Raw genomic sequence first — 72089 nt, forward strand, 5'->3', positions numbered from 1 at the left:
GACTGCATTACGCAATTTTCTTGGCCAACAGTCACTATTCAGTAGGATTGCACAAATCAAGCCTGGGGAATAGCTGCTGGGTAGAAATGTGCATTTCTGCAGAGGAAAGCAGAGCCTTCCCTCTCAGGATTGTATAATATTGTCTAGTGAGGTAGAGTCGGGGCCAAGTTTGGCTAGACTCGCCGATAGGAAACTGAACGCAAACGTGAATGTCAATTCATGCTGATATTGAGTGTAAGAATAAGTGAATGATCATGCATGCAAATGGTGAATGACAGATTCAGAAAATGGAACAACATGCATACGGGTGAGGCGAGTTGTCGAATCAAGGACCGTTCACGAAAAATAGTTTCATGCATGTGACAACAGTGAGATGTTGAAGAAAACTGAAACGAGGCTAGGACAAGTTGATATACATGTAAATGACAACAAGCATTCAAAGAAATCAAGCAAAAAATACTCATACAAGAGAAACACAAAAAGCGACAGAAATGCAACACAAGGCATGGGAAGCGGGCTTACCCCAAAACAGTTGAACCGAATGTGCCGAGTGCTCCTAGATGTGATGTGGGATGTTAGAGCTATAAGGTTGATGTGAGGAATGAGCTCTGCGGTGTCCAGTTGATGAGTTTCGATAACATCAAGGTTGTGATGCACATGCCGCAAATCTAGGGATAGCGACACTTGGTGGGAGGTTTGTGAAATGATCCTTGCATGTAACCTTCACTTGCTAAACATAGATCCCTGAAACAAGGGATGCCTTTGCATGTTACCTTGGGAGAAGCAACCCATGCATGCAAGTTTGTTTTGCTTGGTCCCGGAGGGAACCGGTCAACTTAGCTGCACATCCAAGAGGTTGTTCGATTACTTGAAGGAAATGCACATTTTTGGTTGGGAGCTGTGCTGACTGCCCAGGAGATTTGCACAATTTTAGTGCAGATAAGCTGACTGCTACCGAGATTTGCACAAATTCTAGGCTGAGCAGCCTTGTTGGGGAACTTTGAGCAATTCCTGTTGGGAGTGTTGAACGACAGAATTGCGCAATTTTGGAGCCCAGTAGGCTGCCAGTCAGGATTGCACAATTTCTGGAGGGAAGGTTGGTTGCCCTCCAGAAATGTGAAATTTTCTTGGGGAGGATGCTTAGCCTATAGTTGGACCAAGTCCAAGTGAGCAACCTGTGAGGGGAATGCATCAAGCTGTGGTCGACAGGCTACCTTTGTGCATGAAAAACACCAAAGCTTGTGTACTTGACGAAGCAAGACAAGGTACTATGAAAGGTTGGTAGAGAGGCTCCAAAATGAGGCTAAGGCAAAAGTTTGGAGGGTGGTTGTAGCCACTACAACACTTGGCGACACACTGATAGAACTCCAGCTCTCTAAATAGACATTGTTCATGAAAAGCAAATCTAACAACTTCGGAAGTATTGTCCAGTCCTCAGCTCATCTTGGTTTCACGCTAGCTTGATTCTAAGATGTAGCATATGCCAAACTCTTGGTAGATTGACACACATTCCAAATCAAGGCAACATAGTTGTTTTGATTAGGGTTGAGGGGTATATAGGTGCACAAGCAGTATAGTTGTCCAGGGAAAATTTTAAGAACCACCCTAAATTTATATGTATAATAAATGGGCAAATACCCATGATACATAGGAAAAATGGGAGTCGATTTTATCACTAATATAATATGTATGTATATATATATATATATATATATATATATATTATTTGGCGAATCTCTCACTAGATTATATTATCTTGTAAATTCGCGGTGAATCTTTCACTAAATTATAAAATCTTGTAAGCTCTTGGAAAATCTTTCACTGAATAATAAAACATTGTCAAGTCTTGGTGAATGTTTTGTTAAAATATGAAACCATATATGATAATAATAAAACATATTCATTAAACTGTAATATACTAACATACATGTTTGGAAAAAAGAAACATAATTTTCACTTCCTACAAACAATGTTGCAAGTTTTAGTGGCAATGTTTGTCATGGTAGGAGAGATTAATGTTTTCTCTACCACTTTTGTCAAGCTACCACTTTTGCCAAGCTATCAAATTTCTTTCTTATTCCATAAGACTCCAATTGCGAGATAAAAAAAAACACATCAAGTTTGTTTACTCCAACACGCCAACAAGTAGCAAGCCCTAACTATATAATATAATGAAGTAGTAGGTATCCCAAAGGCCTGAAGGGGATCTAATGGAAAGAAGTGACCATTGTCAGAAGCCTTCCAATCAATATATAAATATATACATGTAGATTTATTATTATTTTAATTGGAAATCTTCAATTAAATAATAAAATATAATTACGTCTCTCCCAATCTAAATTTTTTATTAGCATAATTCACTACCTTCATACCATTTTTAATAGCGTTGTAACATGTGGATTAATTTCCTTTTTGGTGCACAATTTCCATCTTTTAGGACAATATAGTGCAGTGACCCAAACCCTACAGATTATTACGACAAACTAAGAATAGCAGAGAAGATGAAAGGTTGTACAAACCAGCATATTTTTCAAACAACTAATCCAAGATCAGTGCCTTAACTTTTTCATGAAGATATCATATTGAGAATGTTTGAAAAATGGTGGGAAATCTGGGCAGTGACTATCTCTCTTCTGTGAGGGTGATGTGGAAAGAGTTAAGATTTTATTATTTTGAATTTTTTTTGTTAAATGAGAAAAACCAATATTAATGGAGATATCGATATTTTTTACTAAATTTTGTGAAGTGACTAAATGTAGCTTTAACCATTCACCTTAAGATTTTTTTTACAATATAATTTTCCAAGTCTATTTAATATCTTCATTATCATAAAAAACAACCTATATCCATCTTAACTCCACATCTACCACTCTTAGAGGGATGAAATCTATTTATCCCTTCCAGCACTTGGTAGACTCGGAATTAAGATGGATCTAACCTGATAGAATTTCCCCTTTAAATAGTCTATGCTCACATGAATACCATGGTATTACAATGGGTCAATACCAATGGTTATCATAAACCTTAAGCTTAAAAGCTACTATTAGTAATTTATAAAAATTAATAAAATTAACAATTGATTTTTATTTTATTTGTTTATTTTAACCAAGTTAAAATGTTAAGTGACATTAAATTACAAGATCCATTTTTACTATTCTATGTGAATACCATGGGTCAATACCATGTGCCATCTTTATTTTTATTAATACTAATATTAGGGTTAATAGTTTTTTTTGCATGATATTAATAATAATTTGGCCCATAGGCTTCACCTAAATATAACACGTTTTTTGAGTGTTCGTAAATATAGGGTGGCTTATGGAGTAAGTATAAAAAATGTTTTATTTATTTACCATGCCTCTCGCTTATTTATATTTTTATTAATTTACCATACCTTTTTTATAAATATGGTATTTGGCCCATAGGATTCAATTAAATGAAACCTTTTTTTTTAGCCTTCTTAAATAGAAAGAGGGTTATGGACTAAATATAGAAAGAGGTTTTATTTATTTACCATACCTTTGAAGTATAAAAGGAGCTTTTATTTATTTACCATACCTCCACTGTATTTATATTTTTATTTATAACTATCATAAATACATTTTATTGAAAATGAAGGCGAATGGAAGATTGTAACTCCTAATTTCAAGGGCTAAATTTACTTTTTTTACCCTCTCCCTTAAAATAAGGTAGGCTAACCTCCATACCTAATTTTTTTATAAAATAAATTTGAGGTGATTTGTAACAATGTACTATGATACAAAATATTTGCCCAATAAAAATATAAAATCCCTTAATTTAGCCCAAGGGCAAAAATTTTCCCCTAAACTTTTCCATGTAGTTGTCAGAGTCTTAGTTTCATCTCTGGTGTTGCTCCACTGCCAGCAGGCCTGGACAGTACCCCGATGGAGTCACATAGGAACACAAGCATGGCTCCGCTGCCAGCGAGCCTGGTCAGCACCTTGGTAGAGTTAATTGCATCACATCCCTGTACAGGAAGCCTTTCTCTTCTTTTACCTTATTCACTTTTCATTTTTCATTTTTTGACTTTTCATTTTCCATTTTTTGCAACTGTGCATAACACTTATTCATTTTAGAGGCAGAAGAGGGATCCTGACTTATTGAGAGCAGAAGAGGTTGTTCCAGTAGAGAAGTAGTTTATTGTATCTCTAACATGCCTATTAAGGTTCCCCCCCACCTTACTCTACTTCATTGAGCTGACAAGGGTTAACCCAAAAACAACCTACTAGAGAAGGTGACACTAGTTAATGCGTAAGCATTGTGTTTTCACCAAGGTTCACTTTGAATAGTACGTATTTTCCTTCAACATATCATGGACTAAAAGTAACAATCTCTTCATACATAGGCAAGATGACAAATAACCAAGTAGCGATAGATGTACAAGCCCTCTTTTATGTCACCCAGCTCGTTTCAAGAGTCATACATGGTTTCATGCAAAAATAACCTATGAACTAAACAAGCGAGCTATACGAAACAAGTGAACTAACAAACAACAAAGCAAAGAAAGAGCAGAAGAAAAAGTGAAAGCAAAGCAAGTAATAAAACAAGCAAGCAAACAAACAAGCAAAAAAAGTGAATAAGAAAACAAGAATGCAAGCAAACTGACTGAAAGCAAACATACTCCTACTCCTACACTAATAGTGCATGGGCTTGATCACGTGAAGTGATATTTCCAATGTAGCCACCGACGCATTGGTAGACCCATTTTGGTGAAGACTTGGTCCACGAGCAACCCAGTTGTGCCAACCAACAAGAAAGAAAGATATAACAATGAATACAACCACACTTCATGTTTGGCAGTGCCCACAGGACATAAATGAGTACAAGTGCATGACGAGCAGTCTTGGGCTTATCATGGTGTTGTTGTGTGACTGCATGCAAATTTGAAGCATAAGCACACTCTTAACTGAGACATGAAGGAAAATGAAAGAAACAAAGATAACTTGCATCGTACATGTGTGCTGCAATGTAAGATTCCTCCAATGCATGAGCGATGGGATCGTGCAGTTCGAGTGGAGATGTGATATGTGTGTGAGATGGATCTTCAATGCATACTGATGAGTGATGAGGAGACTTGGGTGATTGAACAATTTCATTATCGGAAGTGAGACTAACCCCAAGATAGCGAGGATTTGACATAACCATGATCTTGGGCTAAAGTGCCTCGACCGTCTTGGATGTTTCAACTTCATCATCAAGTAGATCATCATAAACTGGTGGCTTTGAAAGATCAACTGCGATAGAGCCATGATCATGATCAAATATGGAAAAAAATGGATCGCAACTACCATGATCAGAAAATCAATGAATTCATTGGCATCCTCATGATCAGATGTATCAAACAGAGGGGTAGATGAAAAGCGAACAAACTCATCCTCTGTGTTTCCAGAGAAGACAGATGAAAGATCAAGTAGATTTTCAATGAATACCTTATCCTCTCCATTGTCGAATGATGGACCAACATTCGGTGAGTCCTGCGAGCGATCAATAATGGGTGCATCCGTGGATGAAGACACACATGCGGAATCATGGATGGGAGGTTCACCAAAGATGTTATGAAATAATGGAGGGGGCTCGGACGGAAGGGAGTCATCCTCTGCCGAGTGTTAATTCTCAAGCTCCCACTCATACTATTCATGAATGACAGCGCATGTTGGTTGTACAACACCAACTCCATCAATGGATTTTTCCTCGTTCACAACAAGTAAAGAGTTCGGAATGGACAAACATAAGACAACATCATCTAGAGGAACACCCGAGTGTGAAGACAAAGGTCGTAGAAAAGAAAAGATATGAGAAATCGAAGGACTTACAACCAAATATACGTGAAAATTGAGTGAAGTGATGTTGGGAGAATGTTAAATATGAACAGGTGTCTGAGCATGATCCTTAACATCACTGGGCAGTGGTGGAGTTGTTGAATGAGAGGGAGGCGGATAGTCAGTGGAGATAGTGCCCGCATCCACATGAGATTGCGCAGCTCCATCAGTGAAGAATGTTGAGAAAGGCTTTATTTCAAACTTTCTCTTGGGACGGGCAGATTTCATAAGACAATACTTGAACTGGTCCAAAAGATAAGCAAATTTCATCTAGCTCCTCGGAGCTTGAAACTACAAGTCACAGAAGCACTGCCAAAAATCAATCACTGATTCATGCAGAGCCCTCCGTTGCTGTAACATTTTCTAGTCAAGATGGTCTGGATCAAAAGGATAGAACGTGTCTTTAATAATATCACAAAAGTGCTCAAATGAGTGCATGTTGTTAGCCAATAGGCTGAGAAGCCAACGAAATGGAGATTCGCGAAGTGTGTATGCAAGCAACAAGCTGGCCTATTCTTCAGAACACGCATCTTCCTCATGAAGCATGGAAATAAATCCATGTAAGTACTCAGGCCAGACCACTTCGCCGTCACCATCATACATGAAAGTGGACAAGAGATCGAAAAACTCCCCTGTGATGGAGACATCTTCACGATTCGAAAAACAACGCGGAGGGAGAAGAGTGCAAGAATCCATGAAAGGTATGCAGAGGTTCAAAAATGGATGAGAGGACACATCTTGTCATTTGGCCCTTCTTCTAGCACTAGTAATGTTGATGGTGCTGGACTTGCCAACATGTCAAGGGGATCTCCCTGGTAAGAAGTCCCAATTAGACCTAAGATCGTTTGGTGTAGGAGTCCCAATAGTGGGTTGTAAGGTAATTCCTTGACCGTGATGTCGCATAGAGGCAAGTAAGATAACTCTATCAATAGCAAGGGTGTGACTTCTGTAGTGAGTCAAGGACGGTGAATGAGAGGTTCTAACACAAGTGGGTTGGGATGAGTGCGCTCCTTGACAACTTATATCAGTACTCAGCTGGGAAGGGAACACATGAGCGAAGATTCATCACAAGTTGGAAAGCAGATCAGTCAATAATCCAAAGTGATGGTTAAACCAACAACACATCTGCAACAAGATTCATATAATTGCATACGAAGCAGTTCATACACAAATATGTAAGTTAAACAACATACATCATTAAAGCAATCGGAGCAGTCCAACTACAATAACAACATATGCATGAAAATGTGTTGGCTCTTATTATATAAAGAAGTGTAAGTTCCAATCATACAATACATCCATGTAAACCTACTAGCCCCAACAGTGAAGCGTTACAGCCAAGGCACATTACAATATTGTCGAAGCTTTCTCCAAGATAGTCTTATTGGAAGCTTGGCTGACCAAAGGCCTATACAATGAGTTATGAGGGACTATTTATAGCGAAGGGTAGGGTGACCCTTGACATTCCCCTTTGCGACAGTTCAACTACCCTCATGACTCTTCACCTACTCTATAACTGTTACATCCAACTATTGACACTTGAATTACAATTTACATGAGTCAACATTACAATCCACATGTACTCATGTGAGACAACATGGGTTGAGCAAGCCATGCAAGACATCACTGACACTTGGTCCACAGTGATGAGACCAACTCTTTGACATGCTTTTGATGGTGAAGGTGATGAGATGATGCCAAGCTTGGCTGTCCATGATGGTGTGCATGCACCTCATGGTGACATCTTGCTGAAGCGAAATCTTGCCTCCGTTGCAACCGGTGCATTGGTTCAGCTCCTTCATCCAACTCGTCTGCTAACATGTGCATGGTATTCTTGGCTGTGACTAAATTAGAAACGAACTGATGTATAGTGTCTGTGCTAATCTTCAAGTGTGAGCTAGTGGTCATCCGTATCAACTTTCCGAAGTACATGTTCATCTCCAATTCGACTTGCTTCTTGTCTTCGCCTTGGTGAGTGTGTTGAATGGGTTGGACATGCATGCTGCTAAATATTTTGCATGCGATCAACAACATTTCTCACCATTTCTACTCTATGTCGGCTGCTGAGATGGATCTTTAACTTGTACATGCGCAGTTTCATCTGTAAGTGCATGTTGCACCCACTTTTGTTCCTGTTTCTGCTGCAACTCATTCGCTTGTCTGTGCAACTTCATGTGCTTGCTGATTTTTTGCTTCAGCACATGCAACTCCTTTTTTGTTCCATTCTTTGTCTTTAGTGATCTTCATTTCACGTCGTCACCTCATAACCTGAGTCTCCAAAGTTTCTTTCATTATCAGTGGATCTACTTGATCTTGCAACTTTGTTCCGCCTTCGTGTTGTCAACAACCTTCATCTTGCATTCATTGCATTCACTACATTCACTACATTTGTTGCATTCGTTGCGTTCGTTGTATTTGCTACATTTGCTGCATTTGATATGCTGGCTTTAGTTGCTGTTCATTATGATGCTTGTATGTGATATCTTGATGTTCTTCTCTATCAACAACTTGATATCTTCGTGAGTAGGCAAGCTCATAGACATTTGATTGACTGCATCTCTAGGTTTTCTCTGAATGGTGTCTACAACTCTGCCCTCTTGCAAACCATTGTACCTACACTCCAGAGAGGCATATGAACACCTGCAATACGTGGAGACATGGAAACACTCATGGAAAGCAATATGTCAGTCGAAAACCAAACTGAACTTGAGAACTGACTTGCAACATACTTGTGTGACTGACCATGAAGGTTACACAATTTCGACCGGGAAGTCAGGTGACTGACTACCAAGACTGTACGAGGCATAGTTTGGGTTGCTAGGAGACTGAGTGACTACTGGAACTATGCAATGCATAGTCCAGTCTGGCTACTAACTACTGGAATTGCGCATTGTGCAATATCAGCTGGCAATGGCTACAAGCTCAGTGACCGTATTGCGCAATTTTCTTGGCTAGTAGTCACTGTCGCTCAGGATTGTGCAAAACAGGCCTGGGGAATAGTTGTTGGGAAGAAATGTACATTTCTGGAGAGGAAGGTAGAGCCTTCCCTCTCAAGATTGCGTAATTCTGTCTAGTGAGGTAGAGTCCAGGCCAAGTTTGGCCAGACTCACCAACGAGCAACTAAACGCAAATGTGAATGTGAATGCAAGCTGATAATGAGTGTAAGCATAAGTGAATGATCATGCATGCAAATGGTGAATGACAGATTCATAAAATGGAACAACATGCATGTGGGTGAGGCGAGTTGCTGAATCAACGACCGTTCGCGAAAAACAATTTCATGCATGCGACAATAGTGGGATGTTGACGAAAACTGAAATGGTGCTAGGACAAGCTAATATACATGTAAATGATAGAAAGAGTTCAAAGAAATCAAGCAAACAATACTCATACAAGTGAAAACACAAAAAGTGACAGAAATGCAACAAAAGGCATGGGAAGTGGGCTTACCCCAAAACAGCTGAACCAAATGTGCCGACTGCTCCTAGATGTGATGCAAGGTTGATGTGAGGAATGAACTCTACAGCATCCAGTTGATGAGTTTCAATAACATCGAGGTTGTGACGCGCATGCCACAAATCTAGGGAAAGCGACACTTGGTGGGAGGTTTTTGAAATGATCCTTGCATGTAACCTCCACTTGCTAAACATAGATCCTTGAAACAAGGGATGCCTTTGCATGCTACCTTGGGAGAAGCAACCCATGCATGCAAGTCTGTTTTGCTCGGTCCTGGAGGGAACCGGTCAACTCAGCTGCACATGCAAGAGGTTGTTCGACTTCTTGAAGGAAATGCACATTTTTGGCTAGGAGCTGGGTTGACTGCCCAGGAGATTTGTGCAATTTCTAGGCAGAGAAGCTGACTGCTGCCTAGATTTGGGCAAATTATGGGATGAGCATCCCTGCTATGGAAATTTGTGCAATTCTTGCTGGGAGTGTTGATTGGCAGAATTGCACAATTTTGGAGCCCAACAGGCTGTTAGTCAGGATTGCGCAATTTCTGGAGGGAAGGCTGGCTACCCTCCAGAAATGTAGAATTTTCTTGGGGAAGTTGTTCAGCCTACAACTGGACCAAGTCCGAGTGAACATCCTGTGAGGGGAATGCATCAAGTTGTGCTCGACAGGCTGCCTTTGTGCATGAAAAACACCGAATCTTATGTACTTGGTGAAGCAAGATAAGGTGCTGTGAAAGGTTGGTAGGGAGGCTCCAAAACAAGGCTAAGGAAAAATTTTAGAGGGTGGTTGTATTCACTACAACACTGCTCTTTTTTCCTTATTTTCATACATTTTGGCCAAATTTTCCTTCAATAAAGACACATAAAATCACATGAGATATTTCACTATTTTATTTTTATTTTTTAGTATTTAGAAATTTAAAATGTGGAAAATTTGGTTTTTATCAAATTTTTTAGGAATAAATCCATTTTAGTAATTCTTTATTCTTTGTGCTAGTCGTAAAAATTTCCAAGGAAATCAAGCACATGGGTTTTAATTGTCATATTCATGGCATGGTTCAGTTCGCCTTGGATGTGTAGATGGTGAAATGAAAGCCTTTGATCAATGATCTTGTCAAAAAATGTACCAACAAGCCAAATAATACAACAACAAGGATTTGACTTTGGTTTTTCTCTAAAATGTGGGATTGAGGTTGAGACCACACCCTTCATGGATTCAATTGCCTAAGTTTAGGGTCTAGATCACTATGTTTTCACTCTAGGAGAGTGACCATTTCTCTGTTTGTTATATTTCAGCTTCTATAAATAGAAATAGGGAGTAGAATAAAGGGGATCATTATATACAAGAAAATTTTGATTAAGCTAGGTACAATTTCCTTTTTCTCTCTTAATATATCAGTTTGAGTTCCAAAAGATAGTAGTCTTGCTATGCATATGACAAATCTAGAGGCCCCCCAAGCTTTGGACGTGTTCATTGTCATCTTCATGTGATTTACGTTATATAGATTACCATATTTACATTACATAGATTTCTTCTTAGTAAATACTTTGTAGTCTTTTCATCCTTTTGTTATCTATTAATTATTTATTTTTTCATTGATATCTCATATTTTTTATTAGTTATAGTTCTCTTTTAGCTCAAGCTTGAATCTACACTTTAGTCACAATTTAGTGTGGCCGTCAAGGTATTTTTATCAATATTACCCAATCACAATGTTGTGATAAAGTCTTGTAACTTGCCTTTCTACCAATTGAACCACAGTGGATTCTAGTTAGAATATTGAAGGTTGATTGCATGTCTTTGATTTTCTTAGTTAATTAGCCTTTAATTATGATTTTTTACTAAATATCCTTTTAGTAATAATCAATATAGTGAACATAGTACTATTTCATGTGTTGGGGTCTTAATATGGGCTTATAAGTTCAATCCCTCTTACATTTATTGTTAATCCGTATTTCATTTGGTTATTTCAATGTTATCGTGCAAGGTCTATGCAGGCCATAGGTTCCCTACCCAATATTGAGAAATTACAAAATACAAGGCCCAAAGAGTTCTAAATCAATCCAACAGAAATTAACAAACCAAACAACATCAATCTTAAATAACATCAACTCTAAGTAACAACAATTAGGAGTAACAACATTTAGAGTAACAACGATTTGAAATAATAGGAATATGAAATAACAACAAGATAATAAAGGAACAAGAAATGAACAACAATCATAAAGCATTAACGATATGATTAAAATGCATACATGTCCACACGAACTGTATCCAACAATCCCAGATCGAAAGAGTGGGCCCAACTCTCCGATCAGAGCTATGGCTGAGAATTATAGACTACATAGAATTACAATATGATGAAATTCTCATTAATTCATAAAAGGAATTACAAACTAAAGTTCTCCTGCTACACTCAAAAGGAAAACCTTCAATATATGATCCGCTCTTTATGTGTTATCTCTCTTTTCTCTCTAGTTTGTGTCTTTTAAATACACAAACAATAAAGGGAAATTTACAACAAACTGATTACAAAACGATTTCCCATACCATTTAGATTTATTACAAAATCTCAATAAGAAAGATGATATCTGAGAGATCTTTCCATCATGATTTAGCTAAAACAAGTTGAATCTGGTATTGCAATTGGAGCAATTTGGAAAATGGACGCAATAGAAAATATACAAAAATTTCCTCTTAAGAACCCTTTTTTTCTATCAATCAAGACCATATTTTGGAAAACTATTTGTTCAAAAACTGATATAGTTCATTCTGCACAAAACCAATGTCTCAGATTCTCAACACTCTTCTTCGTTTTCCCGAAACGTCTAATGCAAAACTGTCACTTTTTATCCCAGTGAATTTCTGAGTTGGAATATTTGATTATGAGTTGAAGATCAAATTTGCAACTTGTAAGAGATCTTGGAGGCTAAAATCGTGAGTGATGTTATAAAAAATTCACTAACAAACCATCATTGGCAAAATCATGAATAATAATCACCAATTTATTAGAAATAAAAGAGAACGAGTATTACTTGTCCACAAGAGCATAAATAATTATGAAATGGAATTATATGATGAATTATGATAAATAGAACAATAGAAATGGATGAAATGGTTGTTGAGAAGTGATAATAATAATGATAAATTAGTGGTCCAACAGTGTGCAACCTAATTCTCTAGTAGTGAATTTGTGATAAATCTAGATTGAAGGATTAGGACTTATTTCATTTGAACTTTTATATTGTTAAATTTAAATTCATGTCTATAGAGAATTATGATTTACATTTACAATAGTATAGTTTTAAAGGAGGTTATTTTGCATTTCTTTTAATTATGGTATTTGATTGAAATTTCACTTTCATTTTTAACATCATTGAATATTTGTACCAATAATTAGATGACACCTTATGAAAAATACTAAACTAGTTCTTCACATGGTGTGAGTGCATTTCACGAGATTACTAACCCTGGGTGATAAATTAGTATCTCAACTTAAGAAAATAAGATTTCTAAAATTTTGGCATGATTGTCGAGGAAGTGTAACTGGAATTAGCTTTAGGAAGTGATAATTTATTTTATGCATTTTTTTAATATAGAAATTTAGAGAAAGTGGGAGTGAAGAAAGGAAGTTCAGAGGTAAGAACTTGTGCAATCACTTTAGTGAGTCATCACCAATACTCATCATGTTTTTATATGCATAATTAATTTAACCTAGGGACAATTAAGGTCAATTTGTTGGAGCAGGAATTTGATTGATTGAAGCAAACACACCCGCCGCCTGCCCCCTCCCACCCCACAACTACTAATTTATCTCCAAGAACTCAAAGGGGTGTAGGAAAAATCATCAATAGGAGGAAAAATAAAAGAAGTACAAGAAGAATAATTGGTTGTGGATGAATCAAGACAAGAACAAATACAAACAAGTTCATGTAGTGAAACATCATAAGATAATCCTAAGAATTGGACTAAAGTGTTTTTGGTTCTTTGGGAAGAAAAGATGGAAAAACATGGAGAAATCAAACTCAATATGGATGTTGCAATAGAAAGAGAAGGAGAAAGAGTAGTATAAAGAGAGATAGAAATATAAATAACAAGAGAAAGAGAAAGAACAATAGAAAAAGATAGTAGAAAGAGAAAGAGAAAACAAAATCAAGCCATAATGAAAGGGATCTAATATAGGAGCAACAAGAGAAGGAACGAAAACATAAAGAGGAGAAGGAGTTGGAGCACTAGAAGTAGGAGATTAAATCACTTTTGGTTTTTCCATTCTAGATAATTGTGACCTTTGGTATTGAGGTAACGATGAAGAATATTCCACTATCTATCCTTCCATATTTTTATGGCATGTGAACTAAGGACCTTGATGTTTTTATTTCAAATTTGATGTTTTGTGTTGCACTTATGGATATATAGATGATACCCATAAACTTCATTTTTTTGTAGATATTTTGAAAGGGGGTGCTTTATAATGGCTTATGGGGTTAGGTGAACATACCATAGCATATTGGGATGACATGCGTAAAAAATATCTTAATAAATACCAACCACATTGTGCCTATATATTACAAAGAAGATATATTTAATATGTCCCAATATGATGATCTCTATACCTCTATGGATATTCCACTTGATAATTTGTCACAATGGATCTAATAAAATTATACTTAGAAGTCTAAAATCTACATTATGATGATTTTATTTCTCTTTAGATTTATGTATCTATAAATTATTGTTTATTGCATATGGAAGAAAATCATAATTATGTAGAAAATAGGGAAAATAAAAATAAAAAATCACAAACCACAATTGACACAAGATATGTCCTAGGAAACCCTTTCAAGAGGAAACCTAGCTAGAAAGTGAGTTTGACTTGCTCTCTTTCTCGAAATATAAAATGGTTGCAAGTAAAAGAAGTAAGGCTTTTTGCCTATGGGCTACTACAATGCACAAATCCTCTTTGTATTCTCTCTCCCTATCCCCTTCGGCCACTCTTCTCATCTATGGAACAAAATGCACTCAAAAATAATGGAACCCCTTTTCCTCCTAGTGGCCCATTTATTACAATGACAACCCAATATCCTAGTAGTGGTTAGGTTTGACTCCAACTCTTATATAGAGTTAAAATATTGAATCTTCTAGAGTCTTATTCATCATGATCACATGGGTAGCCCCTTTTCCATGAATAACAGGAGTTGATGTGGCATCCCCTCAAATTATGGAAATCAAAACAAGAAAGTCAACTTTTGAGTGGCATAAGTTTTGCATATAGACTTTGATTAAGGCGAATCTTGCATTATTGGAAAGGTATATGTGTGTAGAATAGGAATAAAAAATGACATGACAATTTGGAAATGCTTTATCACTAAAAAATGTGATTTGATGCCTCAAACTACTCTCATAAGATTTTAAACCCCAATTTTCCAAACTGGGTCCTACTAGTAAAAATGGTCTTATAAGCTAATTATTCCACTTTTTCCACTCTAAAAGCATTGATATGAATGAAATATATATAATTATCGAATTAGAATCACATCTCCCCATTTTTGTATGATTTTGGTCCCTAAAATTGTTTATTGAATGATGTGAAGAAAATTGTCCTCCACCTTCTCTCCTATGTACCATTTAGCTTTTACCAGAACATATCCTTTCAACCCAATATGCCAAAGGTCATGCCTCCCTTATCTTGTAGTTCTAGATATCTTCTACAAAATAGTATCCTCTACCAACTCTACCTAAGCATCTAATTCCAAATCCTCTATAGATGGTAGGACCTATTCCTCTTCCTTATCTAGCATGGAGGGCTCATAGAGTTTTAGATTCACTATATTCACCACTAAGTAAATGTGTATGTATGGGGTAGAATAAGTCTATGGGTGTTATTTCCAACCTTTTCTATTACCTCAAAGGGACAATATTAGAACACCTTTATTTTCTTACTAGGACCCTGTAGCCTCTCCTTTTTTAGTTGAAATCACTCTTTGTCTCCCGCATTGAAGAGCTTCTCTATTCTATGTCGATCAAGCATGGAATTATATTTTTCCTCTATCTTATACAATGTCTTCTATACTTGTAGATGGATTTTCCTGATCTTCTAAACAAATGTTTCTTCCATTAAGGCATCCCCTGTAATATCATCCCTCATTCCTCCTTGTTTCCCATGTACAATATCCAAAGGTGAAGGTGGAAAATTTCCAAAATGAGTTTCAAGTGGGGATTACCAATAGAAGTGTCGACTTATCTATTATAAAAGTGTTGTATATACACAATATTTTCATCCCAGGTCTTTGGATACTTCTAATTGTAACCCCTCAAAAATTATACCAACGACTTGTTGATTATTATTTTCCCATCAGCCTATGGATGGAATGTATGATATACCTATTTAACTTCATGTCCAAATTATCTCACAATGTAGTATAAAATGCATTGAGAAGTATTATGTCCCTCTCTGCAATGATGCTCCTCAATATCCCAAGGTGCACCTAGAATTATCCAAAGCACAAGTTCATTGCTTCTTTCCCGCACATGGTATTTTTATAGGACATAAGAACACACACATTGCTAAACATGTCAACTGGCATGAATAAGTAGCCATGTCCCTTCCTGGTCATTCATAAACCTCCCAAAAATTTCATGGAAATGATTTTCCATGTACAAGCGGGTACATGTAAGGGATGATATAAACCTTATTTCCTGTTCCTAGCTTGATAGCACAACAAAGTATGCATCCTCTTATGAACCTAGCTACCTATTCTTACATATTTTTCCAATACACATACCTCTACAGGTTGGATATTATCTTCCTTACACCAAATTTCCACACAACCTTAGAGGTGTGACCCTCTCTAATCATCCACAATCTCTCACCTTTAGGAATGTATAACTTATCTAGCTTGTAGAAAAACGCATCCTAGAGATGGTAGTCAAATGTGTTGTCATCATCGTGCACATTGCTCTAGCTCTGCAATTCTTGAAGCACCTCCTTGAAGTCCTCATCATTTGAATATGCCACTTTGTATTCATAATGAGTGAATGGATCCATGTGCATTAGAGTTACCAAAGTTGTGATATTTGATGTTGGTGACCTTGAAAGCATGTTTACTAGCTTGTTTGTGCTACCATTCTTATACCTAATCACTAAATGAAGCTACAATATAAACCCCATACACTTACAATGGTTGGTCCATCATAGCTTACTATGGGCTTATAGGTACTGTAGTGGCTAGTTATATATGTGGATTACTTTCTTCTTTCCCATCAGATATTGTTCTAATTCACATCTTGCATCGAGGCATAAAGGTCCTTGTCATATATAGGGTAGTTAATAACTACCCCATGAAATACTTCAGAATGGTACCATACATGCCTTTCTCCCTACATCAAGACCACTCCCATATCATACCCACTCGCATCTATATCGACTTCAAAGGGCTACTTCCAAAACTAGTGCTTGATTGACCTTCTTCTTTAGCTCTTTAAAGGCCCTTTGATGACCCTTCCCCGCTGGAAACTCTTGCCACGTGTTTTTATAGCATGGAGTGGTGTTTTTATTACTAAACATGAGGCTATGAATTTCCTCAGGTACTATGCTACCCCAAAAAAACTCTCGAACTTAAAAACAATAGTAAGCACCAACCACTTCAAGATGGCATCCATATTGGTAGGATTTATTTTGAGCTCTCATTTGCATGTGATATACCTAGATACACTAAATACTTCTATGAAAACTCACACTTGATATTCCATAGTAGCTAGTACTTATTTAATGTTTCCAACCCACATCAAACGTGAGATATGTTCCTTCCAAGTAGCATTGTATACCAATATATCATCCAAATAGAAAATAACAAATGAATCTATAAAAGGGCACGATATATCATTCATTAACCTCATAAACATAAGTGGTGCATTGCAAAGGAAAAATGGCATGACTAACCACTCCTATAAACCTTGTCTAATTTTAAAGGTGGTCTTCCTGGTATCTTCTTCTCTAATTCAAACCTAGTTATATCCAAACAAGGCTTTAAGTCCAACTTGATGAAATGTTTCACTTGCTACAACTGATCCAATAGATCATATATTTTTAGTAGGGGGTACATGTTCTTTAGCATAATTTAATTTAATGCCCTATAATCTGTAAACATTTTCCAAGTCCCATACTTCTTTGGAATAATTATGATAGGTGACCCACATGGTGATTTACTCGGGTGAACGACACCTTGTTCCAATTGTGACATCCCTCACCTTGCCCCTATTTTTGTAATATTAAATTATGACTAAATTTCCAGCATGGAGAACGATGAATAGATGATATATTGATTAAACATTAAAACTAATTAATTGATGATTAAAGGAATAAATTCCTTTCATATCCACATCCGAAGGGAATAATGGTTTTCTTGCTAGCATGCCTTGAAAGCCATTATCTGAATGAATTAAATCTTTGAGCCACTAGTTGTAGGCCAATTGCACTATCCGATAAATTTCAGTTAAAGATGGGAATGGAGAGAAGCCACTTCCTGAGAGGCATTCAATATATTGGATTGGGGAAATGAGGGGTGCAGGACGATCACCATTACCCCTTGCGGATTGAGAAGACAACACAAATAAGAAGGCAGTGCCCAATTTCCTAAGGAATTCGAAAAGCCAGAGGAGAATTTCTCAAATACATGATGAGATGTTGAGAAAATATGTATACAACAATGTAAACTTTGAAACGGGAACTGATACTGTTACCCGTTTTGTAGAGATAGCAAAAAAGTGACCCGATCTGGAAAAGGGGTGATGCAAAACACACATGTTTTTTTTAGAGCATAGTTTTTGGCACTATAATTTTTTTTATGTACATTGTGTTTTAGAATGGTAGTGATTTTGATGTTGATTTAAAAAAGTGGTAATTCTACGCCATGCCCTTTTTTAAAAAGGCTTTTTTTTTTTATTTTTATTTTTTTTTATTTTTTTACTTTTAATTTTATAATGTATCAAATGTAAATAATTATTTTGTAAATTTAATAACTTTGGAAGTGGTCTTCTTCATCATATTTTCTTGTTTTTTTTTTTTTTTTAGAGAGGTTTTTATTGTTTTGCATATTTAAAGAAGAAGGTCGATATCTTGCATTTTTTATACTCTACATATTTTTACATCATTAAATAAATTTTCAATCCACATGAACTAATTGTCTCTAAAACACATATATAAAAAAGACAAAAATAAAAAGTAGAAAATGTTAAAAAAAAAAATTATTTCATAAACCATAAAAGAATTTTGAGAAATATATATATATATATATATATATATATATATATATATATATATATATATATAAAATTAAGTAAGTAACCCCCGGATGCGGGTGGTTGTTAGCTATACAGGGCCCATGGCTTGTCAGCAGGGCAGGTGTCCGCCCGGACAAGCCACGTACACCCAAAGGACATGCCTTAACCACTCCGGCATGCAGCATTCAAGGAGGGCAGTTAAATCTTGTTGCAGAGACGTCCCCTCGACATTCACTGCGTGCATTGAGAAGCTAACCATGGCTCTTCATAGCCGGAAGCTCTCGGACATTCTCCCGCATTTCTCGTCTGCACCTGTTCTGGTCTTGAAGGAAGTGGCGGAGGCTCACTGTTTCGGCTCTCCGTCGGGCTCTGAGAGCGACTGCGATGGTTCAAGAGCCATAGACTGGGGCAATTGGAAAGCTTCCAGGCAGTTTGGTCGTGAACCTGGTAGATTGGCGGTGCTGCATACCTTCCATCCGCAGTCTGGCTGGGGGATTGGGCGTCTGGTTCAGGGGGACAATCTGTGTGTGTACGCTCGACATCCGCTCACTTTCAGAATGTAGCGTGAAAGGCAACGGGGCACCAGTAGGCAGGGCAGTTACAGTGGAAGAGCCCCTTCTCCCTCCTCCTCAATTGAAGATTCCTCTGAGGGTAGAAGGCCAAGAGGAAGTCCTCCGGGCAGAGGAAGAGTCGCGGATCCTCCGGGGAGAATGGAGTGCGGGCATACTGAGCATCCAATGGTTAGATACCGCCTACCGTGCACTCTGTCCAATTCTACCTTCTTCGTCACTGTTTCAGTGGAGCATTGCCGAAATCCGTGGGGTGATGATGATGCTCCTCATGCTGACCCTCAGCGGATTCCTGGGGTTGTCCCCACTGTGGAAATGGAATTTCCGGCCGTTGATATGCTGAGGCCTGTTCATGATCCTGGAGCTGGTCCAAGCGAGCTTGTGCAGCGCAATGCTGGTAAGGGTAAGGCTATTCTCCAGCCTCCTTGTAGCAAGATGGAGGATAAGCCACAGACAACGGAAGAAGACTAGTTCGTGCTCCAGGTTTCTCTGCATGAATTTTTTCTCTGTCAGCTCTCTTCGCAACCATATATGTATCTGCACTCAGTCATTTTGTACTTCTGTCCATCTTTGTTATGGTGTCGGTTATATGTTACTTCTGTTATGGTGTCGGTGTCCTCTATGTGTCTATGTTGTCTCAGTCCATGTGTCGGCTACATAAGTGTCACTCGGGTTCCAGCTTTTGTAATCCTGGTATGAATACTCTCGTGTTTACAGTCGGTCCCAGGACCAGTTTTACAGGGCCGCGGCCCTGGTGTAATACTGATGATGTAATTTTGCTCTCGCTGTAATATAATTTAGCTCATTCTTATTTAGAAAAAAAAAATTAAGTAAGTAAAAATAGAGAAATTAAAAAAAAAAAAAATTAGCAAAAACTACGAAAAAAAAATAAATTAAAACAAACTAGTTAAAAAAAAAAACCAAAAAAAAATTAAAAAACTAGTAGAATTAATATTAAAAAAACAAAAATAAACTCAAATTACCAAAAAAAAAAAACAAAAAATACGAAAATTATTTAAAAAAAAACCAAAAAAATTTTAAAATTAAATTTTTTTTAAACAATTTTTTTTTTATTATAAAAGACATATTATTATTAACTTTTTTTTTAAAACAAATTTTTTTTCTTATTAAAAAAAAAAAAATCATTAAAATTTTTTTAATTTTTTTAAACGAATTAAAATTTTTAATTTAAAATTTAAAAATTATTTTAAAAAACAATTTTAAAATTTTAAAAAAATTTATGGATTTTTTTAAAAACAAATTTTTGTTTTATTTAAAAAATAATTATTATATTAAATTTGTTTTTAAAACATTTTTTTTTATTATTTAAAAATAGAAATCATTAAAAAAATTTTAAATCAATAAAAGTTTTATTTAAAAATTAAAAATTTATAAAAATTATTTAAAGAAAAAAATAAAAATAAAATTAATTTTTTTCGCCCCTTGGGTGCCCATGGTGGCGTGGCCATGGGCAAAGAGTCCTGCGCGCAGGCCCTCCACCCATGGTCGTGCCACCATGGGCAGCCAGGGGGCGGGTGTCATGCCCCTACACCTGCGGTAGTCTTCCAACCGCTTGTAGCAAGGTGTGGCACCACTGAACGCGTTCTTTTCATCAATACTAACATTCGTGGACTACGCCTACTTCCACATTAACATACTTAGCTTGTGTTTCGCAACTAAGTAAAAGCAATTATCCTTAATACTTAATGAAGCCCATACTCATTCATTATCATCATGCAATTAAACCGAGAACAACAATTTCAACAAGTATAAAGGGGAGGGGCAACTCCCCGTAATGTGAGTCTGCCCGACAATTTTATTAAGAATATCAGATTACAATACAAGTGTGTCTTGGCTGAACCAAGTCTCACACTTAACCAAATATTACAATAGATAGGCAACCTGCCTTTTACAATACATGTGCACCCTTGCACGAAGGGAGGTGCTCACCCGAGCCACCCAAGATCCCTTAGCCAAGTCCTACACAAAACTGCATCCAAAACGAACCCCGGCACACTTGCCTTCACCTCACCCGGCACAAGAATACCAAAACTGCACTTAGATAACCTACGCATGAGGTATGCGCAGTCCTTATCTCTCTTGCGCAGTTTTACCCCTCTCTTATGCGCATAAGTGAATGAGATTCGTTGTTGTTCAAATGAGCTCATGCTCCATTTACTTATACCAAACCTACGTGGGTTTACATGGGGGTGTGCAGCCCCATGGCCGACCCCCAAAACCACCGTCATATGCCCATGTGCATCATTTACATGTCGGCTTCATATATTTCCATCATCGCATATAAAGGTGCTCACATCCAACACTTAGTCGCATAAGTGTTTTTTCATTTTTTCGCATTTTTATGTTGCATTTCCTCCGCACTTCGTCGCACCCGTCGCACATCGTGGTTGAACGCACCCGCGCGCCCGCCCGCGCTCTTGCCCGCGCCCGTGCACGATCGTCCGCTGTCGCCCGCCGCACGAAGGCCTTACATCCTCCTCCACCTGAAATCGTTGTCGTCCTCGACAACATATCATCCCGGTAGTCATCCACCAAGATCATCACTCATCTGTGATGTGAACTCCTCTTCGCAAGGCAAACATCCTTGCGACATATGTAGAGACTCTTCTCCACTATGTTCCGGCTCAATGACCAGCTGCCACCAAGTTCAGCATACCAAGGCATGCACCTCCACGGTATGCTCTCCACCAGATGTCATCTTGATCCATGATTACTGACCTCCTGTCTTCATCATGTGTCCCCATGTGAACTGCTGCCATGATACTCCAACACGATGCCAACACATCTCTGCCCACTGCTAGCCCTCATGCCTGAACTAGTCGGGTGATCAGTCCAACTATCACGCTCAAACCATGAGAGTGAACATCCTCATGCCACCATCAGTTGTTTCTCAAAACATCCTGCCACATCCTTGACTCATCAAGAATCTATCTCCATAATCCATGCTCAGGTCCATGGAACTCCATCCACCTCATCTGCAACATGCTGTCCATGATGTTTGGTGTCAATGTGCTATATGAAATCAGCCACATCTATCCAACATCATCATGTGTGTCTTCTCCATGTGAAGAGATCATCTCCTCAACCCGACTCTCGATGTGCCACATCTAGGTCCATGAAGCACCCCTTCATCATATCTACAATGTGCCATCCCTCAAGTCTGCCATCGAAACAAGTATGCACTTGTCTCATCTATCCATGTGCTGCTCAATCAGCTCCCATGTGCCAAAAGTAGTTGAGTCTCGGCTCAACCCATGCCCAAGTCAAGGCATCATCATCATCATCCTTGTAACTCCATCACTCCAAAGTGTCTCATATCGATCCTCCACATCAAGTCACTCTTCCAAGCCATGCCCATACATGTACTTTGAAAGTATGCATCCCATACTGCATCAAAGTCTCCTGACCTCAGCTCCTCAATGCATCAAATCCTCTAAGTCCACCATGTATGAAGTCCCTAAAAGTCACAACAATCTCATGTCATCATGAGCTCCTTGAGTCATCTCCAACCAACATCTCCATGTAGTAGGAATGCTCCATAATCTGCTCACAAATCCATCCAAGTCCATGGTCTTGTTGTACAAGAGTGCACAACCTCTCCATCAACTCATAAGTAATAAGTCTCCATGTCACACTAGCAAATCCATCTGCACAACATCCTTGCCTTGGCACTCCTCATTGGATGTCCATGACACCTCTACAAGTGCTCCCACATAATGTCCCTGCATAAGACTGCCATGCTCCATGCCTCCAACCTGATGTCCATGACTAAGTTGCCCATGTAGTCCAACCAAGTAGACTCATCACAACCATCGGTCATCCTCATCCAAGCTGCAATCTTCGGTTTAGTGAACTCGGTCACCCAACCATATCATCATCACATGAGTCTCTCCATCATAGCTCCTCTACTGAAGGTTCCACCAAGGCTTACTCTTGGTCTCGGCCATGAGAAGTCCACCCAAGAGTGTGCCCTCCTCAACTGTCCATGAGTCATGCCGGGCACTTAGCCAATTCTCCATGTGGCTAAAGCATGACCCAATCCTCAACAACGATCATCAAGTTCCACCCTTGTCAAGGGCCTTTGCACCTTCTACCATAAGGTCACAAACAACCCCAACAAGTCCAACAACCATCAACAATCCTTGCTCCTCCATACAAGGCCCCGTCATAGACATCCATGGTGAGATCCTCCCTAGCATTGGCAAACTGGCTTTGCCCTTCCCTGCATACAGTCCATCTACCAAATGCCCAAATGAAACAAAAGTATCAATACTTACTTCATCATCATGAGGCTTCTCCACATGAGTATCCTCATCCATCCATGTCCACAAACTGCACGATCCTGGTCCAACTTGATCATCCTCAAGTTCATCCTCCATCATGGTCATGTCTGCAACATCTTCAACTATCACAGCTTCCTCTTCCCTATTAGCACAATCTGCAACTTCATCTTGCTCCATTGTCCAACCAAGTTGAAGAAGCTCGTCTTCAACATTCCTTTCCAAGACTTCAAGCTTATCTTGAATCCGGGGATTCTCTTCTTTCAATCGCTTCAACCTGTATAAGGTAAGCAAGAGCTTCCCTTCACATTCTTCCAAACTTGCCATGCCTTGTCATTCAGCTTGGTCCAAGCACTAGGCTTCACCTCTGCTAAACTTGCTTCCACTGTCACGAGCAACCTTGCTCAAACCGAGTCTTGATACTACCTTCAAAGGCTTCAACACCTGAACCTTGTTCAAGCCTCAATATCACCTGTCATCAACTTCCAAGTGTATGCACACTTACTTCACCCAGCTTCCTGCAAGACTTCTCCAAGTCTTCAGACCTACTCTGATACCACCTGTCATGCCTCTACACCTGCGGTAGTCTTCCAATCGCTTGTAGCAAGGTGCGGCACCACCGAACACGTTCTTTTCACCAATACTAACATTCGTGGACTACACCTACTTCCACATTAACATACTTAGCTTGTGTTTCGCAACTAAGTAAAAGCAATTATCCTTTATACTTAATGAAGCCCATACTCATTCATTATCATCATGCAATTAAACCGAGAACAACAATTTCAACAAGTATAAAGGGGAGGGGCAACTCCCCGTAATGTGAGTCTGCCTGACAATTTTATTAAGAATATCAGATTACAATACAAGCGTGTCTTGGCCGAACCAAGTCTCACACTTAACCAAATATTACAATAGATAGGAAACCTGCCTTTTACAATACATGTGCACCCTTGCATGAAGGGAGGTGCTCACCCGAGCCACCCAAGATCCCTTAGCCAAGTCCTACACAAAACTGCATCCAAAACGAACCCCGGCACACCTGACTTCACCTCACCCGGCACAAGAATACCAAAACTGCACTTAGATAACCTACGCATGAGGTATGCGCAGTCCTTATCTCTCTTGCGCAGTTTTACCCCTCTCTTATGCGCATAAGTGAATGAGATTCATTGTTGTTCAAATGAGCTCATGCTCCATTTACTTATACCAAACCTACGTGGGTTTACATGGGGGTGTGCAGCCCCATGGTCGACCCCCAAAACCACCATTGTATTCCCGTGTGCATCATTTACATGTCGGCTTCATATATTTCCATCATCGCATATAAAGGTGCTCACGTCCAACACTTAGTCGCATAAGTGTTTTTTCATTTTGTCGCATTTTTATGTTGCATTTCCTCCGCACTTCGTCGCACCCGTCGCACATCGTGGTTGAACGCACCCGCGCGCCCACCCGCGCTCTTGCCCGCGCCCATGCACGATCGTCCGCCGTCGCCCGCCGCACGAAGGCCTTACAGCGGGCGTCCGATTCCACGCAGGTCCTCCGCCCACGGTCGTGCCACCACGGGCAGCCAGGGGGTAGGCGTCCAATTCCGGGTGGAGGACACCCGCACCCCGGCCGCCCGTGGTGGCACGGTCGTGGGTGGAGGGGCTGCGTGGAGGACCCTTCGCCCACGGTCGCGCCACCACAGGCGGTCGGGGGCGAGAAAAATTAAATTTTTAATTTTTTTTTTAAATAATTTTTATAAATTTCTAATTTTTAAATAAAATTTTTATTGATTTAATTTTTTTTAATGATTTTTATTTTTAAATAATAATAAAAAAATGTTTTAAAAACAAATTTAATATAATAATTATTTTTTAAATAAAACAAAAATTTGTTTTTAAAAAAATCCATAATTGTTTTTTTAAATTTTTAAATTGTGTTTTTTTAAATAATTTTTAAAAGTTTTTCAATTTTAAATTAAAAATTTTAATTCGTTTAAAAAAAATTAATGATTTTTTTTTTTTTTTAAATAAAAAAAAGTTAATAATAATGATTTTTTTTTAATAAAAAAATTAAATTTTAATTTCTTTTTTAATATTTTAATATTTTTTTGGTTTTTTTTTAAATAATTTTTATTTTATTTTTAATTTTAATTTTATTTTTATTTTTTAATTTGAGTTTATTTTTGTTTTTTTCAATATTGATTTTACTAGTTTTTAATTTTTTTTTCACTTTTTTTTTTTTTTTTTAAACTAGTTTGTTTTTATTTTTCTTCCTAGTTTTTGCTAATGTTTTTTTCCAATTTCTCTATTTTTACTTATATATATATATATATATATATATATATATATATATATATATATATATATATATATATATATCTACACTTATTTATTTATTTCCAAATTCTTTTATGGTTTACGAGATAATTTTTTTTAACATTTTTTTTTGTCTTTTTTATATATATTTTTATATTTGTTTTTTTAATTAATCAACATTTTGATCTTAATTTTAGTAGTTTTTAATTTTTTAATTTTTTTTAAATTTAGTTTGTTTTTAATTTTAATTTTTAATTTTTTAATTTTTTTCTTAATTTTATTTTTTATTTTTTCTATTTTTACCTACTTAATTTTAAGTTTATTTTAAATGTTATTTTTTCTTTTCCATATTTTTGTTTTTTTTTTTCATTTTGCCAAATTTTTTTTTTTAATGGTTTAGAAGCTTTTTTTTTCCCACTTTTTTAATATCTTTCTTACTATTTATTTGTTTATAATGTTTTTTTTTTAATTGTTATCATTAATTTTGTTTTTTTTTTTACATTTTTATGATTGATTTGGCCTGCCAGTATGGCTATTCTCAACCTCTGTAGTTCAAAACACCGTAAATCCTCAGCAATCAAATCAGCAACCAGATGATACTGAAGTTGCTCCCCCACCTTCCACTTCGTTTGTTTCTCCCTCTCCTTCTTCTTCTTCGCTTGGTGAAACTAGTAACACTAAAAACCAAGTGACTAAGAAGAAGAAGAAAGGGAAGGAGAAGAAGAAGGAGAAGCCAACGGTGAAAGGGGGCAACCATTCATCGTTTGACGAAAATCCACACACTGCACCATCCAAACCCAAAGCTCTGTGTGTCATTTGCAAGGGAGACCACTATCATCGAGATTGTCCCTGCATCCCACAGATCTTGAGAGACTGGTCTCCCTGCTTGCACAATCCGGTGTCTTCAACCTCTGTCGATCATGTTGAGAGTACACCGTCAACTAGTGAAAATGAAGTAAATGGGTAAAAAGGAAGATCTAAGTTTCCTTGTAGGTTGTGTGAAGGCGATCATGCCCCCCACCATTGCCCTTTCTTGGACAAAGTTAAAAGAGTCTTGGATAACAATCTTGCTTCACAAGAAACTCTTGCCAAGTCCATCGCTAGTTGAAAATCCGACTGACACACCTCTGTTTTCGGTCGAAACGCCTACCATTGAAGATAAACCCTCTGAGTCCACACTGGACCAAAGTCAACAGGTCGAGACGGCAGTTGACCCAGTTTTGTCTTCAAAAGGTCCACCTTCAGATGATACAGTCTCTAAAGAGAATGAGAACGACACCGTTCAATTTTTTTTTGTTAACACAGAATCCAATGAACAGGGACGTAATCTACCCGTTCCTCTACCACAAGAGGGAAGTTCCCTAGTTCAAGAGATTCATCCGGCCGTTTATTCGGCCCCTCCTCCAAGCAATCTAGTTGTTTCCTTTGATTGGAATCTACTAGCGAGACCCCACCTACCATCTAATGTACCATTTCGAATCATAGTACAAGCTTACATAATGATCATGGTTGGTACTATCATAGATGAAGGGGCTTTTGTGAGTATCATTTCCTTAATTGCTTGGAAAGCGCTTGGTTTGCCATTGCTTCTACCTGAGATTTGAAATCTGTCAGGTTTCAATAAAGGAACCAGTCGACCGTTAGGAATCCTTCCAAATTTGCCTATAACTTTGAGAAGGAAAACCGTTCATCTGAACGTGATGGTAGTCCAAGGGCCTCTAGCTTACAATATACTCCCTGGGCATGACTACATTTACAACATGGGAACTATTGTTTCCTCACTCTTTCAGGTGATTTGTTTCCCATATGAAGGCAGAATGGTCCAGCTCGTTGACCAGCTTTCATTCCCCAGTTCAAACACGACTACTAGTCAATTGCCATCCCTAAATGGTCTTTTTGTGCAAGGAATGTCTCATCAACCTCCAGTCCGTCCACCTGATGATCGCGAGTGATTCGGTGAATGTGACTAAACCCAGGGGGCATGCGCCCTGGTCTGCTTTTTGTTTTTTATTTTTATTTTATGTTTTGTTTTTAGTATATATTTTAATTTATGTTTTGTTATTTTTTAAACTTTTTTTTTTGTTTTTGTTTTTTCATTGTTTTATTTATTTATTTTTATTTTTTAAATGTTTTTTTATGTTTTCATTATTTCTTTTAAATTTTAATGTTTTTCTGGGTCATGATAAAATATTTTACGCCATTATTTCGAAATGTTGAAATTTTACTTTTGAAAAAAAAATTGTTTTCCCAATGTTAACACTTTTCATTTTGAGGGTGTTTTTTGGACAATTTTTGCGCAAAAATTTGGTTTTCACCACCATTTTTAAAACATGTTGAAAATTTATCCAAGAAAAAAAAGGTGTTATTCCAGCATCAACACTTTTCGTTTTTAACACAGTTTTTGATTTTTTTTGGCTAGAGTTCCGGTTTTGAGTTTATAGTTCCCATTTCAAAGTTTATATATATATATATATATATATATATATATATATGAACAATATAGGAGAAATGGTGGTTCATTCGTTGATCCTTTTAGCCCTAGATTGGTTACTAGTTGTATGCATGTTTTTTCTCTTTTAATCTCTCTTTCTACAAAACAATGGATGTTGAAAGTTAAGCATGGAGCCATAGAGAAAGAATGCAAAAGATAGAGCAATGGTGGAATTGATTGTTGAGTGCTATGTTTCATATGAACTACTACAAAATTTGGGTGAATCCCATGAATGAACTTAGAGAAGAGTGAGTCACTAAGGGTTGCTAGAAAATATCCAATGGTAAACCACCTAGTGGACTCCATCTCCTATGAGTTTTAGATTTTGGTGTCAAATACCTGAGCAAGAAACCCCTCAAACTATGGATCCATCTCGAGGTTGTTCAACTGCAAGAAAGCTTGCAATTGTTATAGACATATTTGGGCACTGTAACCCCAATCTTATATGTCAATAAACCAAGGGCTCTTTAACCCCTAAAAGTGTTATTTCATACCCTAAAAGATCATGACCAACTGATTACATCATTCCCCAAAAGTTCCACCTAAAAAACCACTCAGAATTGGCCAAAACTGGACCATACTAACTGCCCCACTGTAAAGGTGCGATGCATAGTGAATTCTACACTAGCCAGGTGCGATGCATACTGAAGAGGCCTTCTATAGGGTGCGATGAGTGAGGATGGACAAATGTCCGAGACAGTTTTCTAATTGGATGTTCATGGAATCTTCCAGAAACTTCTCCTGTGACACCTGCCTCTCTGAATTCGCCCAGGGATGAGTAAGAGATCCATGAAATCTCCAAGTGGAACCAAGAACTACAAGTGGAATGACACTAATCAAAAACCCAGAGATGACTCACACCCTTGTAGACATATATAAATGGATCCCTCATTTGAGAGATCTAGAGGTTGGAATTTTGTAATTTGTAAGGAAGTGTTGATAGTTTATATTTGAGAAAGAGCATTGTATTGTTGGGTGATCTTGCTTTTCATGAGGTGAAGAGGGCTTTGATGTTGGGAGGATGATGCTGGATCAAAAAGCTGGGTTGTAATTCTCCCTTCTACTATTAATAAAGTTCTTTGAGTTTTCCTCCATACAATCGTGTATTTGTGAATGTTGTTGTTTGTGAATGCCATTGTATGATCAATGTACTTCTAATTCTACATTGTTTATGATATAATAGATCGAGATGCTTTGATGGTGTTTTGTTACTTTGTCTCTACATGTATTCATTGAGCGGGATAAGTAGGAGAAGAGGTGCAAACTCTATCAAGGGAGAGAGGAATCAAGCAAGGAGTCAAGCAAAAGATCCAGGTTGGTCCCTTTGCTTCTCTCTTATCTATCATACATAAAGGAAATTGCAAATTGCTTTGATTGTTTGTTTCTAGGATAGCTACCAATCCTAGTGGGACTAGCAGATCGAAAAGGCACTAGTTTTACCGGAAACAAAATGGTGACTCCGCTAGGGAATGAATAGTTTGTATGTTTGTTGTTGATTGTTAATTTTATAAATTATAGACGGAGCCTAAAGTTAGCCAGATAGCCTTTGAACTGCTCTTTCTCTGCAATTGCAAAGTAGATGAATGCTACTTCAGTCAATCTCTGGTTTAGTTTATGATTTTAACATTTGAATTACAAACATCCTAGATGCCCTATTGGTAGCTCAATAACCTCCCAAGATCATACCCCTGTACTTTGTTCTTTACTATTCATAATAGCTCAGCCTAAATCACTGAACTCAGCTGCAAATTTGAGCAAAAACCCACCTCAGTTTCGTTCCCTGGCCCATCGCACTGTCTATCACTAGAAGCCAGTATGCATTGCACCTCCTGTGTGTAGCAAGTGAGATGCATCCCTGTTTCTGTGAAGCACAGGTGCGATGACTGAGTAATCCTATTTCTTTCCTTGAAATTTGGGTTTTTTGTCCTTGTTTTCAGCTCTCTTTAGTTGTTTTGCTGCTTATGAACAGTATCTCATTGTTGAAGCCTCCTTGCTTTACATAGTTCAGCCTCCATTGGTTAGGATTAGTAAATGTTTTTATGTATTTGTCCATCATTTGCAATCCTTAGTCAAAAAGTTGCTTAAATCGAACTGTCATTTTGGTGCAAAAAAGTGTCGTAACTGTCATTTTGTATCAAAAAGTGAAGTGTCATTGAGTCTTCCTTCCTTGGATAGTTGATTGAACTTTTTGTCATGTATTTGATTTGATTTTTTGATATTTTAAGTGTCAAAAGCATTTTCTATTCAAAACTGAAAAGTGTCATTTAGTCTTCCTTTCATTTTGAAGAGAAATTGTCAAATTGTCGCTTTGAAGAAAATATTTCAGATCTATACTTTAGTTTTCCTCTTGGAAATCTTCAAATTAAAGGGAACGAAAAACAAATACATGCATTTGCATTTGATTTTAGACTATGTGCGAAAAATGATCTAGGAAAAGTGCATTTAGTGTGTGCTCTTTGCTCTCTGTTTGAAAGAATCGTAATCTTCTTTCCTTAGTAGCTAGGATTTTCATTGCTAAAAAATAAACAACGATTGTTTATCATTTTAGATTGCATATTTAAGAATTTTACATATACATCACGTGGTGAACCTTGAAAGGCAAACTTCTAAGCAAGATCAACTCTAAAATAAATTTCAATGAACTTAACAATGCTTTGGAACCTAATGCAACACATCTAGAGGTCCAGGCTAAAGACGTGTTTTGACGTCGTAAAATCTAGTAACTATCATTTTCATCGAAGGTTGGGTGATTCCTCCTCTTTGATACGACAAGTGCTAGTACAGACTTGTGCTCCCCGTACCATCGAGTATATATTGGGAGACCACAATAGGCTGATATCCTTTATCCGTAGGAAGCCGTGTCTGCTTCCCTATCGATTGTAATGCACTGAACACAGCATTCAAGAAGATTGATTGCCATACATAAGTCCTTGGTAATTTCTCTTTAATTTATCACCAAGGTGTATTTTATAGTTTTGTGGTTGGTTTGGTAATCCCTCTGTCTAGATCTCCAGAGTAGTCACTTTCATTCCTTTTCGACTCCTTAAAAGAAAAGGTCCATCTGAGCACTTGTCACTTCAAGCTCATTAAAAATCGAAGGGGACTAGAGTCATATTTATCTTTTTCTCGACTCTTAAAAATTGAAAAAGCAAAGTTGTGTCAAAGCGTCATTAAAATTTATTTAAATTCGGAATAACATCCCTATTCCTTCGTTGATCTTAGGTTGAGTTAATGGAGTCTACCAATCATGGAATCACTCTTGAGGGGATTCCTAGCCCTTTTACATCTTAGGGAAATATTGTTGCACCTCATATGGCCACGTTGTCTCTGCCAGGTCTGACTATTGGCCTACTAGTGTGGCTGTTCTCAACCTCTGTGGTTCAAAATAATGTGATTCCTCAGCAATTGAATTAGCATATAGTTGATACTGAAGTTGACCCTTCACCTTCCTCTTCATTTGTTTCTCCCTCCACTTCTTCATCTTCGCTTGGTGAAAATAGTGATGCTAGTAACCAAGTGCCTGAGAAGAAGAAGAAAGGAAAGCAGAAGAAAAATAAGAAGTCAATTAATCTAAGGGGAAATCATGAATCATCTGGTGAAAATTCACACACTAAATCTCTAAGATATCCTTGTCTAATTTGCAAAGGAAACAATTTTCATCGAGATTGTCCTTGCATTCTGTGGATCTTGAGAGAATGGTCTCCCCGTTTGCACCGTCTGGTGTCATCAACCTCTGGTGATCATGTTGACAGCACACCATCAACTAGTGAAAATGAAATTCCTGGACAGAAAGGAAAGGTCAGAACTCCATGTGGATTATGTGAAGGGGACCATCGTCTTCCTCGTTGTCCTTTTTTGGATGAGGCCAAAAGAGTCTTGCATAACCGTCCTACTTCACCGCAACGACTTCCACCTGGATACAAGAAACTTTCTCCTAGTCCTTTACTAGTTGAAAATCCAACTGACCTAACTCAACTGTCGGTCGAAAAACCTATCGCTGAAAGTGAATCTTCTGAATCCACATCGGACGAAAGTCAATAGGTCGAAATGGCAGTCGACCCAGTTTTTCCTTCAGAAGATCCACCTTTAGGTGATATCATTCCCAAAGAGAGTGAGAACGATACTATTCAAATTCTTTTTGTCACTTCAGAGCCCAATGAACTTGGGGGCAATCTGCCCGTTCCTTCACAACAGGAAGAGAATTCCCCAGTTCCCGCTGCTCAAGGGGTTATTTCACCCGTTTATTCGGTACCCCCTCCAAGCAGTCTAATCACTTCCTTTGATTAGAATCGACTAACAAGATCTCACCTTCCTTATGATATACCATTCTGAATCATAATACAAGTTTACAAAATGATCGTGTCTGGCACTATCATAGATGAAGGGGCTTCAGTGAGTATCCTTTCCTCAACTGCTTGGAAAGTGCTTGGTTTGCCATCGCTTATGCCTGGTAAACAGAATTTATCAGGCTTTAACAAAGGAACCAGTCGACCGTTATGGACCCTTCCTAAGTTGCTGATAACTTTGAGTGGGAAAACGTTCACTTAAACATGATGGTGGTCCAAGGGCCATTAGATTACAATCTACTCCTTGGAAGTGACTATGTTTATAGCATGGAAGCTATTGTTTCCACACTATTTCGAGTGATGTGTTTCCTGCATGAAGGAAAAATTGTCCAACTTATTGACCAACTTTCATTTCCTGGTTCAAACACAGTGCCAAGTCAAACATCATCCCTAAATGGTCTCTTTGAGTTGAGAATGACTCTTCAACCTTCATTCCATCCACCCAATTACAACAAGTAGTCTGGTGAATGTAACAAAGCTTAGGGGGCATGCACCCTTGTCCATTTGGTGGACGAACCCAGCTGAAAAAATAGTTTTCCCTGTGGGCTATGTGATTGGTCTGAAACACCATTCACTTTTGTTTGCACTGCGGATGAAGCCAAGGAAGTGTTTTTGTCTAACCGTTGACAAAAACAATCCTTCTTAACTACAGTGATTCCCATATGGTTACTAGAGACTCTCCTTTTCTCAATGCCTGGGAGCATGAAAACCTTTTTATGCAAGAGAAAAATGACCAATTTTATTTTTTAGCTTTTTAGTTTAACTCCTGAGGTCAGGTGATTGGTCTAAAACACCATTCACCTTCGTCTATTCTGCAGGCGAAGAAAAGGAAGGGTTTCGTCTGAACAAGTTGATGAAACCATCCTACCTAACCTCAGCAGTTCTTTAGCTTTAATAGTTTTTTTAGCTTTGTAGTTTGGTCACTGCTAGCCTACATAAAAAGGCTACCGAGCATACTTTCTGCAAGGTTCGAGCTCGTCACTAAAAAATGAACCTGCACTCTCATGAGAAATGTTTCCACAAGGTTCAAGCTTGTTAAAAAATGAACCCGCACCCGAAATGAGCAATGTTATCGTATGGTTCAAGCTCGTTAAAAAATAAACCTACCAATGGGCATATGTTCCCCCAGAGTTCAAGCTAGTTAAAAAATGAACCCACCTTCGGTAAATAACCCTTGTGATCGCAATTATATCAGCCTTTTGAACTTGTGTTGTATTCCCTACATCACCTCCATCCGTTTGGCCGATCATACGCTTCCACTTGATTGTTTACCATTTTGAGGAATAGTTGTGACGAGTGGTCTTGTTAGCCACCCTCTTCACATCACCATGTTTTGAGAAGTTCCAAGATTACCCAGAACCAGTTTCTACCTCGGATACCACTCGTTCCTCAAAAAACGAGTCCACTTTAAACCCTTTTCAGACTCACTAAATATGAAAAGATTGTCGAGCAATTGGCCTCTCCAGCTTGCTAAAGTGATTGGAAGCGCCATCCCTCCTGTGTATTTTAAACTTTTTAGACCTGAGGGATTATCTCATAAAAAGTTCGAGTGCTTGTCTTTTCGGCTCGCTAAAGTGATCGAAAAGTCATCCCTTTTGTATTATTTTAATCTTTTTCAGACTTAAGGGATTATGCTACAAAAAAGAACTATTGGAGTTCTCTTTTCGTCCCTTTTCAAACTCTCTAAACATGAAAAGGACCGAGTTGTCTTTGTCGTTAAACTCGTTAAAACAATAGTGACAAACTTGTCCACCCAGACAAGAACGAGTTTCATTGTCGCTAGACTCGCTAAAACATAGCGACAGGTTTTCCCGAAGGGAAAATTATAGAACAAGCATATGTTATCCTCCTCAAGCTTGAAAAAAATAAAGAGGTACTGGTCAACAATGATTGGGGAAAAACGGAAGAAAACTTGAATAATTTTATGGTAGCAGGTCGCTCTTGAACATGACACTTTCACTCCATCACCATGATTGAGTTAGGTTGGGTCATTCCGTTCACCGGTCATATTGCCATTGGTCCTCCATACCATCCATATTTTAGGGTTAATGCTACCAATCCATCTCAGTGTCACCGATATGTTCAAGAGAAGTCATTTAGAGAATTCACCATCCAGTTAATGCCTCATCCACTACAAGACCTTCACCCTCCATTTTTCATGACCGCCATTCCTGAACCTTGTATCATCAAATCGTTTTCACCTCCAGAAAATCATTTGCTTCATTTCACATCGTAGATGTGGGATACATTAAGGCCCTCCTACGACGGGTCACTTCTTGTTGACATCAGCTCATTATCCAAGAATTTGACCTAGAAACAACCCTTTCAGTACTTTGAAGCTTGCATGCCTCAATGGCAAGTTTCTCACTTTTGGTGACAGGTTTACATCAATGGCCTTCGACCGAAAGATTTTGCGTGGTGTTCGACATCGGATCATATATTAACACCATGCAAATTGTACTGTAGTACCTTGAGGGTCATTATCATTATCAGTGATTCCTCTGGTGCCCGTTAACAGCTTACATTATCAGCTGGTAATCAAGCGATGTCTTTCCATGTTCGACTTGAGGAAATATTTTCACGTGGATTGACTTGTACATCGGGCGAAGACTAAACGAGTTTTGAAGACCTCGGATCTAGTTTCATCCATCTAGGCTGCGATATATTCAGGAATATAAAGACATCAAATGTACACAGAAGCTGCATAGATAGTCATCTAAGCCAAGGAAGGTGACTCTTCGTATGAAGAATCACCAGTTTGCAATTGTAGACGATTGTTTGTCCTATGTACATGAAATTATATTTATAAAGCTCGGCATGGGAATGCCCGCCTTAGCTAGATCATGAAAATAATATGATGATAATGTGTTGTATTGTATCTTATACAGGTCACCTTCCAGTTCGAATACCTCGGATCCTCATGATAAAACATTTCACTCGACATCAAAAGATTTACAACTTCATGCTTTAGGGGGCAACTGTTATAGACATATTGGGGTTTTGTTTTTAGCTTCTGAAACATCATAGAAAATATTTTATAGTGCCCAAATATGTCTATAACAGTTGCCCAAATATAATAATGGGGGCAACTGTATTATAGTTGTGAGGGGTAGACTTCCTTATTGCCATAATTATACTTTCCACTTTGTAACAAAGCCCTTTTATTCTTTCTAATTGTTGTGGTGTTGCTCTAAAGAAGGTGTTGCTCTTTGTATCCTCATAATGTGCTATCATTTCCTCCATTAAAATTGACCACATAACAAGTTTCTTACAAGAACAAAGCTCTTTATACCATAAAAATTGATCCAGTTCTAAATATGAATATGCAATACATACCTTTTGTAATAATGGTACACCATGTAGATCAAAATATTTCTTCGTCTGTAGTATGCAATTTACCAGATCATTGCCATCAAACTTCCTCATATTGCCTTTTCTTGATTTCAGGAGCTCGATCTTGAAATGACTCTAACTCTGTACTTTTGGATCTTTAAGTTCTAAAATTGTAACTTGTAGTAGCCCTCTGCGTCCTCTTTCCAATGCCACCAGTCTGATCCAAATTGGATTCTCCAAGGAAGAGTTATGCCAAATATCCCACAGTGACCTGATTATAGAATAGTTCAATAGAGCGAACTTGTACAACATGCCAAATGTCCCTGTTTCGACCTTTGGCTCTAAAAATATATATACAAGAAACTAAAGCCCATCCTCTTTCTGTACCTTCTTATGAAATTTCAATCCGATGCTCAGAGAGAAAGTTATGACGATTTTCCCTAGGTCACCTGTTTGGAATGTAATTCAGGAGTCTGCAAAAAGACCAACTTCCTCAGATCATATATCCACAAATATAATGCGAAAATGTCTGAAATTCAGACCCAAGGTTCAGTGCGATTTTTTTTCAAATGGGTTTTTGTTTTCTCTTCTGAAACGTCGCAGAAAAAAGTTATAGTGAAAATTCCACGATGCCCTATTTGGAGCAGCGAAACCCTAGAATCCAAAGCTCTAAATCCAAATGTTATGAAACCGGCTCACAAAAAGATAGAAAACATAGATCAACGCCTTAGAATTCAGCCTCTTTGAGGGGGAAACCTCCTTTACATTACACAAATGAATGATTATTTTATGATACAAATGACAAGACCTCCTTTCTAAATATAGGAGTCTAAGGGGTCATAATATAATCAGAGCCGACATAACAATAATAATGTAAGGGCACAATAATAACAATAGTGGGCTTCTATGGGGCACAATAATAACAATATGGGGACTACATGGGCACAACAATATAATAAGGGGGTTGTACTAATAACAATAAGGGGTTACACTAGTAGTATAGGGACCTAACATAACCCCAATGTTATATGTCGATAAACCAAGGGCTCTTTAACCCCTAAAAGTGTTGTTTCATACCCTAAAAGATCATGGTCGACTGATTACATCATTCCCCAAACGTTCCACCTAAAAAACCACTCAGAATTGGCCAAAACTAGACCATACTGACTGCCCCACTGTCAAGGTGTGATGCATACTGACTTCTACACTATCCAAGTGCGATGCATACTGAAGAAGCCTTCTATAGGGTGCAATGAATGGGGATGGACAAATGTCCGAGACAGTTTGCTAAGTGGATGCTCATGGAATCTTCCAGAAACTTCTCTTGTGACACTTGCTTCTCTGAATTTGCCCAGGGATGAGTAAGAGATCCATTAAATCTCCAATTGGAACCAAGAACTACAAGTGGAATGAAACTAATAAAAAAACCTTAGATTACTCACACCCTTGCAGACATCTATAAATGGATCCCTCATCTGAGAGATCTAGAGGCTGGAATTTTGTAATTTGTAAGGAAGTGCTAATAGTTTATCTTTGAGAAAGAGCATTGTATTGTTGGGTGATCTTGATTTCATGAGGTGAAGAGGGCTTTGATGCTGGATCAGACAGCTGGGTTGTAATTCTCCCTTCTACTATTAATAAAGCTCTTTGAGTTTTCCTCCATACAGTCGTGTATTTGTGAATGTTGTTGTTTGTGAATGCCATTGTATGATCAATGTACTTCTGATTCTCCATTGTTTATCATATAATAGATCAAGATGCTTTGATGGTGTTTTTTTACTTTGTCTCTATAGGTATTCATTGAGCGGGATAAGTAGGAGAAGAGGTGCAAACTCTATCAACGGAGAGAGGAATCAAGAAAGGAGTCAAGCAGAAGATCCAGGTTAGTCCCTTTGCTTCTCTCTTATCTATCATACATAAAGGAAATCACAAATTTCTTTGATTGTTTGTTTCTAGGATAGCTACCAATCCTAGTGGGACTACCAGATAAAAAAGACACTAGTTTTCCTGGAAATAGCAGTGTTGTTGGCCTATGGTTGGTGGAGAGTGGAAGTCCCTCCTTCACTTTCTAGCCAATTTAACACATTCAAATAAGTATAACTAGTTCTACATATTTGAATAATCCTTGTTATGTTGTAGGCCAATGCATGGATTTGTATAATATCATGAAGGAATTCCTAAGACTTACTATTATTTTCATGATTGAAAACCATCTTATGACTATGGTTATAGTGAATGTTTGCAATGTGAAGGTTGTGCCATATCTAGAATTTGAAGGATTTTATCTTATTTTATGAATGGAATGAATACCTAGTTATTACTTAATTCATGCATGAGATGCTAATCTGTGGGTTCATGCACATTCATTTTATTGTTATTACTAAGGACTATAATAACTAAATAATGCTTATAGATTCATATTGTTCAAAGGATAAACTATAACTCTGAGTGTGCAGCTATGTAATTCTATGCATTTCCATATTTATGAAATCGATAATACATATATCTCTAAATGCATTTAACCATCCTATAAGTGTCATATAGTTGGATTGGTCAAGAATACTCTTGGGGTGGTTCTATTGAAAGACTATTAAATTTGGTACTGAGGATTTTTTCCCCTTCTTTCTTTAGAAACCACTTAATGGGCATCAAAGAACCTATTTTGTGTTGTTGTTATCAAGCAAAATTTAAGGATTTGGAATTTAGGAATTTGGGTTGTTTCCTTTGCCTTAGAAATTTCTCCATTTTCCTTGTTCCTTAGTGCATTATTAAAATTCATAGATCCAGGGGTATGGGGTTGGAAAGGAGTGGTCAATTTTGTGATGGTATAGATTTATTTCTAAGTGGAAATCACATCTAGGGTTTCATCCCTGGTACTGGAGGCTTGGATATATCTAGGTTCGATTAGATTTCCCTTCTAAGTAATGACCATATCTAGGATTCAGAACCTTCAGGTTTCATGAATGTTGTTCACTCCTTTGAAGTTTGGATGTCCATAGGCCTGGATAAATCCTTCTTTAATATTTGTGTGGAGGTTTTAATGCATAAATTAATATCAAGGCCCACACATGCAAGTTGTACTAACTTGAATCCAAAGATTCAGGGTTGGAAAAAAACACACGCCTTTCTATAGCCCAGATATAGAGTAAGACATATTTTGTTCTTAATGTTGGAGGTTGCCCACTAGCAGAACCATGCCTAGTAGAACTGTTTAACAAACTATCTAAGTGTCCTAGAAATCATGGATGTTAAGAGTTTGCACAATTATGCAGGTTCAAATTTGGTTAGGGCCGGATACACCAATACCACAAGGGAATGTTGGTGTGCTAGTGCCACATAAGCCATATCAAGTGCACATGGATGCCACTTTGTGGTATAAGGTTAATGTGGTGTTGATTTGGTAGTGATGTGGTGATGATGTGGTAATGATGTGGAAATTAGAATTGTCCTAGTGGTTCTTCCCACCCTCAAAGCAAGTTAAGGATCTTTTCAGCATGGGAAAATTTGTGATGATTGGCCTATAACTATGGAGGATGGTATCGCCTTTTCTCCCATGGTTTGGGTGTTAAACCTTATGCATGTTGATAGGGAAAAATCCCTGCATGGTTGATATCGTTAGATGAGATCAATTAACGCTTCCCACCCGCACCACCCTCATAGTTCATTTTTAATCAAATGGTGTGTTCTATTAGGATTGGTGCCAAATCTCTTGTCTCTAATTAATGGCTATTATTCATTGTGCTACCCACCTATCCCAGACTTGAAACTACCAACAAGGGGTCCAGGATTATATGTCGTGGTGGTTTTATACCACAACATGATTTACATAGGGCAAGTGACCAGTGGATAGGAGAGAAGCTAGATTGGTTCCTGAAGGGTCAGAAAAGGGCCATGTGGGTCCACATGGAGATACATAGACTGACGTGGGCCCTTCTTATTGTTAGACTTTGATCGTGCATAAATTTTTATCTAGAACTTTGATTGAGTTAAATTTTATATCATTGGAAATCTCTTAGTGAGTTGGTTGTAACAATGGTGTCAGAATTAAATTATGAAGACTTGAAAAAATGAATTTTTACTAACCCCATCTCCATAATAGAACTTGGTGATGAAGCCAAACAGGTAACACATTTCATATCCTGAGATAAACCAAGGGGGTGGGAGGCTTCGTTACACCACTAGCTATTGCAATTGTTTCTTTACCTTCGTTTCTTTTATAATATTTTTTCCATACAACCCAATGTTTGGAAATGCAGAGTACCACAACAACTAGATCTCATGCTTCACTTACCTCTTGGGTGGTATCCATTTAGGTTCTTGTAACACATCCTTGTAAGCCTATAGAAATTCTTCCAGTTTATTTTTTTGTTTCCTAGTACACTTCTCTAAGGATGCCCTTTCCTAAAATGACTCTTCTACAAGTAAATTTTCTCTTAAAAATAGTAAAACATACTTCTTGCTAGAGTTGATTAGTTTCTTGACTTGCATGGAACTTTCCAACAATTTTTTTGACTTTCCTTTATCCACATTAATGGTGAATGATTTTCCATCCTTGATGAGGTAGTGTTGGTTGGATATTCACTTGAAGATTGCATCCCAAATGTACTTCCAAACACCACTCCACATACATTAAGGGGAACTACATCTATTTCTACTTCATCAATACAATCAACATTGATAACAATTCTAATTTTGATTTGTTTCTCTAACTTTATTTATGCATCCTTATTTACCCATCCCTATAGATATGTCATTGGATTATCATGAACTTCCAAACCAAATTTGTTGAACAACTATGTTACATTGTTGTATTCCTGTGATCATGAGTCAAACAAGACATTAATCTTGGTCCTTTTAACCTGTATCTTTATATGGAAGAGTCTATCCTTTTGTTTCTCTTCATGTTACTAAAGGATATTGATATTCAACTCCTTTTCCAGTGATGTACATATGATCTTCTCATCCATGTATGAGCTAATTTCAACTTGTTTTCTCAAATAAGTGGCCATGGTATTCTTCTACTTATTATCTTTCTTTTTGTTCTTTTGTTAAGCTCTAGATGTAACTTCCAACACTTCTCCTCTATATGACCATCAATGCTACAATGGTTACGATGGTTGTCAGTATCTTTACTTTGGTGTGTTTTAGTTTTTGTCCTTTTATCTTTCCCCCTTTCCACTCCTTCTTCCCCTCCCTAGAAGCATATTTGTGCCACTTCTACTTCAATCCACTTGATTTCCCTTTCTTTTGGTCTATGTTCTCTATGTCTTGTTCCTATACACAACCCTTGCCCACCGATTTTGGCTTGAACAACATCACTTTCTTTTGCAAATGGTTGTCGAAAGCCCCTATATACTTTAGGAGTACATTTGGGTTATTTGGGAAGATATCCAACATTATGGAAATATTTCTAAATTCTATGGCATACCCATATACACTCTTCCCCCATAAGATCCTAAGGTAGTGCAATTGGATCTAGTGATCCTATAGATACTTAATAGGGTAAAATTGTGACTTTATGATGGTTTTAAAGTCCTTTGACTTAGTCACTAGAGGATATCCCTCCAACATCAAGGTCTCTGTGTGGATTCCTACTAGTTCATACATTTTATAATTTGTACTTTCAATAAGCCAAACAATGGTAAGTTTTCATACATAAAATATTTTCCTTGTAAAATTTACCACATACCCTAAAGTGATATTAAAGTTATTATACACATAATAATTCAACCACTTTCAATTGATTTAAGAAATAAATTCAAATGAAGCTATCGTTGCATTATTTATTAGCATCAAATTCATTGCAAGCAATCCATAATGTATTCGAACATTTATTCCAACTACCAAAGGTTTAAAACTGGAAGATTAATATCTCTAAATTCATGAGTAATTAGCTTCCACTTTTCTTTGTAGGTTGAGGGATCCATGCCATTCATTCCACTATTCAATAATTTCTCAAAAATATTAGAAGCTACTTCTTTTCATGACATTCAATCATGCAATTTATTGTCTCATACAATCATGCATGCAATCAATGCATTGAGCATATGTACCATCATGATTCAGAATATGAGTATCATGAAAAAATCATGCCATAGTAACCCATGGATGCATCATAAATATACTAGCAATCTTCACACTGAAGACTTCTTACCTTTGTCATAATCCACTAGGTATTAATGACAAACTCGCTTTCATATATCAACAATTCCATACAATTTTCACATTAACTAGAAGAAACCAATCCTTTAATTACATGTTCCTTACCAATAAACTCAACATTACTTGATAGAATCACTTGTCTTAAGCATAGAAACTATTGGGCCAATATTCATGGACTCAAGAACAAAATTGCAGTCCCTACATTTGCTTCACGCATCCCACTTTTTCATGCATTCTCTCAATGCATTACCAAACATATTCTATATCATGAATGTGGTATTCATTCATTTATTCTTTGATCAACATGGTAGCTTAATGCATGCACACATTATTAATATTTTACTAAATCTTTTTGTGTTGACAATTTTCTTCCTTAACCATACCCCTTCTTGGGAATCCATGCAATACATGCATTAATTTGAAAAATAAAAGATATCAAATTTAGTTGAAAGGAATTATTACCCAATTCCTTTACCTTTTTATCTTTTCTTGCTACTTACCCTACTTAATTTGATACCATCACATACATTATCAATTAAGATCTTTTCAAGGAGTTCAACTGGATTCTTAGCATAATTAATTTTGCAGCATTCAACAACCCCTAAAATGATCTCAACCTCACATATTAGTCACAACTCTATCATTTCATCTACTTACACACAAGTTTCAATGAATATTCATAAATTACATTTTCACTATGTATCCAATTTACACATTCAAGCAATGCCTTCAATAATGCACCCAAACATGTACATATACATCTTGTCATGCATGTGCCATACTTGCACATATTCCATGCTATTCATACACATTTATTTTTAAATTTAATTTTCATCCTCTCTTGTTTTCAATCATTCATATGACAAGTCTCATAAGCATAAGCATAAGCACACTACTTTCTTTCATGTGGTAGTTAACAACAAGAGATCACTCTTGCGCACTTGACATATGAGAATTTCATGTGGCATGGAATTCATTAGGCAGCCTTACTGTATTACCAAAAACATAGCAAGTACTCGTTTATATTTTTCTAACATTCTCTCAAAGGCTCAAAATGTTAGCCTCAACATGAGGGAAAACCACCCGGTTGGGACCTTAGAGAAGATCATTTTCCATTTGGGATGGTGGCTCAGACTAGAAATTATGGGACCAGTTTCCCTTAATATAGAATAAGAAAATGGATGAAGTGTATAGATGTGAGGTTTATGATGTAATTAAACTGAGAATAAAGAGTATTTAAACTATGTACCTATCTATCTATATATCTATCTATCCTGGGAAAGCTTATCTATATATGTGATTTAAAAGGATCTCACATACAACATGACAATATATATTATCAAGCCAATGATGACAAGTAATTTAATTAAATAGTTAATTAAATTAGTTGATGAATTCATTACGCATATAATATTTCGTTGTTTATGCATATAATATATGATTCCAATCACACATATCAATAGTGAAATATGTATGACTCCTTGCAACAAACGTATCATAAACACAATCAAATAGCCATTTAACTCTTAAGAAAAGAAAAATAGACAAATAATAATACCTGATATATTGTAGCTCTGCTCATGAGAAAATAGTAGTGGTTCATATTTATATTAAGATAACTTAAGTTATAGTAGTGAAAACAAAAGATTTCTCTCCAAAATTCAGAACCCTTTCTCGATTCAAATGAAGGGGATTTATAGTTTTCAAATGAAATACAAATATAGCAAAGCAGAATAAAAGTCTGAAGCGGTTTTAACAAACAATGCTTAAAATAAAACAATATGACAATTTTAGACTTTTTTGTAACAACTCAGCTAAGGCTGTGAAGAACTCTGTCGTCCCATAGACTGTTGTAGTTTGTAAATATTTGTCATGGGCTTCAATTTAGGTGGAGAGCATGGTTGAATCCACATTTGATTGGTAAATATAACATCCTTGAGTGATGGAAGCATATGAGTGGTTGTGTTAGATAAACATTTGAGCATTAGACATTGGTTGTGAGGCTTGACTAAGAAATGCCAATGGCATTCTAAGTCAATCTTAGATAGCTTTTCAATATTTTCGGCCTTTTTCTTGGACAATTCCTGCCACGTTTTGGTCAACAATTTGATATCTGGTAGAGATCCCTCAGGGTAGTCTGAAATAAGATTTTCCTGAAATAAATTATCATTGATGGCTTCAATGAGGTCATTGGAGATGTCCCTTGCATTTAATACTATTGTTTCTGTATGTTTGAGGAAGATTTCCCATTCCCTAAAGACTATTTCCTTATGCCATTCCTCTATCCTTGGGATATAGGCTAATATCCCTTCAATACTATCTTTCCATGTTATGTATCTTGCAATCATTTCCTCAATGTCATTAAAGTATGTCCCAAGATTGAATAATTGGTCCACCAATGAATTGTCTATGTGACATAAATCACAAATAATGGCTAATTTTTGACAAAATATGACCTTCTTTTCAGTGAGGAGAGTATTTAATTCTCCTGATTCTCTTTTTCATTCTTCAATTTCAGTAATAACCTTTAGCTATTCAATCCTCTACTGTAATTCTTGAATTTGAGCATCTCGGACCATCAAATCAGAGTCATGTTGAACTTTAAGGGTGTTGAAATTGTTTTGAGTTAAAAAAGTTGTTCTCGCCATTGATTGGAAATCTTGTGCTTGTCATTCTCAAGGCCTTGTTCCAACTACATAATTTTTTCCTCTTATTCCTTCAAAAGTTGTTGTATCTTGGTGGCTTTTTCCATAGTCGTAGAAGCATAAACTCTTGTAAACTGAGTAAGTATTATGAGTTCCTCTATAGGAGTGGACTGTAAACCTTTCCATAATACCTCAAAAGAGGAATTTCCAGGGTCTAAGGCATGGGATTTGTCAATGTTCCTTTTCTTTCTTTGTCTTTTTACTACATCCTTATGTTGAGGATTGTAGAATATGTCAAGGGGAGGAATCAATTCGACCCTTAATACGACCTTAGAGGTTAGAAATGTTGGTATAATTTCTCTGTCTTCAATTTCTAAAGGCTGATTAGTAGTCCTTATCGTAATCAAAGTCTTCTCAAAAGTTTTAGAAGTGTCTAAGACTTTTTCTTGTGAGGTAGTTTTTAAAACCTCACGTTTATTTCCTTTCAAAAACTGGCTACATTGTTCCTATATTTCTTCAAGCTTAGAACTTGGAAACTGTCCCTCAATCTGAGTGGATGAAGAAGCCCCTATATATTTTGGGTCAAGGATATAAATAAACTATGTAGAAGGAATCTTTGTAACCTTCTCTTGAGTTGTGTTTTCCTCTAAAAGTTTTAAATAATCCAAGGGTAAACGAGATAACCTTGCTTCCTTGTACTATTGGGAAAATCAATTAATTTCCTGTGGAGTGAGATGCTTTGAATTCTATTTGGAAATTATTAAATAAGTGGAAGAATTTTCAAAGAAATCATCAAGCTAATCAGGTTCATGAAGATCGTACTGCCTGTTAGGAATAGTAGGAAATTTCAACTCTAGAAAGTTCATGTCAATAGTTTCATGTCTATAATTCTCCAGTGTATACATGCCACAATGAAATGGAAAGGTAGGCCATAAGTTCTCATTGGATTATTTCAATAATTTATAAATTCCATTACCTACAGTTTGGTAAGTTATCTCACAATCCAACAATTTGTCAGGGATATATAGGAGAAAAACATGTGGATTAGCCAGACTACCAAAGACATTAATGTAGGTAAACAACTCTTCACCAAACCAATTCCCAATCCTAAGCCAGTGTGCATCTACTTTGAGGGAAATCCTAGGGGCTCTCTTATTAAAAATAATTTGATGAATAGGAAGCTTGAGACCCTGACAGATTTGATAGAAATGGGGCTGGTATTTGGAATCCCAGAGGATATTAAGGTATATATGAGCCAGAGTTGGGTCCACTAAGGTCAATTTCCATCCCATGGAAGAAAAATCCATGTTATAGCACAAAGCGTCCATAACATAGGCACTCATATAAAAAGGAAAATTCCATTTTTTGAAACTGTATGATTTTTCCTGAAATTCAAAATGTGAGTGGCTAAATTATTAGACAAAATATTTCCCCAATCTAATATATATCCTTCTGGAGCAACATCAATCAATGGAGTCCATTGATCTGGGAATTTCTGGGTATTAGGATAAGTAAATAGTCTACATACCATGGAAGCAACTTGGCAATAAGGACCTGCAAGAGAGTCTACTGCATATATTCCCTTTTCTTCACACTTATGTTTATTATGGTCCCTCCTCCATTCCTTGATAATTTTCAATGCATGACCAATATTGATCATGAATTTATCCACGAACTATTTGTCATATTTACACTACAGTGGTGGAAAATGGTACATTGCACTGAAATCATTATTGGTGAAAAACCCAATGACTGTGTCATTCTTTGTCATGAATTTCCTCTCTGCAATGTTCAAGTGTTCTATGACCTATCGAATCATATGTGTATAGGGAAGGAGCTTGGGCCAAGATACAATTCTGTGCAAAAATAAATCTGCAATATCACTGTGGTAGTATTAGAAACTAGAGCAGAATCCTTGGATGTAATTGTTCTTTGAGTGACCCTTGGTCCTTTGTCTTCAAACAACTGATAGATAGATTCCCAGGAAGCACTCCCGACATCTGAAGCATAGACCATAACTGAGAACAACCCTGGTGCATCAAGATTTTCAGCTGGCGGAGCAGCCGACTGCTGCTGAATGACATGTTCCTTCTTTGCTTTAGTTTCCCTTGACATCTCTTCTAAATTTCTCTTATTGTGACTGGCCTGCAATGGAAATCACATGACTAAGTGATAATTCTTTGATAGAAAGTCCTTAGTGCAAACGACGATTTTTCATAACGATTTTTGTTTTAGAGGGAAAATCATGATAATATCGAGTTTCAATGAGTAAATATGTTTAGAACTTAATAAACCATAAATTTTCCACTCTTTGGATATTAAATGAAAAAAATCAATTCACGTGGGCTATGCACACATCAACATATCAGGGGAATTTTATCAAATAAATCCCATGATTGCACACTAACAATTACGATGCCTAAGGCTTTCGATATATGTTATTTAAAAATATAACGGTTATAAGTGTAGGCAGACAGATATATCAGAGTTTTTATATCGGAGATTTGAATATCATGGATTTTAAAGAGTGACATCTGATATGAAAAGTCTTGATATGGGCAGAGATGGGAATCAGAGGTTTGTGATATCAGAGGGGAGGAGCATCAGATTTGTTGGACATCAGAAGTGAGAGGCATTGGGATATCAGAGTATCGGGTGCTTTCAAGATAGTGAAAGTGTTAAGTATCAGAGATATCAGATATCAGAGGTTTGAGATATTAGAAGCTTTGAGATGGTGCTTGTTTAAACATTACAATATTCGAGAGTTCTGATATCCCAAGAGGAAAATTGTGGGCCTGACAGTTATTTAAAATATTCAATATAAAAGGAAGCACCCACTTATCTCTGTGTTATATATTGGGAAAATTTGATTGGGGAATATTTTTTTTATCGTAACTTTCCTATAAGGAATGTTATGATATCTTAGTCATCTGATATAACTTCCCCAATAATTATTTATTTAAATAGTAAAAGGCCTATCGAGTTTTCGTGAATCATAGCACTTGTAAGGTTGAATCTCCGATATGTAAGTTACGATAATAGAAACCTTTATGTGAGAGGGTATTTTATTTACAAAAATAAAAAATTGCATTATCTTTATTTAGAACTAAAGAGTTTTATTAAAATTGAAAAGGTTCCCCATGATTTATTATATAGCTAAAATAAAACTAAATGGGCGGTTGTTGAGTACTACAACATTTGGCAACATACTAGGTGAAAAAATTATCTCTGTAAAAATAAATGAAATTTTAACTACTAAAGAAATATATTGAGAAAGGTAAAAATATTTGACGTTTTGATTGATAAAGATTACTTTGAATAAAATAACTCATTCTTTTGTAAATTATATCACAACTTGTTATTGATGAAAATCTCCATTATCTTTGTTGGTCATTTAGTCAGTTGTAAAGATAAAGTTAAGGGCTATAGAATTTTTGTGTTTTAGATAGACTTATTTGTCACTGGTAGAGCCATTATTTCTAGTAGGTGTCCATAGCCTTGACAGGGTTACCATTGAACCAAAATGTACCAGTATCCCATCTACTTACAGTAACATCTTTAGAGGTATTCATTTTCCTTTTAAAATTTCTTTTGAATCTACTTGAAAGCCAATGTCCTTATTTGGTGGCCATATAATGACACTGAGATTTACAAGTGATAATGATATTGAACAAGTCAGCTCGTGATGAGACCTATTGTCTTATAGTTATATAGCCACAAGCCATTATCCTAGTTTGGTGACCAGTCATGATAATGTCAACATCATTATTTTCCCATGATCATGGTAAGTTGGCTCATGATGAGACCTCTTATCTTTCAAGTTTTATATATTTTTGAATTACACTCTAAAAAATGTAAGATTAGTGAATGGGGAGGTAATTTCACTCCTTAAGAGTTACGGATGACAATTGAAGTCAAAATATGTTAAAACTTCAAAACAATCTTCAATTTTTTAAAGAAAGCTTTTCATGACCATTCATAAGAAAACAAGATCTTTTAATGTTTCAAGTTATGAAATGTTTACAACTTAATGGATATAAATATCTCATAGATTTTAATAGATGCAATACTAAACTTCAATGTTATAATTTTCTTTTTGATGTTTCTCCTTTAATTAGTAAAACTTCATGTAAATGATGAGAGACCCCAAAATGAAGTCAAAATATTATTACCTAACATTACTAAGGCTAAAGACACTGGTATGTACATATGATTATTTACATAATTACAACAAGACAAGGTATCTTCTAAGAAAAATATTTTTTCAAAACTAGCCCATTAATAGGAAGAGCATCCCTCTTTCCCTATAAAGCTTGAAGGATAAAGGTTGATGGGCCTAGTTTCTCAATGATCCGAAATGGGCCTAGCCACAATTTTTAGAATTTTGTGCATTTTCATTTCTATTCATGGGCCTTATCCCATTTTAGAACTAAGTCACCTATATGAAATTTTTTGTTATTAACTGAACCTGAATCAAACGAGGACTTGACCAATTTCTAGTGGTGGGCATGAACTTTTTTGACTTCGTCTCTTTCTCCTTCTAGCATAAGAATTTGGGACATCCTAAATTGTAAAGAAGAAGAAGGTTTTTCTTCAATAGATTGCACCAGGGCTAGCGAAGGAAGAGCTAGATTGGGAGGTAGAATAACTTATTTTCCATACACTAATTGAAAAGGAGAAGTGCCTATAGAGACCTTTTGAGTGACTCTATTAGCCCACAATGGAAAAACTAGAGCTTTATGCTAATTTCTTTGATTTTAGTCAATTTCTCGCTTGATTATCTCGATGAGGTTTTTATTGGTAGATTCTGCTAGGCCATTTCCTTAACAATAATAGTTTACAAAATATTTGAGTTTGAAACCTCTTTTGAGAGAAAATTCAGTTATGGTATTTTTAGAAAAATAAGATGCATTATCAAACATAAGGGCATAAGGAAGGCCAAACCTGGTAATAATAAATTGATCAATAAATTCAATAATGTTTTCAGAATTGGCCACCTTCAAAGGTATTTCTTCCACCCATTTGGTGAAATAATCTGTAGTAGTCAAGATGTATTTATGCTTCTTAGAAGAGTTAGGAATGATCTCACCTATGATGTCTAGTCCCCATTGCTCAAAGGGTTGCTCAATGTTAATTGGCTGCAAAGGCAAGGTTGGTTTCTTTTGTCTTCCTGAAGCAGTTTGACAAAATTTGAATTTTATGACATAAGCATGGGTGTCTTTGAGTAGAGTTGGCCAATAGTATCTAACATATCTTATGAGAAGTAGTGTCCACCAGCTAGTCCATCATGTAGCTCCTACAAAACTCTTTCTGCTTCAGATTTTTCTAGACATCTCAATAAAACAACATCATAATACTTTCTAAATAAGACATCATTGACAAGTTGGTATTGATTATATTTAAGTCTTAGAGATATTTTTCTTTTGTAATTGAGTTCTAGTGGATCATAACCATTTTTTAAATAAAATATTAAATAAACATATTGAGATTTAGTGTCCATAAGGCATACCTATGTAAGTTGAACATTATTACCTGAATCTTTATCAGTCGAAGTGTCATAAGCTATTGTAATTAATCTGCAAAAATCTTGACCCCTTACTATTTTAGCTAGTTCTATCTCTAGTTCATATTCTTATAGGGTAGTAACCCAATTTTCCCTCTTCTCTCCTAATTCCTTCTGGATAAGCAATTGTCTAATTGCAGGGAAAGGAACAAGTACTTTTGTATGTGATTTTAGGAGGAAAGTCCTATAATGTTTCATGGACATAAAAAATACAAAGGCTTGTTTCTCAACCTCTAAATAGTTTAGCTAGAATCCCTACAAATTGGAACTAAAGGAGGAAATAGGAGCCTCAACTTGTTGTTCAATGGGTTGTGTCAACACTGCTGCATAGGATTGTTGAGAAGAAAAAGTATAAAGAATAAATTATTTAGTAAAATTGGGAGTTGATAACGAAGGAGCATCTATGATTTCTTGTTTTATTGATTCAAATGATTTTCTTTTGATTTGTCCCCATTTGAAAAAATATTTCTTCTTGACCATAGTATGTAAGGGTAAGACAATTTGTGGAAAATCGGGGACGAACTGTTTGACAAAATTAATTTGTCAAAGAAAGGATTGCATGGATTTTTTGTTGTGTGGTAAGGGGACTTTATAAATTTCCTTAATTCTCTTTGGATATGTGCAGATTCCCTCTTTGGACACAATAAAACTAGAAGCTTACCTTCGCTAAGGCAAAAAATGACTTTTTAGGATTCAAGGAGATTCCAAATTTTATACATCTTTCAAAGATTTGTTTCAAATCATGTAGATGATTACTTCTCTTTTTTCAATAAATCATAATGTCATATAAGTACACTACAAGTGTCTTATTAATCAAACCTCTGAACGAAATGTCCATGGCTCTTTGGAAAGTGGCTCCAACATTAATTAGTCCAAAAGGCATTTTTTGATAAGAATACGTTCCCCACTTGGTTCTGAATGTAGTTTTTAGTCTATCTTCTGGATATACAAGGATTTGATTGTAACCTGAAAAACCACCTAAGAAAGAAATTAGCTCAGAACCAGCAGAAAATTGTAAAATTTGTTCCATTGAAGGCAAAGGAAAGTTATCCTTTTCACATGCTTTATTCAAGTTTCTAAAATCTATACAAATACAAATATCTCCATTCTTTTTTCTAACTGGTACAAGATTCGAAACCCACTTGGAATGTATGACCGAGAATATAATTTTGGCTTTGAGGAGCTTGTTTAATTTAGTCTTAATCTGGGCTTCCAAGTTAGGATGAATCTTCCTAAGATTTTGTTGAATAGGCTTTACATCTGGCAACATAGGAATGGTGTGTTGAATGATAGATGTGTCATAAGTTTTAAGATCATCACAATGTTTGGTTGTGTTATATTCTTTCCATGACTAGCCCACGTAGTTAACCAGGGGGTTAGAGGGGGGTGGAGCCCCCCTTCGTTGCACCGATTGTGTAGCGGGGGGGGGTCAGAGGGGGCTTGAGGCAGATTTTTATTTTATTTTTGACCCTATGTTAGGTTGGGCGGACCCACCTATGGTTTTGTGCATGATTTTCGCACATGTTTTTTGGACGTGATGGTTTTTCGGTCCATGGTATTGGATGCTTCAGCATGTATAAATATGTATTATAACATTGAAAGGAACATAATGAGAAATCAAGCTGGTAGGCCCGGTTTCAGGATCCAATGGGAAAAGCTTTGTGTATATGTGTTTTATGTGATATTCTCTCGCATTGTTTATTTTTTTGTGTTTTATAATTCATATGCAGGTAATTTTTGTATGGGGTTAAAACCTACATTTGGTATCAGAGCAGTTTTGGCTTCAAGGGGACACTTTTGTTGCTGAGGGGTTTCGCTTGGGCCTGTGGTAGACCCTGTTCAGTGGGAGATCTGCCAGATCGATTTTGGTGGTGAAAGAAGATGGCGAGTGGTGGAAAGATAAAGATCGAGAAATTTAATGGTCAGAGTTTTGAGTTGTGGAAACTCAAGATGGAGGATCTGTTGGTGGATAAAGATCCGTGGATCGTGGTAGATCTAGGTACTAAACCAACGGGAGTGACCGATGAAGAATGGAAGAAGTTGGATCGGAAGGCAAAGAGGACAATACGATTGTGTGTCTCAAATTTAGTATTGTTGAATATATCAGGGGCAGCTACGACAAAGGCATTTTGGGACAAGTTAGGGACTTTTTACCAATCTAAGTCTTTGGTGAATAAACTGTTCTTGCAGAAAAAGCTGTGTAACTTGAGGATGAAAGATGGAGACTCGATGATAGAGCATCTGAATGCGTTTAATACTGTGGTAAGTCAATTAGCATCTATTGATATTAAAATTTTAGATGAATATAAGTGCATCAGTTTGTTGTGTTCTCTACCAGATTCGTGGGATAGTTTGGTTATTGCAAAAGGTAGCAATGCAACTACCTTGCATTTTGATGAAATAGTCTCATCCTTGCTGACGGAGGAGATGAGATAGAAAAATATGGAGAGCCAAAATGGTTATGCCTTGTCTGTACAAGGACGGTCCCAGAACAGAAACAAAAATAAGTCATCGAGTGGGAGATCTAAATCTAGAGGGAGCCCTGAATCTCTAGGAAAACCTATAAAGGTGGTGTGTTGGAAATGTGGAAAGGAAGGGCACTTCAAAAGGGACTGTAAATCTAAAGCTCCTGATAAAGGAAAGGGATTTGATGATGCTCCTTCTATAGAGGAAAAAACCACCTCAGATGAAGGTGGGGATGTGTACTTTGCTTCTTCAAGTACACATGTAGATCATGAGGCATGGTTGATTAACTTAGGTGCATCCTTTCACTTCACTCCCCATAGAGAGTGGTTCTGCGAGTATGAGAAATATGATGGTGGTAATGTCTTCTTGGGGGATGACAGGAAGGCTAGAATCATTGGTCGCAGAAAAGTAAAGTTGAAGTCGCAAGATGGAAGGGTTAGAACACTTCTGGGCGTTCTACATATTCCTACATTGGCCAGAAATCTGATTTCTATAAGCAAGCTGGATGATGCAGGTGTAAAAATAGTGTTTGAGAAGGATACCTGCAAGATGGTTCAGGGAGCACTAGTATTGATGCGGGGAGTTCGGATTGGAACTCTGTACAAGATGCAAGGTAGCACTGTTGTTGATGAGTGTAACAGTTCTGTGGTTCTTGAAAGTGGAGCAAAAAATCTAGTGGTCTCTGGAGAGAGGACCATGTTGTGGCGTCAAAGGCTTGGACATATTGGAGAGAAGGGCCTTCGAATACTTCATGGTAAAGGTATGGTAGAAGGTATGAGTAATAGCTCTCTGGATTTTGATTTCTGTGAAAATTGTGTATATGGGAAGCAGAATCAGGTGAGTTTCCCCTCTGGAAGTAAGAGGGCGAAACAAATATTAGAGCTTGTGCACAATGATGTGTTTGGACCTATGAAGGTTCCATCACTAGGTAAGTCTATGTACTATGTATCATTTATAGATGACTTCTCAAGGAATACATGGATATATTTTTTTAAGAAGAAATCTAAAGTCTTTGAGAGGTTTAAAGAATTCAAGGCTCTGGTGGAAAACCAGACAGAGAAGAAGATAAAGGTGTTGAGGACAGATAATGGTGGAGAGTTTTACAGTAAGGAATTTGAAGAATTCTGTAAGAAGTGTGGTATAGCACGGAAGAAGACTACTCCATATACACCTCAGTAAAATGGAGTTGCAGAAAGAATGAACAAGACATTGATGGAAAGGGCAAGAAGCATGCTCAATGGTGTTGGGTTAGGACAGGAATCCTGGGCAGAGGCGGTGGAGACAACATGTTACCAGGTTAACAGATCACCTTCATCAGTGTTGGAGGATAAAACTCCACAAGAGGTATGGACTGGTAAGAAACCCTCTCTTTCACATCTGAGGATATTTGGATGTGATGCATATGTACATGTTCCAAAGGAGAAATGAACCAAGTTGGATAGTAAATCTGAAAAATTCATCTTTATTGGGTATAAGGATGGTTTGAAGGGTTATAAGCTTTGGAACCTAGTAACAAGGAAGGTTGTGTACAACCAAGATGTGGTGTTCAGAGAGGTGAAATATGTTATTAAACATGAAGTCCAACCAAAGGAACTTGAGAAGATAGAGTTTGAGCTAAAGGAGGAAGAATCAAACTCTACAACAGAGGAGGAATCAGAAGATGAAAAGCCACAAACTCTGAGTGTAAGAAGATCTGTTCGGGAAAGAAGGCAGCCAGAAAGGTATAGTCCATCTGCTTTCTGTTCAAATTTTGCTTTATCTGTTACTAATGATGATCCCATAATTGTGAAGGAAGTAGTGGATTCAAAGGATGGAAAACTTTGGAAAGATGCCATGGTTGATGAAATGGAATCTTTGCACAAAAATGAGGCTTGGGATCTGGTGGAGTTACCGGTTGGAAGGAAACCCATTGGTAGCAAATGGGTGTTCAAGAAGAAGACAAATGCAGAAGGAAAGGTGGAGAAATACAAAGCTCAGTTGGTAGCAAAAGGTTATTCCCAGGTGCCGGGAATTGATTTTGGTGATATTTTTTTTCTCCTGTTGCCAAGGTAACTTCTGTTAGATTACTTTTATCTGTTACTATTGCTTTTGATTTTGAGGTAGAACAAATGGATGTGAAGACAACATTTCTTCACGGGATCTAGAAGAGGAGATCTACATGAAGCAACTTGAAGGCTTTGTGATGAAGGGTAAGAAAGAACTGGTATGGAAGTTAAAGAAGTCTTTGTATGGGTTAAGACAGTCACCAAGGATGTGGTATCAAAAATTTGATACATTTATACGGGGACTTGGCTTCACCAGAAGCAAAGCAGATCATTGTGTGTATTTTAAATTAATTGGTGACCGTGTTATTTATTTCGTCTTGTACATGGATTGTATGTTGCTGGTTGGAAATGACAAAGAAATTATCCAGGATTTGAAGACCCAATTATCCTCCAAATTCAACATGAAAGATCTTGGTGCTACAAACTATATTTTGGGCATGGAAATTAAAAGAGATCGGGAAAAGAGGAATCTCTAGTTAAACTAGAGGAAGTATGTTGAGACAATACTACAGAGGTTTAATATACAGGATAGTAAACCGGTGAAGGTTCCTATTCTTGTAGGTGTAAAGTTATCTGCTAAACAATGTCCCAATACACAAGAAGAGGAAGATGATATGTCTCGTGTTCCATATGCAAGTGCAGTCGGTAGCCTGATGTATGCAATGGTCTGTACTAGACTAGACATCTCACATGCAGTGGGAGTATTGAGCAGGTTTATGTCAAAACTAGGGAAGGAGCACTAGATAGCAGTGAAGGGGGTTTTCGAGTATTTGCATGGCACTAGTGATTATGGTTTGTGCTACCAAGGAAGATCAATATTGGAAAAAATGTTGGATATTTGTGGCTTTTTTGATGTAGATTGGGTTGGGGATCTGGATCAGAGAAGATGTACAAGTGGGTATGTGTTTAACCTATTTGGAGGTGCAGTCAGTTGGATGTGTAAGAAACAATCTGTAGTGGCACTATCCACTACAAAGGCAGAATACATGGCAGCCACTCACGCAAGCAAGGAAGCAGTTTGGTTGCAGAGATTGTGTTCAAGTATGGGGTTAGTACAGGGAGCTATAAGGATAGACTGTGACAGCCAAAGTGCAAATTTCTTGGCAAAGAACCCCGCATATCATTCAAAGACAAAGCACATTGATGTTCAGTATCACTTTGTGAGGGATATGATGGAAGACAAAAAGGTGTTGCTGGTAAAGGTGGACACTTTGAAGAATACTGTAGATGCATTGAAAAAATCTGTGAGCTCTGAGAAGTTCTCTTGGTGTAGAGAGACAATGGGCGTTTTAGGGCTGGAAAAATGACTAAGCTCTCTTGCGGCCCCCTATGGAAAGAAAACAACAGGTGGGAGAATGTTGGGTTGTGTTATATTCTTTCCACGACTAGCCCATGTAGTTAACTGGGGGGTTAGAGGGGGGGCGAAGCCCCTTTCGTTGTACCAATTGTGTAGCCGGGCGGGGGGGGGGGGGGGGGGGGGTCACAGGGGGTTTGAGGCATACCCGTAACCCCACTTTATGGGGTCCGGGGTAGCGCCCCGGAAAATTTTTGATTCTGGACCCTATGTTAGGTTGGGCGAACCCACCTATGGTTTTGTGCATGATTTTCGCACATGTTTTTTGGATGCTATGGTTTTTCAGTCCATGGTATTGGATGCTTCGACATGTATAAATATGTATTATAACATTGAAAGGAACATAATGAAAAATCAAGCTAGTAGTCCAGGTTTTGGGATCCAGTGGGAAAACCTCTGTGTATATGTGTTTTATGTCTTATGCTCTCACACTGTTTATTTTTTTGTGTTTTAGAATTCCTATGCAGGTAATTTCTGTACGGGGTTAAAACCTACACACAATTCCAATAAAATACATCCTCGTATCTTTTCAACATATGAATGAAAGAAAATCTCTCATCTGGTGTGAGTCCAAGGCCTAAATTGATGTTCTGAGGCTTATGATAAGGTCTTAGGTTAACTAATTCATATCTCATAGTAGAGCTTTGAAGCTTACAATTAGTTACCCTTTTAAACCAATCTTTAAGATCATATAAATCTTCCAATTTTACTATACGTTTAGGCAAAGAATTTTCCTCAGAAGATTTATTCAGCAGCTTGTCATGCTCATATTCATTAATAATTTGGTCAGAATAAGAACTCTATGATGTTAGAAAGCTTAGGATTTCATTGGCATCATTAAACACACGTCGGTTAGTTATGTTGTCTGAGGTGAAATATTCAATTTGAGACAAACTTCATAAGGCATGACATTGGATGATGCACCATAATCCACTAAACAATTGTGAACATTCTTGTTAAAAATTCCAAAAGTCAATTAAAATGAAGGAGTGTGGGAATTTGATCTATCTCCAATTACAATAGCATCAGAGGGGTCAATCTTATCTAAAAATACATCTAGAGGTTTTCCTTTCCCTTTTGAGGCTTTTGCAGTGACACTAGTAGGTAATGGAGAAGCAGGGACTGCATTTAGCTCTTTGAGTAAAAACTTATGTTGTTGTTTTAACTTGCTAACCTCACACAGGGAAATTTTTGCTTTGACCTTTTTCATGTCTTCCACAATATTATACTCAATGGTATCAGAGGCTATCAAGGTATTAGATGAGAAGGAGATTTAGAATTAGTTGGAAAAAAATCTGAAGGAGCAGGATTTTTTTAACTATACCCTTGTCTTTAGTAAGCAGAGCAGGGGACTTCAGTTTTTGATTTGATGGAGATGTATCAGCAGGTCCCTTAATTCTAGTACCCACTGTTAAGGATTCCTCTTCTTATTCATTTTCCGAGGTAGATAGAATGAAATCTCATAAACCATGGAATTCCACTAATTCCTATTCTCGTGATTCTTCAACATATAAGACTGTTTCTTATTCTTCATCATCTTGATAAGATTCTGCATTTGATATAATGGCAGGAGGTTGTGATTGTGATGGTTGATTCCTTTTGAAAGGTCGAAAAGACTTCTTTAATGACCCAATAACTTGCTTTTTAATTTCTACCATTTCATTAGACATTATCTTCAGAACCTTTTGTAACCCATCCAAATCAAAATGATTTTTGGGGGCTTTCTCCTTGGACTCATATTTAAAAGAGACTTTCTTGGTTTATTTTTTTTCCTCAAGGGCATTTTTCTTGTCAAGAGAAAGAATTATTTTTTCCATAGATAGAGCTTCCTTCATGTTATCGAGCAATACTGTTTTATTAGCTATATCTATGAACATGGCAATATTTGAAGGAAGAGAAGAGATATACCGTTCAATTTGTACATTAGTTCCAGGTCTGGTAGTGTCTGGGATTTTATTCAGCAATTTGTTAAATCTTGAATTTTTTCATTTGGGATGGCCCTAAGATTTGACAAATCATTAATCAAAGTGGTAGTTGTTTGGTCATCACCAAATTTTAACAAGAATTTTTCTTCGAACATATCAAAATTTATTATTGACCCAACAGGAAGAGAGAAATACCAAGATCTTGCAAATCCTTTAAATGTGTAAGGAAAAAGCCTGACAACATAGTCTTCTTCTATGACTCCATTCAAATTGATGGCTAACATGAAATTGTGAATATGTTCCTTTGCGAGGAGGCCATCATCAGGATTAAACTTATGAATCCATCTCTCTAGATGTTTGGGAAGCGGGTGTAATGGTGGAGTCATCTATACCGCTCCTGGATTGTTCCATGGTCTTTGGGCCATCCTGGGAGTACTAGGAGCAGAGGAAGTTGTAGAAGAAGTAGAGGTTGATGGAGATTGAGCAGTTGAAGAAGATTCTCCTATAGTGCTACTGATTATAATAGCACCAGTAAATTGTGGATGAGGAATGTGGATGGAAGGGATTAGGTGATGATAAGAGGGAGGTAAAGGGGTAGAGGAAGAAGTGGGACCAATAGAAGGAGTTTGAGGTGGAGAGGAAGATGTAATATCACTAATAGAAAACTGAGTCTATGGATTACTTTTATTTTTTCGATGAGTGGGTAATGGAAACTCGAAAGGATTAACTCCAAGTTTCTCACTTTGGGATCTAGTTAACACACCAAAAGACTATGAAGATGAGGTCACAATTCCTTTTAATAAATCGTTTGCAATAGATTTCTCTCCAAAACTATAAATTCCTTCTAATCTCTAAATTAAAGTCTGGACTTCAGGAGGCTCTGTAGGTACTTGTGTGTAAGTTTGGCCAACTGACTTTGGAAGTGTTCTAGGAGATTTGGTGGCTGTTTGAACAAATTCAGATGTAGCATTAGGAGATTTGGAATGAGAATGACCTTTTAATATGGGATTGGCCTTTTTTCCATTCATAGTTTGTAGGCCCTCCTTCTAGCACCAAAAACGCCGAAGGCTCAAAATGTCTGCATCAACATCAAGGAAAACCACCTGGTCGGGACCTTAGAGTAGATCCTTTTCCGTTTTGGATGGTGGTTTTTCTTGGCAATTATGGGACCAATTGCCCTTAATATAAAATAAGAAAATTGATTAAGTATATAGACGTGTGGTTTATGATGTAATTAAACTGAGAAGAAAGAGTATTTAAACTATCTATCTATCTATCTATATATCTATCTATCCTAGGAAAGCTTATATATATATATGTGATTTAAAAGGATCTCACATATAACATGAAAATATAGATTATCAAGCCAATATGAGGTTAATGAAAATAGTGATAACTAATTTAATTAAATTAGTTGATGAATTTGTTACACATATAAGATTTCATTGTTTATGCATATAATATATTATTCCAATCACACATATCAATAGTGAAAGATGTATCACTGTGTGCAACACACATATGATAAACGTAATCAAATAACCATTTAACTTTTAAGCAAAAAAAAATAGACAAATAATAGTACCTGATATATTGTAACTCTTCTCATGAGAAAATAGTAGTGGTTCAACTTTCTATTAAGATAACTTAAGTTACAATAGTGCAAACAAAATCTTTCTCTCCAAAATTCAAAACCCTTTCTCCATTCAAATGAAGGGGATTTATATTTTTCAAAAGAAATACAAATATAGCAAAGAAAAATAAAAGTTTTAAGTGGTTTTAACAAACAATGCTTACAATAAAACAATAAGACAATTTTAGACTTTCTTGTAACAACTTGGCTAAGACTATGAAGAAGATTTCCATCCCATACACTGCTGCAGTTCGTAAATATTTGTCATGGGCTTCAATTCAGGTGGAGAGCATGGTTGAATCTTCATTTGACAGGTAAATATATCATCCCTGAGTGCTGGAAACATATGAGGGGTTGTGTTAGATAAACATATGAGCATTATCCATTGGCTGTGAGGCTTGCCTAAGAAATGTCAATGGCATTCTAGGTCAATCTTAGATAGCTTTTCAACTTTTTTGGCCTCCTTCTTGGATAATTCCTACCACGTTTTGATCAATAATTTGATATTTGGGGGAGATCCCTTAGGTCATTCTAAAACACAATTTTCCTGAAACAAATTATCATTGATGGCTTCAATGAGATCGTTGGAGATGTCCCTTGGATTCAATACTATTGTTTTTGTATGTTTGAGGTAGATTTTCCATTCCCTGAAGACTATTTCCATATGCCATTCCTCTATCCTTGGTAGATTGGATAATATCCCTTCAGTACTATCTTGCCATGTTATGTAGCGTGCAATATTTTCCTCAATGTCATCAAAGTCCTGAGATCGGACAATTGGTCCACCAATGAACTGGCTGTGTGACATAAATCACAATTGATGGATAATTTTTCACAAAATATGTCTTGTTGTTGAGCAAGGAGAGTATTTAATTCTCCTGCTTCTCTTTTAAATTCTTTAATTTCAGGATAAACCTTCAACTGTGCAATACCTTGCTATAATTCCCGAATTTCAACATCCCATACCTTCAAATTAGAGTCATGTTGAACTATAAAGGTGTTGAATTTGTTTTGGAGTTCAACAAGATTTTCTTACCATTGATTCACAATCTTTTGCTTCTCATTCTCAAGGCCTTATTCTAATTGCATAATTATGTCCTCCTTTTCCTTCAAAAGATACTATATCTTGGTGGCTTTGTCCATAGTTGCATAAGCATAAGATCCTATAAACATAGTAAGTATTTTGAGTTCCTCTTGTTACACTAAAAAATGTCACCTTGACTACTTACAGTTAGTATGGCTCCAATCAACAAGTCATGCTACCCTCTTAGGCAAGTCTCATGCCTCTGTTATCCATCTCAAACTCAAAGAAGAGAGAAAGTCTTGTAAAAATCATGTTTATCTCTGGGGTCGCAGGTTCTCTCTAGCCTTACCTGCGGGGACGCTGATCATGTTCACAAAATCTGCGTCCATGGACGCTCTGTATGTTAAAGGACAGGTGCGTCCCTCTGTAAAAGGCAAAATGCGCGAGTTTTATCTTGAAAAAGTTACTTGTGGTTACTTCTAGAACATTCTAGAGGTCGGTTTGATGAAATGGATGCGCCTCCAGTTGGTTCATGTATCTCTATTAAGAGGGAGCTTATCCCATCAATAAGGGAGCTATCCCACCCATAGAGGGGGATGATCCCATTGATAGTGGACCTGAATAACCTCTTTACAGCACTATAAATGAAGGCATTGAGCCAGAAGGAGGAGAGGTTGGAGCTATACATTTTCTTTGGGTAAATGCTGCAGGATTTAGGTCTTCCATTAGAGCCTTTGTGAGGAGAGATTGTCTTCACTTGATTCTACTTGGGAGAGGGTGAGCTTTGTCAAAGTAGAGGAAAACCCTTGATGGACCCTGGGAGGAACTTGCACAACACCAAGGCCAGGTTGTAAGAGTTTCTTTGTTTCGTTATTAATACAAACTGGTTTATTTTTCTCAATAGCTTGTGTTAATGAGTTATTTCATGTGTTCCTTGGTCTGCATGTTGAATATATGTTTTATTATATGAAATGCAAGTGCTTGGTAATTGTTTGATTGTTTGTGGTTGCAGGAATTGACTTGAAGGAGGAGCTCATCCGGATCGTCAAGAACGGACTTCAACAACAGCGTTTTGGAATAAGGTAAGCCTAAACACTTGTAGTTTTCATGTTGTAAAAGGTGTATTTAGAGAAAGATCACTCCATTTTGTCTTGTTTGTCATTAGAATGTCTTAGACTTCTAGGAAGGTCAGTCGTGTCCGCACCCTTGACAGATTCCGTGTGACAAATTGGCGACTCCGCTGGGGAATCCATTAATGAGAGAGTCTTTTCCTTTATATGAACTTTGCTTTGAGAAAATCATTTTTATTTTCTGGTTTTTGACTGTGAGAATTAGTATTTGGGTGGCTTAGCTGTAGCTTTAGTTGGCTTTAGTTTTTCTTCCTTTTTCCAGAAAGACGCAGTCTCTGTGTGCTGCACAGTGCGTCCTTGGACGCGCTGTTGTCGACTGCACAGTGCGGGGTCGCACCTGTGACAACTGCTGGCCTGCGTCTTCCTGTAAAAGTTAAGAAAATTCCATTTTTGCCTTAAATTACTTTTAGATTTTGTTTTTCTTAGTGTTTTCCGCCCAGATCCTTTAGTACCCTGTCAAGAATTCTCACCTGAACTCGTTTTGTGAGCTTTGAGTGTTTTAGTGGTTTTCAACGAAGTTTAGACCTAGGGTTTGATTTTTGGTAAGGTTTTGTAGTGACTTTGAGCTTAGAAAGTTGTCCAGCCTTAGATATCTCTGGTTAGTCAACCTTCTTAGAAGTTGAGCCTGCCGTAAAGTCTCCTTGTTTGAGCAACTTGTCATTTGAGTTGTTTTGGGTCAAATTTCGAATTGCTTGTTTTTAAAGTATTGATTTCCATTTTCAAAAAGGACAAAAAGATTAGAATTTTGTTTTGACTAGTTTTTGGTTCTGCAATAAGCTAGTCCTTGATTTGATTGTGATCAAGTAAAACACCTTAGAAATAATCATTGTTAGTTTTGGCCTCGTTAAGATTGCTTAGAGTAAATTTGCCTTTAGTTTGCTTATGAGTGCATTTTCATAGATTTTAAGAGTTTTTAAGATTGATTTTTGGTTATATTAGATTTATTTGCTTTATTAAAAGAAAAATACAAAAACATCTTCTTAAAAGTCTTGTTTCAAGTAGCTTTTTGTTTTCAAAAGAAGAAAAGAGTTTTTTCGTGCATGTAAAGAGAAGTTATGTTTTTATGCTTGGAAAAGAAAAACGAATTGTTTCTTTGATTGTCTTCAATTAAGAAGTTGCTTTTATAAGGATTGCATTCTCTCAACTTTTTAGTTAAGCAATTCATCGAAAAAGTAAAGTAGTGGATAAATCATTTTAGGTGCATTTTGTAGTGGTTTCGAGTCGAGTCAACATACCACTAGTTTCACTTCCATCACCTTTTGACTTAAGAAACAACCTTAAAAGTAACGCTTAAATTAAAATCAATCTAGTAATCTTTATTTTTCTAGGGCTCTGAAGCACCAACATAGCTTAGGCTAGGGTCTTGGAGTAGGTGAGTACTTAACTCTCCAAGACTACAAAACCAAACAGATAGTCTATCTTGAGTAGAACAAATCCAATTGTTTCAGTTACATTCTGGGAAAGCTCCTCTTAAAGGAGAAACACGAGCTCGTGTCCGAACCAGTGAGGGGATCATTCCTCCCTCGTTGGGAACGACGCCAGGCAGTACGTATTACAAACGGTAAACCTCGGATTAACCATTGTCGAGGAGCCAGGGGTCACTTATCGGTAAACCTTGGATTGTTGTCAAGGAGCCGGTAAGGGGATTGGAGCTTGCTACTCTGCCCTTGCGTGCTGTCGGAGTTTAGACTGTTCCCCCAGGTGTAATTGTTGTGATTGGTAACCTTAGTGGCCATAATATCTAGGATTCTACCCAAGGTGACGGTGGAGGGAAGGTCCCACTGTACCTGGAGCAGACGTCGGTTATACTCACTTGGATTTTCTGGGGGGTTCGCTTCACTTCGAGACGGTTAAAGTGGAGGAACTTGGTCCAGTCTATTCATTAAGCAGGTTGCCGGGGTAACTGTTCCACCCACTATTTCTGTACTGAATCCTGCGAGGTTGGGCCTAATCACCAACTAGCGCTTTTGGTCCGGAAGACTACTGTTTGTGTGTGGTTTGACGCTCTAGATTATTTAGGCGTGTGCTTCAAATTTGATTGGTTCTTTAGAAGACTTTAGGTGGTTTGATTTGAAATTTTTTACTTTGTTTTCGTGTGTTGTAGTTAAAATCTTTAATTGTGGCGGAATTACCGAGAAGGTCCCGTCGTATTGCGGGCCAGTCTCCTGAAGTTGTATCTGTGGCCGAATTGTTGAGAAGATCCCGTGAACTTAGGGGTTCACCTCCTCGAGACGACCCCAGTTATTTAGAAGGTTTAAAGGTCCTTGTAACTCCTCCTAGTGGCAGTAGAGTAGGTTCACCTGAAGAAGGAGAATCTTCTTTGGTAGTCCATCCAGATTACCAAAGATTAGAAACAGGTTACAATCCCGAAGCTGTTACAGTTTCCGAGCTTGCTGGTAGTTTTTCATCTGCCAGTGAAACAGGCGAAGAACCTGAAATTTCAGAACCTGTTACTCCAACTCCTAGTGTTCCTGATTCACCAAGAATAGAAAGAATTATCACCGAAAATCTTCCTGTTGGATTAATTGCTATAGAAGAACTTGTTCCAGAGGAAGAAATAGGCGTTTCTGATTCTGAAGATCTAATTACCCTTGATCTAAGGGAGCGTGAATCCATCTTTTACAGTCCTCCTAGAAGTGAGTCTTGGTACCTTGCATTAACCAATTTTTTAGACAACTCAGTAGGTTTTTCTACACCTCGTACTCCGGTTCCACCCAGAGGAATTCATTCTCCTGTAAATATGTCTGGTCAGTCGTCTGTGTTTTCGCAAAGTCCTGAATCATTTTTACATGGCGGTCCTTCTGTTCCTACTGGGTATCAGTCACTTTCTGGTACCTTTGCGGGAGCATCTCCTCAACCTGTTGATCATGGGTTATTAGTTGGAAACAGTGGTAATGTACCATTGAGTATAGGTGAAGTTTATATGATGTCAGGTTCAACTCCCATTAACCAACCTCAAGGTGGCCAATTACCGCCTGGGGGGCAACCTTCGTTAATGCCTGGGGGGCAACCTCAAGGTACTTCATTTGTGACTGGGGGGCAACCTCAAGGGTATCAACCCCAAGGGTATCAACCCCAGCCTCAATACGTACCCCAAAGTCAACCTCAGTATCAGTATCAACCTCAAGGATGGCAACCTCAAGGATGGCAACCCCAAGGGTATCAACCCCAAGGGTATCAACCTCAAGGATACCAACCTCAAGGTCAAGGTCAACCCCAGTATTCGTATTTACCTCAAGGTTATCAACCTACGGGTCAATACCCTGGTCAAGGTTATCAACCACCTCAAGGGCAATCATATGGGACTACACCTTACAGTTATCAACCCTATCCTCAATACGGCTATGGATCTCAGTATCCTCAACCTGTTACGAGTCAATACCCTGGAATGTTAACATGGGATCCGTCACAGGGTCAACAGATGTCGCAACCAAGTATACAGTCGGTACCTCAAGCAGGACAACCTGCAGTTCCTGGTCCACCCCAGCAACCGCAACCTGTCCAGTCAAGTGTTCAGACCCCTGTAACTTCTGTAGTTACTCAGCCGCCAATTGCACCGAGTACTCCACCTCACACGGCTGCAGCAACTACCGCTTCATCTACCATGCTTACTTCTGGAGTATCGGCAGCTCCGGTTTCTACTGTCCCTGTAACCACTCCTCAGACATCTGTACCGTTGTCTGGACCCACGGTTCAAACCACAGTCCAGATGCCTGCAGGTCAACCTGGTACAAGTACGGTTGTTACTACTCAACCTCAATTTGTTCAACCTCCGTACCAGGGACAGTATCAACCTGGTCAAGCTGCCCAACAACCGGTTTACCAGTATCAACCGTATCCTGGGTACAATTATCAACCACCTCCACAACCCCAGTACGGTCCGGTTAATCCTGGTTTTCCAGGAGGATATAATATCCCCAATGCGAATCCTGTTCCTAGTTATCCTGGATATCCTCCTCCTGGGGCTGGTATTGTGACTCAGAGTTTCAGAGATCCTAACCGGCAGTTACCATTTATTGCGACTTTAGATTTACCCGACTTGACGCGCCTAACGAACGATCCAATTCAATATCTTCCGTTCTGGCCGCCAATGCCAAATAAGTTGCCCAGCGATATACCCAAGTTCGAAGGTAAGTCTGGAGAGGATCCGTCTAATCACGTGATGACTTACCACCTCTGGTGTGCATCAAATTCCATCTCAGATGATTCTATCCGCTTACGTCTTTTCCAGCGTACACTCATTGGTCTCGCAGCCAAGTGGTACATTGAGTTGCCACGGGCTTCTTTTTACAACTTTAGCCAGTTAGCTACTTCATTCTTAACTCATTTTCAGTTACCAGTCAGATACGATAATGGTACGGAATTATTAACTTCGCTAAAACAATCGACATCCACGTACATTTCTGATCACATCCATGAGTGGAGACGTCGAAGGAGATTAGTGAAAGTTTTTATCCCGGACCAAATTTTAGCTGAATGGTTTGTAAAATCATTATTACCAAGAATTACTGAAGATGTAGCTAAGGCCGGCGTAGTTACTGAGGAGCAAGTCATTGCTCAGGCACAATACCTTGACTTAGTTTACACTCAGTCGGGTACGTTACACGAGAAAATTCCGGATCTTCCAAAGTCAAACCAAATCGCTGCTGCTCCTTCGGGATCTCATGCCGCTGATGGTATGATCGGTATCGTGACTACGAAGAGTAAGAAGAAGTCTTCCAAGACCTCCAATACTCCAATTATCACTTTGCCTGATTCTCCGACAGGAGAGTCTTCTCCTCCTGAACTTACCGCCGACATTCACGCTGTAGAGTCATCTACGGCCAAATCCAAAAACGGTGGAAAGAAGAAAGGAAAGAAGAAGGCTAAAGCAGACAAGGCTCCAAAGGAGAAAACGGAAAAGTCGGAAACTAATGACGAAAAGCGCAAACCTCGTTATCCTTGTCTCATTTGTGAAGAAGATCATTTTACGAGAGACTGCCCTCATCGGGCCGAGGTAGTGAAAATAGTTAAAGGTTCTCCGACTCCTGCTGTGTTAAAGAATCCATTCCCCGAGCAGGAAAATAAGATGATAGGTTCTTCTTCGAATGCCAGTGAAGAACCCATTTTGATGATGTCTCATGTCAGGATTGCGACTCGATCGCAAGATTATGGTAGTAAGGCTCCTGTTGATGGTAAAGAAGCAGAATCTTCTAACTCTAACCCATCAACCTCAGCTCCTGGTTCCGATCCACTACAGATCGAAAAACCTAACCCAGACTTAGTGATTAAGCCGCCCGCCAAGGGTGTACTTCGAAGGTCTGCTTTCAATCCACATGCGAGAGCAGCCCAGAATTACAACATTGTTGAAGATTTAGCTGTTTCACCTTCAGCAATGTCGGCACTCGAAGTGCTGCAATCATGTCCAGCGCAACGAAAATTGCTTTTGTCGGCTATTGGAGCTGTCGATGTTCAGGACCCGAACCTAATGATCTTTGATCTAGAAAGTAGTACACCGCGTCTCCCCCATCAAATGGCTTTCCAAATTCCAGTGATAGTCAAAAACAGGCCTATTCATCGGACTGTGATTGATGAGGGAGCTTCTACGTGTATTATGTCGATTCAATGTTGGAGATCGCTTGGTTCTCCTTCGTTGAACCAATCCCCCACCATCCTTAAGGCCTTTGATGGCCGTGGGTTCCGTCCGTTTGGTATTCTACAAGAATTGCCTATAGGGGTCGAAGGTAAAACCGTTAGTCTGGATGTGGAAGTGGTTGATGCCCCTCTAGACTACAACCTTCTTTTGGGTCGAAGTTGGTCATATGCTATGACAGCGGTCGTTTCATCGGTCTTCAGAGTCATTAAGTTTCCACATAACGGTAAGATCGTGACTATTGATCAGCTGACATACTTTTCATCCGACCCAACCTCTTTAGAAACTATCCAGCATGTTGGTAAAACGACGATCCCTTATAGGGACATTGGTGTAGGTTTAGTTAAGGATTCCGGTTTACTGGGAACTTTTCCTCTCCCTCCACTCAATGCAGACCCTTCGTTCGCAACAATTCATATGATCACGTCAGAAAACATTATTTATGATGATCCTTGGTATGTTCCCTCTGACTCTGAGCTAGACTCACTCGGTGATGTTATGCCGTTGAGTCCGTATGAGATTGCTTATGAAGCTCTTATGTCTTTTACCGACTTTCATTCAACCGACCAAATGAATGTGGTCAGTGAAGAGTCACTTTTCACCTCACCCTTAGAACGGATAACGTTTCCCGAAGAAGTGTCATCTGACGAACAACTTCGCGAAATCCTAAGTGTAGATGATCTACCATGGGACGATCTCCATCACAGATCTTCGTTTTTACCTAAGGATGATGTCTTTGAAAATGATTTTTCATCTATCTTTACCGCTGAATATGTCAAAGACGCTCAGGATCCAACGAAACATTCTGATTCAGAGCTGAATTTAGGGAATATTTCTCGTACTATTCCCATTGATATTTCAGTGAAGCCCGGAATCAAGGAGAACATTCATATAGGTGCCGCATGTACTGACGAAGAAATTGAAACTTACAAGGCCCTATTCCAAGAATTCCGCGACGTGTTTGCCTGGTCCTACGAAGAAATGCCAGGAATCGATCCTGCCATTGTTGTTCATGAAATCAAAACCTACCCGGATGCTAAACCCATTCGGCAACGGTTGCGTCAGATTCACCCTCGAAAAGCAGCTGCAATCAAAGCCGAAGTCGAAAAGCTGTTGAAAGCAGGTTTCATTTATCCGATCCCGTTAACGGATTGGGTATCGAATATTGTTCCCGTCAATAAAAAACAAGGAACAATAAGAATCTGTATCGATTATAGGGATATCAATCGAGCTTGTCCAAAAGACAACTATCCTACGCCTTATATCGATCAAATTATTGATGATTGTGCCGGAAGTGAGATGTTTTCCTTCATGGATGGTTTCTCGGGTATAATCAAATCAATATTCTACCTGCCGATCAACCAAAAACGGCATTCATTTGTCCATGGGGGACATTTGCTTATTGCAAATTACCTTTTGGCCTTAAGAATGCCGGTGCTACTTTTCAACGGGCCATGTCTTATGCATTTCATGACATCAAGCACATTGTGCAACCCTATCTCGATGATTTGCCTGCTCATTCTTTACACCGAGCTGATCACCTTGTCCATTTACGAGCAATCTTTATGAGGTGTAGGCATTATCGAATTCGGTTGAATCCCCACAAGTGTGTTTTCTGTATAGAAACAGGTCGATTGCTGGGATTTGTTGTTTCCAAAACCGGCATTCGCGTCGATCCCTCGAAAGTCGAGGCTATCATCCAATTGCCTCCTCCTTCGAGTTTGCGCCAACTCCAAAGTTTGCAAGGGAAAGCAAACTTTTTACGCCGATTCATCCCTAACTACGCCGAGGTCACTAAAGGTTTTACACGGTTGTTGAAACAGAACGTACAATTCTTTTGGGACGAGATTGCTCAACAATCTTTTGATGCACTGAAACACGCGTTGACCCATGCACCGTTATTGCATCCTCCCAACTACAACCAGGACTACTTCTTATACCTCGCAGCTTCGCATTCCACCATTGGAATGGTGTTAGTTCAAGAAGATGAATTCAAGGCAGAGCATGTGATATATTACCTTAGCAGAACCTTAAATCCAACTGAGTTAAAATATTCACATGTGGAGAAATTGGCCCTGGCAGCCGTTCAAGCTGTCCAGCGTTTTCGTCACTACATTCTTCTCCGCAAAACTACTGTTATTTCGGATTGCAACCCTATGATTTATATCTTGACAAAACAACTGCTAGGGGGCAAGTACTCTAAATGGATTGTCATCCTGCAAGAGTTCGACTTGGAGTTTGAGAAGTCCAAGTCTAAGAAATCTTTAGTCTTCGCGGAATTGATGTGTGATTTCCCGAGTGCTGACACAGAGACTGTGGCAGAGGAGTCCATTGCGGACGAATCTTTGTTTCTTATTAGCACTGTAGATCCGTGGTATGGGGATATAATCATCTATCTCCAAACCCAAACCTTTCGGCCTGAAACTTCCAAGGAAAACCGTCGAAAAATTCGGTTTCAATCCCAGCAATACAGAATTATTGGAGATACACTTTATCGCCTGGGGGCAGACTTAGTTTTTCGACGTTGTTTAACTCACGATGAGGCTGAGAGAGTTTTGAATGATTGTCACTCTGGAGCATGTGGCGGTCATATGTCTGGGTATGCCACAGCTCAGAAGGTGTTGCGCGCTGGCTATTTCTGGCCGTCTATGTTTAAAGATTGTATCCTTGCCGTCAGAAAATGCCACAACTGTCAAGTGTTTGATCGCAAGATGCGCGCTCCACCTGCTCCTCTCCACCCTATAATTGCCGCTGGTCCATTCGCCAAATGGGGCATTGACTTTATTACTTGTAACCCTCACTCGGCCGGGGGGCATGCGTATATCATCCTTGCGGTTGATTATTTTACTAAGTGGGCCGAGGCGATGCCTACATTCGACGCAAGCGGCAAGACAGCTGCACTTTTCGTATTCAATCATATCATAACTAGGTTTGGTGTCCCACAAGCAATCATTACGGACCATGGAAGCCATTTTCGAAATGTCATGATGACTGAACTTACAAGCCAGCTTGGTTTGCGCCACGATAGCTCTACACCTTATTATCCGCAAGCCAACGGTTTGGTTGAGTCAATCAACAAAGTTCTAGTCATCATGATTCGACGGATCATTGGTATCCATCGAACGAATTGGCATAACATGTTATTTTCGGCACTATGGGCATATCGAACTTCAGTGAAAAATTCAACAGGTTTCACCCCTTTTCAGCTAGTTTATGGCTTAGAAGCTGTGTTACCTATTGAGTGCGAAATCCCATCACTTCAAATGGCTGTCGAATTACTTCCAGCTACTTCCGAAGAGGAGAAACGGTTGTTATACTTAGCTAAATTAGATGAGACTCGACGTGACGCTACTTTAGCTATCGAGACTCACGCGAAACGAATGAAAGCTCAGTACGATAAAAATGTAACCCCTCGAAGTTTTTCGGAAGGAGACCTAGTACTATTATATGATCAAGCAAACGATAAGCTAGGTGCTGGAAAATTCGTTCCCATGTGGCATGGGCCCTACATTGTAAAGCGAAAGCTAGCAAAAGGGGCTTATGAGTTAGTTGATTTTGATGGGGACTCTTTGGGCAAACCCAGAAATGGACTTTACCTAAAGAGGTATTATGCTTAAAATGGTGGATGGAGAAATTTTTAGATAGGTTAGATTTCCTTTCTAGCTAGCAAGTGTGTTAGTTTAGTCAGTGTGCTTAGCTTAGCAAGTGTGGTTTTTCGTCATTATTTTGGCTCATCTTGGTTTTACTCTTGATATTGTAGATGTCGACGCCTCTCCAAACATACATTGGATTTGCTGATGGTGCTTGTCGTAGTACACGGAATATCTCTTCCGCAGCTTGGGTTATCTATTCGCCCTCTGACGAGTTAGTTTCTATGCATGGGGTAAGCCTCGGTCAAACAACGAATAACATTGCAGAATACAGTGCAGTGGTTGAATTATTATCCGAATCTATTTCATTTGGAATTCGACGTTTGATAGTGAGGTTAGATTCTGAACTTGTTGTATTACAGCTTAATAGAGTTTATGCCATTAGAAATCCTGTGTTATTAAGGTTGTTTTTGAGAGTGCGTCTCTTGGAACGTGAATTTGATTACATTGAATATCAACATATTCCAAGGTCTTTGAATACATTAGCAGATGCAATTGCTTCTCAAGTGTTGGACAGACATTTATAATAATCATGCAAGTAAATTTAAAGACATTTCATCATACATGTTAAACAAGATAAGCCGATAATAGTGATATATAGATATAGATAGAAGTGTGTCCAAAAATATATACATCGTCTTCGATCATAGGTTTAACACACCTTATGATCGGCAAAATGATAGTGCAAAAAGTCAAAAATGTCACATGTGACTACAAAAGTGACTAGTCAATCACTGGTGGTGCTCTCTGTACGACACCACTGCGCGGGCTATCTTGCGCAGAAATCTCCTAAACGGTCCAGGGACTGCAACCACGAAGCGCTGAAGCCTCATTGGAATGTCATCCATAGTAGTCTCAGGTATATCTGCCGTGAGACGCTCTAGATCATGCTCCAAATCGGCTAGTACTTCTGCTGTCGCATCCTGTAAGGCCGGTGCCGGT

The sequence above is a fragment of the Pinus tabuliformis genome, chromosome 8 (assembly GCF_031772625.1).
Source record: "Pinus tabuliformis cultivar Carrire ecotype Pingquan chromosome 8, CPIR1, whole genome shotgun sequence".
NCBI classification, from domain to species: domain Eukaryota; kingdom Viridiplantae; phylum Streptophyta; class Pinopsida; order Pinales; family Pinaceae; genus Pinus; species Pinus tabuliformis.